This window comes from Dipteris shenzhenensis, chromosome 18, assembly GCF_047967505.1.
Source record: "Dipteris shenzhenensis isolate YYH24624 ecotype China chromosome 18, Dip_SZ_1.0, whole genome shotgun sequence".
NCBI classification, from domain to species: Eukaryota; Viridiplantae; Streptophyta; class Polypodiopsida; order Gleicheniales; family Dipteridaceae; genus Dipteris; species Dipteris shenzhenensis.
The window spans coordinates 51,182,060-51,254,148 of NC_141613.1; the positions used below are offsets into that span (position 1 = coordinate 51,182,060).

At 42.5% G+C, this 72,089-nt stretch overlaps 1 protein-coding gene and 1 pseudogene across 5 annotated transcripts; both read right to left on the reverse strand.

The window, feature by feature from the left end:
- Nucleotides 1-15,406: 15,406 nt before the first annotated feature.
- On the reverse strand, nucleotides 15,407-16,366 carry LOC147891387 (chaperone protein ClpB1 pseudogene; annotated as a pseudogene).
- Nucleotides 16,367-22,386: 6,020 nt separating this feature from the next.
- On the reverse strand, nucleotides 22,387-58,649 carry LOC147891388 (secondary thiamine-phosphate synthase enzyme). 5 transcript variants are annotated; one of them, XM_087389587.1, is made up of 7 exons: nucleotides 58,423-58,649; nucleotides 53,939-53,999; nucleotides 53,644-53,738; nucleotides 53,524-53,557; nucleotides 53,286-53,340; nucleotides 36,155-36,197; nucleotides 22,387-22,873 (listed from the first exon to the last, which is right to left on the reverse strand). In XM_087389587.1, exons 1-7 carry the CDS (start codon nucleotides 58,495-58,497, stop codon nucleotides 22,796-22,798), a joined length of 441 nt encoding a protein of 146 aa, XP_087245713.1. In that variant the 5' UTR covers nucleotides 58,498-58,649; the 3' UTR covers nucleotides 22,387-22,795. The 5 variants fall into 5 exon arrangements, 4 of the variants coding, with proteins under 4 accessions (XP_087245713.1, XP_087245716.1, XP_087245715.1 ...); XM_087389588.1 differs by having other exon boundaries at nucleotides 22,791-22,873; nucleotides 53,191-53,340; XR_015542610.1 differs by having other exon boundaries at nucleotides 22,793-22,873; nucleotides 53,179-53,340.
- Between the last annotated feature and the right edge of the window lie 13,440 nt (nucleotides 58,650-72,089).

The window sequence follows — 72,089 nt, forward strand, 5'->3', positions numbered from 1 at the left end:
GATGGCTTTGCTCTACGAAACTTTTCATCAACAGTTTGACCAGGACCATTGACCAGGACCATTGTACAAGCTAGAACCCCCATCTAAAAAATAACATAGAACCCATAACTCTTATGACGGCAAGGACGAAAGGAGCCTAAACTTCCTGTCCTTTCAACACCAGATTTTTACGTCTGAAATTCTTTGCACTTTTCTTTACTGGAAAAAAGAAGGAATGCTTTATAAAGCCCCAATTGCACAACTAGCTCCTAAGTTTCCATTGGCAAGTATTTGGTCTGCCTAAAAAAGTTCAAAACTTTACATATATGAGAAAGTTGTTCTGAGAAACACAATTCGCCATATTATGTTCCATCCATCCATGCAAAGGGTCATTGATGTCATATGGATTGTACCAGCAAAACTTTAAACTCAGACTAGCCTTGCATACTATTATTGCATATCATTAATGCTAATTGTAGAGGCTTAGTATTTTTGGACTCCACCACCCATGCTTTGGATGCTTGCTGCAATCCATTGAAGGATTAGTTGAGCAATTTGTAGATCATTTGCCCTTAGCCTTTGATAGTATAACCTTGTTGCTATTGTGCATGTAGACTTCCTCATCCTAAAAACCATTGAATAAAGCATTTATGATAGCAATTTGATATATAAACAATTCAAAGTGATGCTAATAGCTATTCTAATAGTTAGGATTTTTGCAATTAATGTAAAAATTACTGTCAATTACACCATGTTGGTTGAATCTATAAACCCACTTGCATCGTATGCAAGAGAAGGGAAGTTATCTTAACATGTAACATAGTTGACTCATTAATGGAAGGGGAACTTTTAATTTAGAAGACTTATGAGCCATTTATGGGCTATGTGCGTGTGTGTGCGTGCGTGCATGAGAGAGAGAGAGAGAGAGAGAGAGAGAGAGAGAGAGAGAGAGAGAGAGAGAGATGCATATGCATGTGCATATATGTATACACATACATGCATACATACATACATACATACATAGAGACATAGATATAGATAAAAATAAACACACACACATGCACGCACGCATGCATGCACGTGCACGCACACATGCGCACATCTTGAGCACATATATATATAGATACAAATATAGATATAGATAGATATAAGAATACATAAACATATACATATATAGATACATGTACATATACGTATACGTATAAATATACATATACATATACATATACACATATGTATACATGTATGTCTATATGTATGAATGGCTGGGCTAGAGGTTTTAGAGGGGATTTTGACGGAGTAGCATACAACTTGACCTAGTCCCCTTGTGACCATCTTACTCTTAATTGCATTCATCTATCGAATCCCTTTGCACCATGTTAAGCCATGTAGGAGCACCTTTTACCTTTTAAGTTATATAGCATACCAATACACTAGAGGTCCTCCTTTATAATAAAAGATGGCTTTTGGGCGGTGAAGGTAGTGCTTTATGACCTCTCATGGTAACACTTTCAAGGTAGATTGTATGGAGTGTAACATCATAAAGAAATTATGAAAGTCAATGTGGTGACGCAACACATGTTAAGGATTCATGCTATTCCTTTTTTTATGTCCAATTTCTTAATTTGCTAAAGACATCTTATTTGTTCTCTCCATTGACAAGAGAAAATGGTAACTACAAAGAGGACGGTTGCGACAATCTATACCCTTGGATGCAAGTGCATCACTATAGATCCTAAGATTAACAAAAGAATATCGAATAGCCAATAGGCACAAAGAGTATTAAAGAGAAAACAACCAAATAAAAAGATGTTATGAAAATGGAAAGGAGGAAGCTAAGGTGAAAAGGAGTATTTGATGTTAGGAGCATCAAGCTTCAATTTTAGACATATTAGTGAAAAAGTGTATAAAACTTATAGCCATCCAAGAGAAACCTTGAACCCAATTTCTCTGTCTAAGCAACCATATTGTCTCTTGTCATGTGATGGCAAATCTATAGTTCTCCCTATCCAAAAGATCACTTGCATTATAGTAGCTTTGGGATCAAATGATGCCCTCAGAAATTATATTGTGAGGATGATCAAGATGAAGTGGCATTCCAATGATGTACAAGATATCAAACGATGTTCTTTGATTGGTGAACGGATGAAAATACAAACAAGAGTGTATGCAAGGACATTTGGTACTAGTAACTTACTAGTAATAGGCAAGCAAGCACACCGTGGTGTGTTGTTTGGCCATAAGCATTATAAGCAACAAATGGCACACAAGGACATATACATTGGGATAACATTGGTAAAAGCTTGCTATAAGTGCAGCTTGTAAGGAATGTGGAGTAGTAGAGATGTCAAAAAGTAGAGAAACTAGGTGCAAGAATGCGGCTCATACCAATGAACCTAGAGTATCGTGGTAGTGGAGGTTGACCAAGGCCAAGCTATCTATATAAAGACAACTAGGCATAGGTCAAGCCTCAAGGGTTCCAACTTCCATGACTAGTATGCTTGAGTCCTAAAGTGTTGGTGCGGTGAAAGGAGCACTAACCGGATGCAAGGAGATCTAGTAGGTTGTCACTAGAGAGGAAACAAACTAAGAACTTTTTGTACGAGAAGTTGGCAGTGGCTCCACCATCCCACCACCCATTCAAGAAGTTGCCAGTGATTTCACCACCTTGGGAGTCACTACAACTGCAACTGCACGAATCAATGCAACTCATACTGCACATGAGGGTTGGGAAATGCTCCATGAAAGTTACAAAGAAAGAAATGTTGAGAGCATTCTAACGTTGAACTGAACCTTGAGTTCTCTTAAGATAATAGAGCCCTCATTGCCCACCATCTTGAAAAATTCAAAGAGTTGGCTCATCAATGAAAACGGCATTGGCACTCCTGGCAAACAGGCTCACCTTCACTATTGTGGGCAGCATGCCTATCTCCTATGACCCACTCAGCATTACAATTGAGGACCATGGGGACTCCATCTTTGTCTCCGAAGTCAATAACCATTGTCTTTAAGAAGAGGCCTAAATAATAGCATGACACCTAAAGAAGAAAATGCTCATTGGTGGTCCAATCACTAGATCCAAGAAGCATCACAACCTTAGGAAGATGCAACCACACAACAAAGGTGCCCTTAACCAATGCAACCATGTCAAACACAATGGTCGTGATAAAAGCAATAGGTGAGATTCCATTTTCTATTATTACAATGAGATAGGGCACTTTACAAAAGAGTTTCTTAAGTGATCAGAAGATCAAAAATTTCATGACCAAATGCGTGACTATCTAGCTCAAGCAACTAGAGATTACTCTCCACCAATAGCTCTCATGGCTCTATTTCATGAGGAAGCACCTCAGCCACCAATAGAAAACTCCATAGAGGAGTTTGCATTTTCACTAGAAGAATCCATAATGGTCTCCTCTACTAGCTCAATGCCATCACAACCTATCCCTCCAAGCACCATACTACTCTTGCCAATGTCGCCAAAGCCTGTCACAATGAACTTTGGCATCGACTTAGGCCTATAATTGCCCACAAACTCGAAGAAATGGCACAACATTGTTTAGCAATGACTATTGTGGGGGAAACAACATTGCAATGTCTCAAGGCTGTGTCTATGAAAAAGACCACAAAAGCTTTGTCACTTTCCTTGATGATAGCACACAATTCTTATCCATTTTCTTCATCAAGCACAAAGATTAAGTGCTTTATAAATTTCAAGAATTGAAAATGTTGTTTGAGACCCAAAACGGTAGATACATCAAGCAACTACGGCTTGTCAACAGTAATGGAATATCAAAGCCTCTCCTTTAGTTAGTTCTATCAAGTCGTAGTTGCTAGATGTATCTACCGTTTTGCTCTCACTTTAATTTTTTAGAATTATCATTGTCATAAAATTATCCCCCTTCCCCCTTAGTGAGAGTTTTCTTCCTCAAAAATGAATTGTGGAAATCTTTTTAAAAGGATGCTCAAGTTTTTCCAACCAGATTCAAGTATGTCCTCACTTAACCAAACATTAACATCTAACAACGGTGTCAACAACATTGTCATCAGCACCTAAAACTTTTTAAAGTCTACTCACATGGAATACTGGATGCAATTTACTAGTTCTGGTAAGGCCAACTCATAAGCAACACTTCCAATTCCTTTAAGTATTATGAATGGACTGCAAAACCTTGGTGATAGTTTTCGAACGACCCTAGTTTTCAAGAGTTCTGAATGTTCATGAACCTTCGTCAACTTCATCAAATGTGACTTGCCATCAACTTTTATTGGCATAATATCTAGCACAATCTTGTGTCTGTCTACCTTCAACATCTCATTGAGATCTCAAAGAAAGTCTTTCACTTTTTGCAATTTCTCCTTCTCAAGACCAATGGCCATGGAGGCTCAAGGTTGGAAAACATACATGAACATTAAGGGACTGTATCCTATAGCCAAGCTTTTAGACTATTATAAGCAAACTCTACTATAGGGAGACAATCTTCACAATTCGTTTACTTTTTACTTGCATATGCACAAAGCATACCTTTTAGGACCTAGTTAACTATTTTGGTTGACCATCACTCTCTGCATGGTCAACCATACTCATATGTAAGTGAGTGTTCAATCACTTGGACCCTGCTCACCAAAAGTGGCTATTGAACTTTGCATCTCGATCACTTACAATGTCAACTAGTATGCCATATAAGCAACAGATGTTCTGGATTAAGCCTCGAGCTAACTCTGGAGTTTTCATCATACTTTTTGTCAAAATAATTGACACATTTTAGTCAATCAGTCCACAATTACCCATACCAAATCATGGATTCTATTCATTTTGGGCAATCTGACTATAAAGTCCATGGAGATATTTTCCCATGTTCGATCAAGTATCTTCAATGGACTCAAAGGGTTGCCTATCTTAAGGCATTGTGCCTTATTGGTCTAGAATTTTTGGCACTTCAGCATACTCTTGGACATCCTTATGCAATTTAGACCAATCAAATTTCCTTCTAATTAAAACATAGGTATTCCTTATTCCAAGATGACTTGCACTCAAACTATAATAACATTCAGAAAAAATTTGATGCCTTACGTCTAAGTCTGATGATATACATACTCTATCTTTGTAGAGTAAGTAACCATCATTGATAGAAAAATTCTTCCACCACACCCTTTTGTTGCTCATCAATGACGTGTCTTCTTCTTGAGACACTGGTTGAGACGTACAACTTTCTATGGCTATGCTTGTCTCATGATCAGGCCCAACATTTTTAACTGCCTCTCAAGTAGAGTTCAAGGATGAGGGATCCCTCCTTTTTACTTCATGCCACACTCGGGAGTTATGTAGATCTGCTTTGCATTTTCCCTTTATTGACTCCAAGAAATCACTCTTTTGTTGAGGAAAACTCAACTCTTAACCATGGATGCATGACTCAGCGAGTTTGCCACCACATTATAATGACCTTTTCAATACCTAAGTTCAAATACAAACACTTGGATCATTTCAGCACAATGAGCTTTACTACCCCTTAATTCCTTTTGGAAATCTAGCCATTTGATACTCTCTTGATAAAAAACTATCTCAAAGTGGCTATCATACAAATAATATTGCCACTTCTTTAAAGCATGTACAATTACATACAACTCCCTCTCAGAAGCTGAATATTGTGAGAAAAAATTTACAATTCTACTAGGTTTGTGTGTGCGGGCTAATTTACTATAGCCTCAACTTTAGTTGAATACATACGTATCCCATCAATAGAGATAATATGACCCAAATAAGAAATTCCTTTTACAGAGAATTTGCATTTTCTTTTTTATAGCAAACAACAAATTCTCTCAGGGAAATGTAAACACATGTCGCAAGTGTTGGATTTGCTATAGATGAGAAAGTCATCTAAGAAAATGATGACAAACTTACCTAGATAGGGTCATAAGGCTCTATCCTTAAGTGTCATAAATGTGTCAAAAGCATTAGTCAAACCAAATGGCATGACTACGGACTCATCGTGTCCCATCTTTGTATAAAAAGTGTACCTGGCGACATCCACTTCGCAAGTCAATCTTTGAAAAGTATATGGAACCCTTGAGTTGATCAAATAACTCATCAATGAGAGGCAAGGGATCCTTATTCTTAATTGTCATTTTATTAAGGCCATGGTAGTCTATACCTAACCGCAAAGACCCATCTTTTTTCTTCACCAACAAAATTGGTGAAGCCCAAGGGGGGATACTTGGCCATATAAGCCACTTTTTATATAGTCCATTAACTAACATTCTACCTATTGAGCCTCTTTTTGGATCAATTGATAGGGTGGTTTACTAACTTGTTTGGACCTTGGTATAACATCTATTGAATGTTCTACTTCTGAAGAAGGTGGTAAACCTAAGTGTAGTTTAGTTGGGAACACATCTCTAAACTCATACAACAAACCTTACAAAGAACCAAATGCCATTTTTGAATGCACATGATTTGGTTCCATAGAAGTCATATACAACGCATTTTCATTTTTTACATCAAAAGCAAACAAATTACAGAGACATACCACATCATCACACAATAAATAGCATAAAAACATATCTTTTATTTAATAATTCTTTATAAGAGCTTGTAATTGTAGAAAACATATCATAGGCTAATGTACATGTTTGGTTCCATAGAAGTCATATATAATGCAATTTCATATTTTCCATTATAAGAAGGCAAGTCACGGAGGCATACCACATCATCACACAATAAATAGCATAAAAGCATCTTCTTTATATTAGAATTCTTTACAAGAGTCTGTAGTTCCGCAGAATAAATCATAGGAAAACTTGGCATGTCTTTTCACCATGGAGCAAAATAGTCTTACTACCTACTTCAAATTAGAAAGAGCTATGAAGAACTGTGTGACAAGGATGGACTCAGACCAAACAACCACTCTTGACCTAAAATAACATCAGCACGAGTCATATGCATGACCTAAAAATCTACCTTCATTTCATGATCCCGTATGACTATGGACACACTTTGAACTAAGGTGTCCCTAACATCCTTAGCTTAACCATTAACTAGTGATATCACATGCTAGTGATCAGTAGGGCTTTCCTTCATTTTTAACTTCTTGACTAACCAGTAATTCAAGAAGTTATGTCTAGCACTGTCATCAATCGTAACTCTCATCTTTTGCCCATAGATGCCACCATACATGCGAACCAAGTCTCCAGGGGTAACACTTGTATAGTACTATAGCCTTCTCAGGCCTCTTTTCTTTTCCATTGTCATTTGAACCCATCTTTCCCTTTTTCAACTTAGATGCATTACATGACTTATGTGCATTAGATGCACGGTTACCCTTGCCCATAGTGTTGTCAAATTGCTTCATCGAATGTTTTAGGCTCATTCTATTTGGCCTTATTTTTATACTCCAGATCAAGCCCATTAACAAATCCATGTAACTTTTGAAAGTCGCCAATTCCTAAAAGTTTCAGGGTAACTTCTCTATATTCAGTGATGTATTGGGTCAATGGTCGATTTCTCATCTTGCATTGATCTCGGGCATCCCAATTTCTCTCCAATTCTATTAGCATTTGAGGGTTAGGCTAACATGGAGCCATGGGTTGAACTACAGTCACCGAGTGCCGACCTACTCAAAAGCAGTGGAGTCCTGAACCAAGCACTATTTTGCAACAAAGGTGTAAGACATGATGATAGTTCCACCAATCAATTGTAACGGCATGACAGACCGAGCGCTGCCACTCTTAGAAGGCGGTTTTGTTTGGGTATATGATGCAGTTGTAACTAGTAGAAAAGAGAACAAGAGAGTAGTGTGCCGAGTTCTCTTCCTCATATCTGAGCTTGCTAGGATAGGGAGCTATTGAGTGTTCATTGCAAGCCAAGGCGACGATTGTTCCTCGATTGTTCATAGATCAATACAAGTTGATTTCGGTTGTCTATATTTGTCTTCATTGATCGAATTGCTCTTAGTATTCTTTAAGTGTTTACTCAGTGATTATAACTTGGTATTTTTCCATCACCTTATGGTTCTCTTTCGATAGTAGCTAACCCCAAACTCTGAGTGTTAATGTTGTCATCCGTTCTATCACCCGAGCACGTCGAGAGAGCATCTTCACCGAGCACAGCATCGGGTTGGGCTAACACCGTGCGCTTTATCTAAGCTAGCCATGGGTGAGGGAATCGTACCATCAAAATTTTGGTGATCCTAGTGGGGATGAATCAATTAACTGTGAGTTGACGAGTTGTTAGTTCATGAGATTTAGTGAACAGAGTTAATAAGCTCAGTGTTGAGATTGGAGAGGCTCATTTTAAATAGTGATGAACTAAAATAGTTGCTAGGGATTGTAATCTACTACAAGAAATTTCTCCAAGTGACTCCAGCCGAGTGGCATAGTCAAGTTGTGTGCATGAAGAATAGCGTGTGGGATACACAAGGTATTTAGATTGCTACTCAAATACTTTCTACCTTAGTCAATGGCTAACACATGCTCGAAAAGAAGAAGAAGATATGCAATTAGGCACATAGAATTCGTGAGCTTAAGACCAATGGTCAAATGAACAACTAACAAGAAGAGTGGCATGCTACTGATGGAGAGAGATGTTACTGAAGATGTGAAGTCACCGTGATCCCAACTAAGGCAATTTTCCCGAGTTCCTCTCACAGTGGACATCTCGACTTACAGATGTACACCGAACTGTACCTCTAAGGCTTGAAGATAGTACCAATCGACTGCGGGATAGTGAACAGTGGCCTCATATGCATGAAGGCAAACATGATAGGCGGAAGACTAGTGACTTAATCCTTTCGAGTGGAAGACATGCCTACTCAGGATATGGAGCAAAAAATTCTAAGCTCAACACCAACATCAAGGTAAATTTTCAAATTTTCAAAGGCATTGATGATGAAGATCCTATAGTCACTTGCAGAGTTTCTTGCGAGTCCATCACATCAATGGTGCCACAACTGACGAGGAGTAAATGGATTATTTTTCATGTACGCTAATAAAAATGCTCAGAGGGTGATTCAATCATTTTTTAATTGGATATTTTCTCGAATGGTATGCAATGTTAGAAGCATTTATGTGAAGGTTCAGGCAGGAAATCAACAAATAATATGCTCAAACAAAGCTAAGTGAGATGAAGCAAAATAAAGGAGAGTCCTTCCAAGTCTTTGTACTTAGGATGCGAGCTCTTATCAATCAGTTAAGTACTGTTCCAGATGACAAAACTATGCAAGCCTGGTTCATCACAGGATGTACTCAAGTAGACTTGTGCAAGCCAGAGATAGTCAATCTGACTAGGACTTATTAAGAATTGCTAGATCTAGCGGCCTTTCTAGAGAATAGTGAAGGCTTGAAGGACAAGGCAAAGAGGGAGGATGCTGACAGTGACATTGAGGAGATGGCCGAGCTAAAGGAGGCCTAAAAAGAATTGGGCATTCAAGGGAAACCAAGCAACAATGATAAATAGTTTAGCAAGTGTTCTAGGGGTGGACATGTGGAAGAGGAATGCAAAACTAAGTATTGTAATACTTGTACCAAGTTTGGACACATGGAAGAGGAATGCAAAGCTAAGTATTGTAATACTTGTACCAAGTTTGGATATGATGAATCCAAATGTTGATTCAATGGTAAAAATTGCTAAGTGTTGGAAGACTAAGTGACGATTGATGCTCGGCCGCCTTGTCCCTAGTAGAAGGACAAAGATAAATATGGTAATAAGAATAGAAAGGATGTTGTCATTTTCAAGCCAAGCACCCAAGTTCTCATCCTCAAGCCTCTACAACAGATTATGATGGCCCTTCAAAGTCAACCAACTCGCCGGCATCCCCCACTCTGACGAAGGCACCATCGTCATCGCCGATGAGATGGCTTCAACCCACGAGCCTCAGCGTTCGAGTAGTGGCTGGTCCCTACTAGTCCATGAGGACATGGCTAAGGATAGCCAAGGTGAAATGTTAGCCCTCGAGCTAGGCCAAAATGGAGCCATGGGTTGAAGTGCAATCATCGAGTGCTGACCTACTTAGAAGTGGTGGAATCCTGAACCAAGCACCATTTTGCAACTAAGGTGCAGAAGATTGTGGTGGTTCCACCAATCAACAATAACGGCATGATCCATCGAGCACTATCGCTCTTAGAAGGCAGTTTTGTTTAGTTAGACTAGAATGCGATTGTAATATGCAGAAAAGAGAACAAGAGAGCAATATACCGACTTCTCTTCCTCTGACTTGAGCTTGCTAAGACAGGGAGCCACTAAGTATTCATTGCAAGCGGGGGGGCTTGGTTGCTCACAGATCAATACAAATTGATTCCGGTTGTCTATACTTTGTCTTCGTTGATGAATTGCTCTTAGTACTCTTCTACAACAGCTAGCCCCAAACTCCAATTGTTGTCATCCATTCTATCACTTGAGTACATCATACATAGGACTATAAGAGAGAGCATCTTTGCTGAGCATAGCACCGAGTTGGGTTAACACAGTGCACTTTATCTAAGGTAGCCACGGTTGACGGAACCGAATCGTCGACAAATTCATTCTCAGTGAGAAATTCCTCTTTAAATATTCTTTCAAAGCGTGCCCATGAGGTAGTTATCGAATAAGACCTAACCATCAATCATATAACTTACCCCTCAAGGCACGCAAGTGTCCAGGTGTCTGATGCAAACTATGCAAATTCTGTCTCTTCCACAAGAAAGTGGTGACCACATCTTTATATATTTCCTTTAAATCTTTTTTGAGCAAGCATAATCACAAGACCCACCAAATCCTAAAGAAACTGAGAAGAAAACAAGTGACCAAACTGATGGCACTGAAGTTTTCCCCCACTACCAATGTGATAGGTACCTCCTTGGTTATGTATTGATGCTTATATTCCCTTATTTGCACTTCAAAAGTCTCACAAACATGTGCACTAGAATATTGCTACTGGCGATAACTTAACATTACTACTAGGAGAATACTGGCAGGTCCAAGATGTTCCTCACTAGCATATGGAGCGATGTAGGAGCTTGGTCCCTTCCAGATCCATCGTAATGGGATCCCTCTTATCATAAAATAGAGGTGAGCCCCTAGATGGCATTGGCATTGTGGTATCAAATGATTGGCATTTCATTGTGTGGTTGGTGCCAACTATAGTGGCTCACGCATGCTAGCGTGGTCTTTTCATCACAGCGTGGGACGTTCGACGATGCAAAGACAGGTTGGTATAGTCTTTCAGCTGGTTCTCCAATGTATTCGTTAGCTGTATGAATAAATAGAATGGACCTTTCCAATCCACCTTCACCTGCCAATGCTTGCGTCAAATTTGCACAACCAAAGACTCTTATGCCTTCCTTTTTAATTGTTTTGAGAGGTTCCCATAATATAAACATAGAGACTTCTACATTATGGGGCGAGCTATGCATGTATGAGGAGCCAGGAATATCAATCAACCAATAACTAATTTGCAAAGCTTTCACGTTCACGAGATACTAATTCCTACATTATGATTTTCAGGGCATTATGTGCCACAACTGTCTAACTTGGTGGTGTACGATAGGAACGTGAAAGGAGTATCCAATCCAATGATCAACCCGAAGGGATTCATGGTAAGATCTGTAAGACTTTCTCAGAGTTAAAACGTAGCCAGGACCTAGAGAAAGAGTAAGTCCTCAATTACCAGGGCATAGAAAATGCCGTCAAATGGGTCGGAAAAAATGGAGTAGGCGTTGCACTCGGTAGAAGTCTCACGTGGTTCGAGGGACATTGTGAGAAGATAAAATAAAATGTAACATGCGTCAAAGCTAGCTGATGTTTTAGTGGACAACGTGGATAAGTTACCCATCAAGGCTGAGTACATATGACTCCGTGATGACTCTTACATAAGTATCGCAAGATCTGATCTTTCAACAACTTTACGTTTCAAATGCAAAACATTAAAGTCTTCTCCTGGTCAAGAAGATGATGAGGGCTACTTCAGTGTCGCAGACGACCGACAATTTGTGGTCCTTCTTCAGTAACCCATTTCTAAACTTTGAGAAAGTAACTTGCCTGCTGGGTGTAGTCTCGATCCTCTGGCTTAGCACCATTGACCTTGTGTTTGCAATTCAGCTGACGTGGTTCGTTGTCATGATTAACTCCACACTCCAGAGCTTAAGCTTGGTCCATGAGGATAGCTTATAAATTGATCTGAGGTTTGTGTCATACTTGAAGCATTGAAATTGAACAGGTCGCTTCAGGCCATAGATCTCTCTTTCGTGGTGGTGTTTCTAGAAAATCAGTATTCAAGCCTTCCTAGACGCTTTGTCGATCAACGTTGATATAAAGGAAATTCTTGTAGCCGGAACGCCATTGTACGACACCAACCATTGGGTTCGAGTGGAGTTTGAGAGAAAATGCAAGACGTTCAAAGGAATTGGGTAAAGCCTACTTCCCACCACGATACCTTCCATCTTCCTCCCTTCGCAAAGCTGCCTCTTGACATTCCCCCTCCATTATCCTTCTGGGAAGCTCTTCTCCTCCAAGCTTCCACTTGTCCATGGTTAATAGGTAATATAGGTAATAATAGAAGATAGAAGATAGATAGATAGATGGATGGATTTTGGACTGGCCCTGGCTGGAGATTCAGCTGAAACTTCTAAAACTTCTAAGCCACTGGCCAATGCGACATTTCACTTCTTCTAAAGTCCCAAATACGAACTCACTCTAACTGATTTAGACGTCGCTGCATGATGCTGAGTCTCGTTTTTGTTCAATGTGAAGCAGCTAACGGGATTTCTTTGACACAGAGACCGACTGAGGTTGACATCCTTCGTCACTTCTCGGCTCACTACCTTGAAAAATATAGTGCTGCTTTCAAAAGTTTGGCGCTAACTGATGTTACTAGATGGGTATGACATGAAGCCTTGGCAGTTCCACTCAGATTTGTTTCCCGCCGTTCTAAAAGAAATCTCTTATCTCGATTATGATACGTACATATAAACTTCTGCAGATCACAATAAAGCCTGAAGTTCCTGAAGTACGTCCGGAACAACCCCCAACCCACCGGCAATCCGGAATCCAACGAGATTTTCTCTTGGGCGAAAGCAATTTTGTCGATTTGTAAAAAGCTTCACGAAAACTGTTCTAGAAGTGCAATCCGTCAACGAGTCAGCGCACTTTTTGCACGTGAAGATCGGCACAACGACACCAAAAAACCGCAAGAACAGAATACAGTACCACTCTTCACTCCTGCTGTTCTAACTGTGCGCTACAATTTGTGATTCGGCTCATCCGTTTCTCAAACTCGCTCCTACTGTTGTTGTAGAAGATCTCACAAATCCATGTCGATTCGTGGAGCAAGAACAGGAAGGACATTCTCGTACAGGTGTTTCTTCCTATTTGTTTGACGATTTCACTAGCAGGCTGGATTGTCTGGATAGCATGGAAGGTGTTATCCCTACCGTCGCGTTCACGTTTGGACAAATTCAAATACGGTTCCTTACCAGTAAGTGCATTGGTGGTCTTGTGGGTGGTGATGCGCCAAATTGTAATTGCAGTGCAGCCCGTTAGTAGTAAAGTGCTGGACTATTTCAATCCACTTGATCACGCAAGCAGATTGGGTTATCAGCAGAAGGTTAAAAACGACATCCAATTTTCAATTGAGGAGCTTCATCGAACATCATCAGCAGTATGGAGATTGCTTTCGGCTGCACTTGCAAAGGACCGTGAATATGCTAAGGGAACTAAAATTCCCAAACAAATCCCGCCGGAAAACTTGCGAGTTATAGTGTTTGTCGACGATTTGGATCGATGATCTTGGAGGTCGGTTCACAATTTTCAAATTTATTTGAGAAAAGTTCAGGGCTTCTTTCCACGTTTGCCGATTTCCGAAGCCTGTTTGTCATTAATTGCAACTCTGCGGACTACAGGTACTCAACTCCATCAATCTAGTATTAGCGGTGTGCCAAATAAATGTTGTTCTAGGGATCGACCGAGCCATGGTAGAGCGAGCTATTGAAACAAGATTACGTGGTCAGTACGTCTCGGACGAGAAAGAAGAAGTAGCACTTGAACGTGCTCGCGGCTTGAAGGAGAACGCAGCAAACTATTTGGGCAAGATCATCCAATTACCTGTGGCTTTACCTGATCCAGGCACTCCGAATTTGCAACGTTTCCTTTCTAACAACAGTTTCCAAGGAAAAATTTTTGAGCCTTGACGAAGCTAGTTATGTTGAAATGTGCATACTTCCCGAACCAGGCGAAAGTGGTGAGCGGCACCAACTAAGGGGCTTATAAATCTGAAAAATCTGATATATATTGCTGGCTTTGATTGATGTGGTTATCTTTGGAATGGTCACTTCACGTTAAGCTGTTAATCTGTGATGCAAAAGACTCCCCGACCGATTCCGGAGACGAGGATACGAACGAGGTTGAGGAACAAAAGGAGACAAAGCTGAAAGATGACACGCTGATCGCAAGATACGATGCGGGAGAGTTTGGTCAGCTTGTGTTCTTGCAGGGGTTTACAACAGAGGAGCGGAGGCATCCGAGGGAGGTGAAGCGTCTACTAAACTATCATCGTTTGGCATGCAACGTGCTATCCAAGAGCAACAAAGTGAGAAAGCTGGCGGAATGGAATTTGGAACTGATCACGTCGATTTTCGTGTGTTGGCAATGGAAGCGTCAAGTGGACGATATCATAAAGGTACATGATGAGATTGGCATGGCGTTAGTATTGGTCACAGCTAAATCTAGTTCAACTTTGATGTACGTGATTCATGCAGATCTAATCCATGCAAGGGAGATTGTCGTCGCACGAATGGGAAAGCCTTGTTGGGCATCAAAGTTCAGGAGAAGGCATGTCATTGAGAGACATAGTTGAAAAAGCTCGCACTCGAGTGCAGTGCTCGGGAAAAACCATTTTTTGAACCATGTCGTATAAGGACCTGTTCTCATTCCCACCGGTGTCTTCAAAAAACCACCTGGAATTTAATTACAAGCTTTCACATGGCTAGGACTTTAAATGGAGTATTTGTTTTCAACCATGAATTTAAGGGCAACATTTCACATGGGTTTTGTATTCAAGAGACACTTTAAGCTAGGATTATAAAGAGTAGTTCAATTATTAGCGAGTAATTATAAAATGCTAACACTAGACAATGCATGCTATATAATTGTCATTTTCAACCTATGATTTTCCAATGGCAAAACTTGCAGACAAAAAACAGATTTGCATCTGTTTTTATATGAAAGAACTTGTATTATAGAATTAAAAACATAATCGGATAGTTACATGAGCTCAAACTCTTAGCAGTTTATGAACATGGACAAAAGCAACATGCTTTGTCTCTGAAAACTTGCTTTTGATAGACCTTAAAGACCATTTGTTTGAAATTTCTCAACAGATTTGCATAACTAGCACTCTCTTTTCCTCTCATAACTCTCAAGTTTAACATCTTTTCTTCCCATACATAAAGCATTTTAGTATCAACCCATGTGAACTAATTGCCAACAATCCACTTTGAGATTGCTCTCATCCTCTTTGCTTGTTATAGTTGAAAGCTGTTGTTCCCATAAAGTATTTGGATGTGAGAACCTGCAAACAATAAACCGTAGGAAATTTACATGGTACAGCTGGAAGGCTTTGAAGAAAAGGGCAAAGAGCATTTGGTTTGCAAGCTGAAAAATACTCTATGGCCTTAAGCAAGTACTTAGAGAATGGTATCAAAAGTTTGATGCTTTCGTTCTGTCCTAGTGTTTTACTATCTGAAAGTGAAATTTTTAGTTAATCTGATTTTGTAGCGTGTTAAACATTTTATAAAGTTTTCTTAAAGTGTTGCTTCTTACATATTTTTGAAATCTGATATTTTGTAGGCTTTTCTTTTGACACTTCCAAGGTTTAGTTGGATCTTTTACATGCTGAAAATGGTTTAGAATCTGCATAATTTGTCGAGTCATTTGAGTACATTATAGCCATATGTAATTTCAAATATTTCAACATCTAAGTAGTTTAATTCTAAATATCTCGTAATGTAATCTCGATTCTAAATATTATCATTTAATTCTAAATATCTTAGTATTTTAAATTTAATTAGAAAGGGTTGCATTTTAGCTTTGCATCTTATGTTTGGCGAGAGAACGAAGAGAAGCTTGCTACTTCATAGTTCTGCGAGAGAAAATAAACGTTTGCAATATCTTATGCAACCAGATTTCTTACCTTGGAACGTCGCCGCGAACAATTCTTTGAGCGAGCCCTTCCACAACAGCCGTCTTTCCCACTCCCGGCTCTCCAATCAAGATAGGATTGTTTTTCGTTCTCCTAGACAGAATTCGGACAACCTGTCGAATCTCATCGTCCCTTCCAATGACAGGATCAAGTTTCCCGGCTTGTTCCACCAGGTCGTTGCCATATGTCTTCAGAGCCTGAAAATTGGTATCGATCCCCATGCAAGAAAGCTGTCTTGACATCTATTTGCATAAGCTTCATATCCTCTGCTGCCACAAGTTCAAGTACTCCTCTAGGTGTGGTCATCTTCACAACTAGAGAGAAGATCTCATCAAAATCCACACCCTTCTCTTGCTTGAACCCTTTAGCAACGAAACGGGCCTTATACATAGGCACATGTGACCTTCATCTTGTAGACCCATTTATATGGCAATGCTTTCTTTCCATGTGGCAAAGAAACTAGTCCATCAATAAAGCATCCCATAAGGCAATCTGGGCCTATTAGTACATTCAACAAGGATCGCAATGCATCCAAGTGGCCTGTAAAGCATCCACTGCAACCCAATGCAAACCACAAATGAGCACACATGGCTCAAACTGCAACCAGAGTGATCTGCATAAGGGATGTTCCCAAAATCACAGCCCCACGACAGTGACCGCTACGAAAAATAGGACCTGAGATGCCTCAAAACATGGGCATCATTACATAATCGAACTTAACATGAAAATCTACAAACATCTCTCTTCTGTTGGAACTCCAAAATCCCAACCGATGAATGGGAAACGGGGAGTCAACCCTTGCAATTGACCTGTAATTAAAAAATCAAAGGTTTGAACCTTTGAATGGATTTTTGACAGAGAAATAGACAATTCGATGTCTCAGAGAGATGGAACTTTTTCAAATCTCCATGGAATTTTCCCATGGCAATGACCGCTACTGAAAATAGGACCTAAGATGCCTCAAAACATGGACGCCACTGCATAATCAAACTCAACAAGACAATATGCAAATATCTCTCTTCTGTTGGAACTCCAAAATCCCAATCGATGAATGGAAAATGGGGAGTTAACCCTTGTAATTAACCTGTAATACAAAAACCAAAGGTTTGAACCTTTGAATGGATTTTTGATAGAGAAACAGACTATTCGACGTCTCAGAGAGATGAAACTTCTCATTCTACTCTTGATTAGTCATTTTTCCTCCTCTTCATTCATGTTTTTCTTACACCTACAAAAATCTCTTAGAGAAAACTTCCGTCCAAGCTCTATTCATCCCTCTTCTCTCCTCTTTCGTTATCACTTTCATTCATCCGTATATTACTGCTCTCTTCTTAGAAACTAGAGGTACGACCCAATTCTTCTCAGAAGTACGAAAAAAGGGTGTTCTATCATTTCACATCTTTCTCTTCCTTATTGGAGCATAGAGCATAGGGTGCTCTTAGAAACCAAAGGTGCAACCTGATTCTTTCAAAAAGAAGTACAAAAAAAGGTTGTTCTATCATTTTTGCCTCTTTCTCTACCTTATTAGAGCATAGAGAATCAACTTCAGAAGAAAGAACACATAGTTTCAAGGTAATGAAGTGATTTTGCTTTGAAAATTGTCTCTTTATTACGTTTTGTCTCACAATTCATCTATATGTTTGTTGCAAAAAGGTAGAGAGGAAGAGAAGATAGAGGTGGATGATATTTAGAGCCATAACATTATTTCAATCTTCTTTGGTAGAGGAGAGACACAGAGAGGGAAGGAGAGAGGGAGAGGGCTAGAGAGGAGGGACATAGAGAGGGAAGGAGAGGGAGAGGGAAGGAGAGGGAGAGGGCTAGAGAGGAGAGAGAGAGAGAGAGAGAGAGAGAGAGAGAGAGAGAGAGAGAGAGATTATATTTGAAATTGCTCTTTATCCATGGGTTCTTTAACTTTCTTTGCTTGCCATCATATGCTCCATCAACGAATGCTTTCCAATCCAGCTTGACGATTGCCATATTTTTGTATGATCTCTTAAAAAGAAATATCTATGCCGTGGTTTGCTAGAGATTGCAAGGTCACTTTTCTGTTTAGCAAGAGTTTTCTAACTTTATGGAAGTTGACAAAAGCAACAATCATTTGAAGGAATCATCCTATAGGCAGAGCAATTGTAGGCTTACTATTTCTACTAAGAGGTCGAAATGCCCTTTTAGGCCATCGAAGTACCACGCGGCTTTAAAAAAATGCAAAGCTTTTTCTGTAAAGGGGGAGAGGGTGTGTATGGGTGGGCTTTGGAAGGGGCGGAGGGGGGGGGCAAGGGGTTTCTTTTTTTTTTGGAAAGGAGGGAGGGTGTATGGGTGGGGGTCGGTGGGTTTGGAGGGCTCGGGGAGGGGGGTTGTTTTTTTTAAAGGGTGTGGGTTAGTGGGTTAGGGAGGGAGAGTTTAGGGGTTTTTCTTTTTTTGGGTGGGTGAGTGCATGGGTTTAGCGAGGGACGTGGGGTTAAGGCGGCTTCTTTTTCTTGGAAGGGGGGGAGAGCCTTTAGGGGGTCTCCTTTTTGGCCCTGCAAGGGGTCTTCCATAAAGTGTGTAGATGCTAGGATTTGTTTGATGAAAGTCTCGTTGACCTTCTTTTTTCCTTGGTTAGGGGAGTGGTAGTGTGAGGTTAGTGGGTTACTGTCTTAATGTCACGGTTTAGTTAGTAATGCTAAGCTAGTCGTGAGTTGAGGGTTATAAGATTTAGGGTGGAAACCCTAATGCTTTCTTTACTAGAAGCTGCTCTCATCAATGGAGCCGTTGTGCTCCTGCTGGTGCCTCCTTCCCTACCTATCATGTCGCCTCCTTCACTGTCTATCATGCCGTCATGCTCTCTGCCTCTGCGTGCTTTACCTAGAATTCTTTGCCTTTCATCCTTGCTCTCATGCTGCTGTGAGCGTGAATGCTTGGGTGGCCGAATGCCATTGTAAGGAGCTGTAGCTACTGGAGTTTTCTCCATCAATGACTGTGTGGTGCTGATCCTTGATACGCTCTGGAGGTCCTTCTTACCTGGATATACTTTGGAGTGGACGCTTTTAGATCGGTCTTCTTATGGATAGCTATATTCATCGTCGATCATTTATGAATCTACTTTGGCTGAGATCCCATCCTTTAGTGTGGAGCCATATTTCCTTCCCGAGACAACAATCTCCAAGCACAAGGACCTGCAAGGACCTTATCAATAAAGGAGAAGGGAACCAACTCCCGTTATTCACATTGGCAATCACCATCATCAAGATTGGGACGTCTTTCAAGCAACATAACGAGTTGATAATTGGATACTGTCCTCTTGCCAATGACCTTATAACGATGAGGTCCACATGGTTTTGATTGGATACTAGTCTTCCTTCTCATTAGAGTGCATTGCCACATTCTGCTTATGTTGATGTCTCTCCTCTAGCTCACCTTATGGACCGGTAAACGACCAAAAACCAAGCGCAAACCCTCACCATAGCATCTGCTATTACTAGACATTCTCTCGAAACTACCACCACCCATACCTAGAACTCTCTTCTGGAGACGCTGCTAGTATGGACGAGAATTTACAATACCACATGCACGATGAATCGTAGTAAACCCCGGTTTTTCTAGCCCTAAGTAGCAAACGAGGCAACATTCGAGCCTGCTGGGCATCTCCATCTCCATCCGAATAAGAACACAATCAAGACATACTATTTCGTAAAAACACATGCGGAGAACATAAGCGACAACACATCCTTCTCCAAACACCCCGAAACTCTCGTTTCTGCGAACTCAGCGCCGCGCATAACACCCACAGATGACTACCTAAAGACGACGAAGAACAAGCACAGACCAACACCACCCTACATAACCACCACACTAGAAAACACCAGAAGCGCGCAGCAAAGGTCAGAGAGCACAACAACCTTTACTAACTACAACACCGCCCACTCGAAACCTAACCTAACCTAATGCTAACCCTACGTTCCCGCTAACCGGGTCCTTAAATACCCAAAACCCAACCGGACCTAGCCACAACGCTGACCCTACGTTCCCACTAACCCCGTCAAAGTTGACCGGCTACACAGGAATAGCCATTTTCCTAACCCAACCCCCCAAAAAATCAACCTATCCCTAAGACCCTTGCAAAGCCAAAAAAAGATGTATGAACACTTCATCCATTGAAAATCTCTTCCTCTTCATTTCTCCCAAAAAAATTTGAAAATTGGCCTTTCAACTTAGCACAATGACCAACTATGTGAATAAACACTTCCTCTCATACTAAGTTGGATAGCTATTGTGGCGCTAATCATTAATAGGGTGAAACTAACATATCCTTTACTGTCTAAACAAGGCTCATGTTCCCTATTGGTGGTAAACGATCCAACAATTGGAGAATTCTTCTCCACAATGATAAAAAGAGCCAACATCAAAGGCACACCACTATTAATGAATGGCTGTTAGAACCCAATAATCCTTGTGGTACAATTTGACACATCTTCCCTCATATTAAGTTGGATAGCTATTGTGGTGTTGCTCATTAGTAGGGTAAAACTAACCTATCCTGTGACTATAAATAGGGCTCATGTTCCCCCTTGGTAAACAATCCAATAGTTGGAGAATTTCTTCTCCACAACAATAAGAAGAGCCAACATCAAAGGAACACCACTATTAATGCTTGGCTGTTAGAACCAAATAATGCATGTGTTACCATTTGAAACCTCTAACTTCAAAATCGAAAACACTAAAGGATTGATAGGCCATGCTTTCACACTTTGCATTCATACTAAAAGTCAAAATTAAATGAGCTATTGCCCTTTCGTTCCACAAGACATTTTTGTTCCAAGCAAATTGGTATGCAAGAAAGGTTGTATATATTATGCAAGGAAAGAAACCACCTTCCATGTTTAGTTGGGAGCATCTAGCACACTAGAACCTAAGCACCATGAGACAATTATGCACAAGGCAACCATAAATTCGAAAACATCAATATGACTACATGTGGGCAATGCAAAAGTAACTTTGTCTACTAAATTGCCAATTATGTATGCCAATAATTGTTTGGAGACCAAATTTGTAGATCTTGCTCCAAAAGAGAAAACTCTCTTGAAAACACTTGCTCTACGAATCATCTATCTTTTTCCTTGAGTGGGAAGCATGGTTGCGATCTTGCAAATGGATCAATGATGATGAGCTTGACAAGGGTGTGGAGGCACTTTTGTGCAAACCTTATCTAAGCTAGCCCACAGTGTAAAGAAGAGCAACCACCACTCATCTAGCATCCAAAGATTTGGGCTTTGGAGAAGATCATCCTAAGAATCATAAAGTAATCGGTTGGCCATTGTGGAATAATGGCCTAGCCCTATCCATAAACCCAAAGGTGGTGTTTAAGCATCTTAGCACTTAGGTGCACATGATAAGTGTAATATGACAAATATAGAAGCCTAGAGAGGTCTTAAACATGTAGATGATGACCTTTCCAACACTTTAGATGACCTTAATCAATCTCCATGATTGAAATCTTGACTTTCTATTATCATTTCAATAAAAAGCATATTAATGCTTGAGCAACTAATTTTGTCCAATCCACATTTGAACTTAGCTATAACCAAACCCCAAGTTAAAAATACAAGTTTTAGTAACAAGACAAAAACAAGTTTTCTCCCTATTCAACCATGTTAACCATTTATAGCTTGTCAATTGTAAAATAGATCAAAGGCACATCATGAGAATTTCAATATGCATGTTATATCACAAACCAAAACATTAAGTTTTTCAAACCCATCAAAATTGTTTCAATCTAAGGTCTTAACAAAGTCTAATTTGAAAGCCTAGAACTATTGCTAGAGAATTAACATAATATCATGTGCAATATACTTATAAACTAAGCAATGTAAAGACACTCCCAAAATTCACAATGAAAATTTCATATGGTTATTTGTATCATCATGTTATTACTGTTCCCTGTGTTCAAATATGTACCATCCTTTGCAAAATATTAACCAAATAAAATCAACTCTTTATTATGTAAAGCCACTTGCCAAAAAAGTACAATCAACCTTTCATTTGGTTTGCTTGCTTCTACCATGCTATCATTAGAAAATAGAAATTTAAAAATCTTAATCATGGTATAAATAATTCATATTGATTAATCCTCTTAAATGTGTGAAAAGAAAATAAATAATATTATGTTTTCCTTTCCATTGGATTAAAAAGTGTCTATCTATGTACTGCAATTGATAAACTATGCATTTGATCAACCTAGTCCAAATGTAATATTACCAATATATGATTTGAAGAGATCAAGCTTTATAGTGTGAGAACAAGTACGTTTCTACCTCATTTGGGATAGTTGCATAGTTCCAATGTACAAGTAGGTCATTTTTAAAGAGTCCCAACTTCAAAAGTTTCAAGACCTTTCCCTCTAGTGTACTAGTACTCACAAATGTAGAGTTGTAGAACGATCACAAAAACAATCATGATCACAAAAGTAGTCATCAAGACTAGCTTTAAAAGGCTCATGCAATTATCTTTGCCATAATCCTATAAATCTTCTTCATAAAGTTCATCTAAAATCCTTGCTCATTTTGAAAATGGACTAAGACAACAAGCCCACAATTTTTTATTTACAAGCTTTGATTTTATACTATGGCTTGAGGTTACTTATAGACTTGAAAGTATCATATTAAATAAAGAAATCATGCTTCAGCCCCAGACATGGTCACAACAATTTTTCGAGCGCTTCCATTGTCCCTATGTTCACATAGCCATATGCCCTGCAAGCCACCCTTATCTTAGAACCAATCTCTCTCTCTCTCTCTCTCTCTCTCTCTCTCTCTCTCTCTCTCAGCTCTCAGATTACAAGCGGTTCCCCTCTCTAAAATTTCAAGCCATGTGTCACAGAATTGGGGCCATAATTAGCAGTTAGCTACATTTACATCAATTTCCCCAGTCACGTTTTGATGGTACCCAGATATATTTGGCATTTACTTTTATTGTTTCTGCTGCAAAACTTCTAATTATACACGCGGATCCTTGTCCTCTTGTGTGTTTTTTATCTCATAATACTTGTTAAAGGGAACTCTATAATCCTCACATTTCTAGCCCTTTCAGCAGCATCAAAGCCTTTCACTAGTAAATGTAGGGCCCTTCTCCAGGAATACCACTTGCAATTCCAAAATATCATATTGTGTGTCCCTCTCAATCTGGGTTTCATTATTTTGAAATAGCCTTCCATCCACTCAATCTGGGTTCCATTATTTTGATATAGCCTTGCATCCACTGTACTCTGGATCTGCGAGCTACTATCATTCTCTTCCTTGCCTCCTATTCTTTTGTAACGAAATCCTCTTCTATAAAACTAGACCCCAGATCTGTGAGTTACTATCATTCTCTTCCTTTCCTCCTACTTCTTTTGTAATGAAATCCTCTCTGTAAAACTTATCTTAATCCTTCTTTCTTCTTTTTAATTTATTTTTTGTCCTACAAACCCGCCGTCCACCAGCGGAACCATCAGAGCAAACCAGCAGGTGACATATAGATCTCAGACATGTTCCAGAGACATCAGGGGCACTACAGACTTCAGCCCATCTCCCTCATGCGTTCTAGCTATAAGATGTAATTTGTTACCATTTTTTTTTTAAGTTTTCTTTGCACTACACATTGTAGAGGGGTAACAGACACCTCTAGTTCCCTTATATGGGATATATTAGCATGACGTAGTTCAGATTCTGGGTTCATAGGCCTTTTCAGCCTTCTAAAGACATAAGTAAATCTTTCTTTCTTTTCCCTAAGTTTAACCTCTTTCTTCTCTGTTACCGTTGCATCTTTTTTATGGTAGCTTCACAACATTATAACAACCACAAAAAGATGTCTAAGGGTGGAAAAGTAGATATGTGAAATGTTTCAAAAAAACTTGAGAAGTTTTGAAACGCATGTTTGCACTTTCTGGCTCAAAAACGTGTATAATATGTCTCACATGTATATAGTATATATAAATTATGCAAATGATGCTAAACATGTAGTTTCTCAACTATACAGCCTTACAGAATGGCATACACTCCCCGCTCCAGGCCCCCTCTCCTCCCCTCTCCTCTCTTCCTCTCCTCCTCTCCTCGTCCCCCTCTCCTCTACTCCTCTCCTCCCCCTCTCCTCCACTCCTCCTCTCCTCTATCCTCCCCTCCTCTCCCCTCCTCCTCCTTGCTGCCCCCTTGCTGACGACTCCTTGGCTTCTTCTTCTCTCTACCTTCTTCCTTCACCCACTCCTTTATCTGGAGTACCCCTATTCTCTTATAGGAGTCTCCTGGGTTTCAGGAAAGAGGACGGAGTTTTTTATTTTTTGTGTTTGAATCGGCCAACACACCTCGATTGACGAATGGGTTCCCATTCAGTCAATCCATCTCCGCTCACACCGGCCGCAAGAACCGTCACTTTCACAAAAGACGAGCTGTAGCAGTTGCAAAAGGATTTGGAGCATGAGTGTTCCACGACTCTCTTCGCACGCATTCATGTCTCACACCCCTCCAAGTCACAAGCTAGAGATTGGATGCTAGCGGCGCTTCCTCAGGACCTCGCCCCCCACCTCAAGGATGTTCGTTTGTTGGGACGGGGTTTCTTTCAGGTGTGCCTAGATTCCCCGGACGTCACGACAGACTTGCTACAGGCCAGGTTTCTACTTCTAGGCTACAAGAGGATTTTTTTGTTTCCTTTTCGACTGGGATTGGACCCAGTTGAAGAGGACAAGCAGGGAGTTTCTGTTTTCATCAGGTTCCCTGGTCTTCCCTCAGTTTATCACCGGCTTCTTTTAGTTATTGGCGAGAGGTTTGGTGCGGTAGTAGAGATCCCCCCTCCCCCTGGCGAGCCCTCTTCGGCTGCTGAGGCGGTAAGGATGGATGGGGTACCCAGGGTTAGGGTCATTGTTCACGACCCCAATATTTCAAATGACCACATCATGCTACAGCAACCCGATGGGTCTTTCTTCCGCCAGAGATTCGAGGTTGCAGGTCAACAAGACCAGTGCAAGATTTGAGGATCCTCGGGGCACTTCGCCAGAGATTGCCCAAAGAAGAAAGAGGCCAGAAAGCAACCAGCTCGTACTAGCTTACGACAGAGAGCAAGAGCAGGACCTACTGCTCCACAGACACGGCCTCAGACACGGGCTCCCCCCCCTCCTAGGGCTACTCGAGTCCCTTCGGCACCCCGCACCACCTCTGGCCCACGGTGGGTTCCGGTCGCGGTTAGGCCCTCTACTTTAATTCACACCTCCACCTCTTCGGAGGCTACCCCTTTGGAGCCTCGGGAGGAGACTAGTGTTCAGGAGCCATAGTTACACGAAACGGCCGTTTCGTGGTAGGAAACGGAAACGAAGAAACGCCGTTTCGTAAAAAACCTGTTTTTGCCCTAGACCCCCAAAATCGCGATTTCGCCGCCTGGCTCCTTTTTTCGCCGCCTCTCACCCATTGCACTCCTTCTGTGCATCCTTGCTACTCTCTCCACCTTCTCTAAGCTCTCTCCATCCCTCCATCCTTTGCTCTTGGACTACCCATCCCGTTTTCCTGGGACCTCCATCCTTCTCTCTCCATCCTCTTCATCTGGAGATGGTGCTAGTACTTCAGTTGCACCCGATGGTCCTGATCCTGATATTGATGATTCTTCTTCAGACGGTGACAAAGATGCCTCAAGCTCATTTGAGGAGGCAGAGGATGACGATGACGAGGAGTCCATGGATGATGCAGATGATCAGTAGTGATGTGCCTTGGTCCTTGTCACTTGACTATGACTGTACAGACTACAGTGCTAGCCTACTCCTAGTCATAACACTTCAGATGCATCATGCATGCAGCCTACAGGCTGCAGCATGATGCATCTTGATTCCTAGACTATGTTATTTCTTTTTTTATGATAGTAGATACAGTACTTACTACTGAGTATACTTTGGACCTTGGTGCCAGGTGGCAGCTGCTTTTTTTCATGTCATCCATGGGTGCTTTTATTTTGATTCTTGCATGACTCATGACTCATGACTCATGATCATAAAATTTGTGGATCATGAATCATGATCATCTATGGAGTCTGGACATTGGATGCTTTCAAGTTTCAAGTTTCAAGTTTCAACAACTTGTGTGCTCACTGCTAAGTTTAAAGTACTCCAAACTTCTAAATTTCAGATTCTTGTAATGCCAAACTTGTTAGTCATGATACATGTTGATTTCAGATTATTGAAGCATCATTCAAGAATTTAGAATCATAGAGGCATGAATGATGCATTGATGCTTGAAGCTTTAAGTATAGATAATTGTATTATGTATGATTTGCACTCTATTGATAATTATATTATGTATAAGAAATAAATTTTTATACATAAATTGTATCATATTGCCGTTTCTTCCGTTTTCGTTTTGGCGGGGGCCGGAAACTCTGTTTCTTCCGTTTCCGTTTCGGCTGGTAACTATGTCAGGAGCCTTGTTCGACTCCACCCTTGGATCAAGCTGTACCTTCCTCAGCAGCCCAGGTTGTTGGCACCTCGTCCGCACCACTTTTCGATCAAGATCTAGTACAGGTGCCTCCCTCTTTGGACAGAGGGAAGGGGGTCTTACATTCTCTTCCTGCTTCGGTAGGAATCCTTCGTACCCCCTCCCCAGGACTGGCTCAGCAGAACTTATTTTCCGCTTTGGAGGACCTCTCTAGCCTCCCAGATGATGATTTTGTACCCTCTACTTTTGGAGAGCCGGTTATCGGCATCCCTCTTGAGAGATCCTTCTCTCTCTCACCTGTGGACTTTCCTCCCCTTGGACCTCGTGTGTATGGCAGGAGGTCTGCTCCGGTAGAGGTTTCCTTTTTCGCCACCAGGTCGGGTAAGGTATTCCAACACACTTCCTCCTGCCGATGAGGATAGCCAGTTGGAATATACAGGGACTGGGCGGCATCCCTCATCGCCATCGCAGACAGCTGATCAAGAATCGGCTCCATCCAGGTGTTTCGGGTGGTTCCCTAGACATTCTTTTTCTTCAGGAACACAAACTGGATGTCAGAGATTGCTCCAAGTCAGGTAAGCTGCTCTCAGGCCGGACTTTTTGGCTTCCTGCCTTGGGAACCAGAGGAGGTACATGCATTTCAGTTTCAGATTCTATTCTCCCTCTGGTCATTGGACACGGTACCATAACCCCCTCCAGGGCCCAGTGGGTTTTACTTCTGATTGACGGACGTAAGGTTGGTTTCCTCAACCTCTATGCTCCGAACAACAGAGGGGACCGTGTTTTGTTTTGGAAAGAGTTGCTCTCGTGGGCTGACATTGCGGATTCGTGGATTATTGGAGGTGACTTTAACATGGTTGAGGCACCTTCGAATAAGAAAGGAGGCAGAGAAGGTGGTATCCACTCCCTTGAGAGAGCAGCCTGGAATGCCTTCTTGTTCAGGTTCAGCGGCAGAGATGTTTGGTCAAATGATGCATTTCTTATTTTGTTTTCCTGGTCGAACCATAGGGTGCAGATGCCTATCCATGCTCGAATTGACAGATTCTATGTGGGTGACTGGGCTCTTGATAGAGGGGGGACATTTTGCATTGCACCCGGTGTTTCCACTTCAGACCATTTTCCAGTAATTTTGTCCATCTCAGAGCCTCATCTGAGAGGACGGTCTCACACTATCAGGATCCCCGACGCCTTACACACGGATGAGACTCTCACAGAGGCAATGTTGGAGATTTGGGTTTCTCATATGCGGGGGGGGTGGCCGGTCCTTCACATGTGGCCACAGCACTTGCCAATATCAGCGACTTTTATCACTTCGTTGCTAGTGCTCGGCGAGGTGAGGTACTCAGGCGAGAGATCGGTATCCGCCGATAGTTGGCAGCCTTACAGAGGGAGGAGCAGAAACGACCATCAGATGCTTGGATATAGGAGCGCCTTGCTGAGGCAAGGGCTCACTTGCAGACCTTGCTTGATCAGAGAGCAGAGTATGCCTTCCATGCACAGGAGTCCTTTTGGATACACATGGGAGGGAAAGTCAATAAACACTTTTTCTCTACACTTGGTCCCAGACATAGTAGAAAGAGTGTCAGGCAGCTTATTGACTCTGACGGCGTTTTGCAGTCCCATCCGGAGACCGTCATGCACTTAGCGACAGCTTTCTATGCCTCCCTACTTTCCGCAGATCCGAACTCACAGGCCAGAGAGGTGGCTAGAGATGAAGTTTGGCAGAGTTTACCTGTGTTGGTTACCCCAGAGATGTTATGCTCACTTGATGCGCGCTTTACTAACACAGAATTGAAGACTGCTCTCTCTACCCTTCATAAGGGCAAATGCCCCGGTTCCGATGGTCTTACTCCTTTTTTTAATAGCCTTTTGGGATATGATAGGTGATCATATTACTTCAGCCCTGCAAGGCATTTGGGACTCGGGTGAGATGCCTGACTTACTGACCGAGGGACTCATTCACCTTATCCCGAAAGGTGGCAACAGGAATTTTGTATCCCATTGGAGACCCATCACTCTTTTGGACACTCTTTACAAAATCCTTGCCAAGGCGATCAGCATCCGATTACAGCCCCTTCTTCCATACCTCATCCATGATACTCAGACAAGGTTTGTGCATGGCAAGAGCATTTTGGATAATATCTTTTCCTTTTGGGAAGCCACAGAGTGGGCTATGCAGAGTGGGCAGAGGCTAGCAGTTCTACTCCTGGACTTCGAGAAAGCCTATGACAAAATAGATTGGGGTTTTCTTGAGGGCACTCTTCTACGGTTTGGATTTTCAGATGCTTGGATTAGAGGGGTGGCCTCCCTTTACAGATCAGCCCACAGCCAGGTTTTGATTGGAGGGGTGAGGGGTGACATGTTTCAGATTTCTAGATCAGTTCGTCAGGGATGCCCTTTAGCCCCCTTCCTCTTTCTTTTTGTGGTAGAAGCTATGAGTATCTTCCTTAGATCTCAAGCTGAGATTTTTGGGCTGAGATTGCCCTTGAGACAGAAGCAGGAGCTTCTTGACTCTGAGTTGGCTGATGACACTGCTATTTTTATTGAGGCCTCTTCGCAGTCACTTGATTCTTTCCGGACAGCCTTGGATATTTTTTGCTCAGCTGCAGGGGCACATATTAACTTGCATAAATCCTTTGGCTTTTGGATAAGTGATGAGGACACTCCAGGCTGGGGAGTTGACATTGGCTTTTCCTAGATTCAAAGGGGTGTTCCTATCAGGTATTTGGGATGCCAGGTAGGATTGGACATCTCTCCAGCACAGCAGTTTGCCCCAGTACTAGAAAGTATAAGGAAAAAGCTCCTTTTCTGGAGCTCTGCCAAACTCGACCTTGCATCTAGAGTTGTGGTAGTGAACCAGGTTCTCTTGGCCATCTCCTGGTTTGTGTGTTCTTGCTAGTGCCGGTCTAGGGATTGCATCACTCAGCTCATCAGACCAATCAGGAATTTTTTATGGAGTGGACTTGATGGCACAGCAGATGTTGCAGCAAGGGTGGCTTGGGAGACCATTATTCTCCCTACATGTGAAGTGGGCCTTAATGTCATTGACCCGGACTTGCAGTGCAGGGCATTGCTTTGTAAGGTGGTGGTGAGGGGACTCATGCCTGGGCAAGAACCTTGGAAGGATTTCTTTTTCGGACGCATTCAGGCTTGCACACCAACCTTGGGAGATGATTGGGTGGACAGCCCTCGCTGGATTTTCACTTCCGTCCCTCTCAGATCTCCTGCCTCTCCTCTCATGACTGCCATCCTGAAAGCTTGGGGGAGCTTCAGGAACACTCTTCGAAAGATTCCACCTTCTACCGTCGAAGAGATTGATAGGCAGCCGATCATTTGGCATGATAGTATTCTTGACGAGCATGCCAGACCACTGGGCACTTCCCATTACATGCAGTGGTCTAAATGGGAGAGACGCCCCGCCTACACAGTAGGCACTTGGAAAGCTTTTATCAGGCTACCTGAGGATTAGAGACTGCAGTCCGTGAGTCCTCTCAGAGGGGTAGCACGCAGGATTCAGCAGATAGGTACAGCCATCCCGGTGGAATGGACAGTTGAGTTGCCTATTACTTCCACCACTTGGATGGGGGCTTTTTCGAGGACATCAGTTCCTTTACAGGTGATCGCTCTCCGAGGTCTCGGGGAAGACGCACTGGTCTTTGACGTTGGGGATGGAGGTTTACTCTCTACATCCAAGGATGGCATTCTTCTTGAGGTTGCCTTTCAGCTTGTCAGGATTGCTGGTTTTGTGGACCATGGAGCGGGCTTGCAGTGGTACTTAGACCCCGACCCTCTGCTCTTAGCCTTGGGATCCTGGAGGTTGTGGTTATATGGAGGTGCACCTATCAGGTGCTTGCAATGGGACCCAGGAGAGTGGGAGTGGATAGATCATGGGCACCGAGAGGGGGGGATCCCCTTCTTTCGTTTCACTGTTGGTAATGCCAGGAGATTTCAGCTGAACAGTAAGGGTTGGATTCCCTCCAAAGCCCCCCATTGGGAAAGCTTCTTCATCACCGCAGATTTGCATAGAAATTTCTGGAGGAGGCTCTGGAAATCCCCCAGAAATAGAAAGATCACTCTTTTCTTTTGGCTTTCTATTCATGGAGGGATTGCAGTGAACCTGTGGAGATCACGATTTGGGGCTGATCCCACTTGTCCTCGATGTCATTCTGCAGAGGAGTCAGTGCGACATTGCCTTTGGGACTGCAGTCAGGCGAGGACTGTTTGGAAAGGGGTTGCTCGCATACTCAGCATCTTTCACACTTCCCCTTTCTTCATGACTTGGGGCTCGGTCGCATGGTTATCCCTTACCGGGCCCCAAGTGTTTTATGAGGGTGAGCCTTCTTCTTGGGCACTCTCGGTCCGCCGGCAGGTGATAGAGCCCTGCTCTCTTCAGGATGTACCACTTACTCCCTTCAGAGCTTCTCATGCTTCAGTGGACACCTCTTGGGAGATTTTGGCTAGCATTTCCTCTTGGCACATTTGGAGAGCCAGATGTACTGAGGCCTTGGATGGCACCCAGATACACCCAACACACGTGTTCACGGGTATCTCGACTGACACGGTTCACACTTTGATAGCCATATGGGCTAGCCGGGCCCTTCACGGGCAGCCTCTTCTAGAAGGACTATATTTCTTCGAGTTTGGAGGGGTTCTCCCTTTTTCTCGGAGGTTTCTACCGGATTGAGATGGCACTATCAGCCTCAATCCTTTCTTTTTGGCTCTTGAGCTTTTCGTGCATTGCATGATGTATCCCGTATGGAGCTTGCTCTAACGGTTTTTCTTTAATACTTAATAGAAGTCTCTTTTTGCCAAAAAAAAAAAAAAAAAAGAAAGAATGGCATACAATGTATTGAAGTGTGAGAAAAATGGAAGTGGGAGTGCAAAGGGACGAGTAAGATGCAAGCTGTAATTGAGATTGCAGCAACTTATAATGAGACACTACAATAGGGTAGGCATAGAGACAAACTCCTAGGATGGACCCTAACTAGGATCAAAACATATGTGGTTGAGTAACACACCCACAAACTCAACCACTAGGTTAGGGGGGGAAAACTTTACAAAGGAAAAAAGCGTCTCTTCTCTCTATGTGTTTCGTACATGCATGAAACACAGGATTCCGACTCCGATTGTCAGTGAGAATTGGAGTAAGCTCCTCCAATGATGCATGTAGATCTGCCAACAAACGGCTCAACCAGATACATTCCACTGTCTTTGTACTCAGCTTCACATGATGAGATAACAATCGTTGATTGTTGCTTGCTCAACCAATAAATGCAAGTGTCTAAGAAAAAAACAATTACCACTGGTTGATTGCCTAGTATCAAAGTCCAGCCCAATCCGAATCGCTGTAAGCATGTAAATGCAAGTTACCCCCAATGGGAAATAGCAAACCCAAAGACCAAGTACCTTGCAGATATATGAAAACACGCTTCACGGCCTGCTAATGTGAAGTCTTTGTGTTGTGTATGAATCTGCTCAACGGGGATACTGCATACTAAATGTCTGACCCTCTATTACACAAGTAGATTAGGCATCTCACAGCCTAGCTGTAAATGGTGGCATCAAACGGCTCATTGACATGATGCATAAATAACTTAAGCTCTGGCTTCATAGGAGTTGAAAGGGACTTGCAATTCTGAAATATGAACCGTTCAAGCAAATTCCCAATGTACTTGGACTGCAATAAACCAATGCCAAGTGAGAGTTCTCTAAACTCTCGGGTAGCCTCCGCTACTCTTCGCCCAGCAAAGGCACGATGGATTGCTTGAGAGACTTCATGAATTCTATGTTGGGCATTGGGCGATGCACAGAGGTGGAGCCATGAGCATTCTAGCAGGGACGACAATGTCGGATCACTCTTTGATTGCGATGCATCTTCAGCAGCCCCATTGTGGTCTTCCGTAGAAGGGGTTGCGCATCCCCGATACTCCGTTACAGGAGGAGGAGGAGGTGCAACGCACAGCAGTGATTTGGTAGCAGTCAGATAGACACCCTCAGTACGGCCAGTTGGGTATTAGATGCAATCCAAAAGAGTAGTGCGGAGCTTCAGTCACAACAAGCACTTCAAAGACAACATACACTTCATGGCGTGCGAGAATTTAAGACAGGATCTGCCTTCCATAGAGCAGCTCAAGGAGCTAGGACCTGCCTCTCGGTGGCTTGTAGATAGGTATGAGAACACACAGCCTGACCTCTAGGCCACATAGATCCCCAAGGCCAAGTTCTTCCTACCTCCAAGGCTGATAAGATCACCAGGCAATTTTGCCAGATCACCGGCCCTTGCTTTGCAGGGACGCAATTACATTGCCTACAAGAAAAGGGTGGCTATATCCACTTGGACCCTGCTTTCAACCAAAAGTTGTCCCACTCCGATTCCCCACAGCCCGGAAGGCAGTCTAGACACACTCTCCTTCAGTAGCATGAGGACGCAGATGGATGCCCCGTCCACTAATAGGAGCTCTTGGACGCCCTCAAGGCCATCTATCCATAGGAGTGCCCAGGTGAGGACAGATTGACACCGGCTTTCTTCATGTTCTTATGGGGAGTACATCCACACTCCCCTATGTTTGCCCTTCCAGGAGATCTTCGACTCTGGTTTGCTTCCATAGTCTCTTAGCTGGGGGTGGATTTGTTTCATCCTGAAAGGGAAAGACCGACCAGACGTTTGACCGTGGCACCCGATCACCCTGCTAGATACCGCTTGCAAGATCTTAGCCAAGTTCGAGAGTCTGCGTTTGCGGTCCCACGTTACTGACATCATTCATGACACAAAGACAGGTTTTGTTAGCACCCTTGACAACATCGTCACCTCTGGGAGGCAGTGGATTGGGACCGAGAGCCAGTCTCAGCCTATAGTAGTCCTTCTCTTGGATTTTGAGAACTCTTACAACAGAGTGGAGTGGCCTTTTTTGGAGGGCACTATGTAGAGGATGGGCTTCTCGAACAATAGGATTAGGGGGATCTCGACCCTGTATATGGGAGTGAGGACTACTAATAAAATTTAGAATGCAAGGCTTCTCAAGGGCCTATGACGGATCTCGTTAGACCCGATGGTTGCGGCTGATATGACTAAAAGAACAGTATAGTCCATAGTACCCTAGTGGAAGTGAGAAGCTAAGTGAGATCACATAAGGAAATATCTAGTCTATAGTAATAGGCTTCACTCAACATAAGATAAGAAGCAGCTACTTGAGGCTCAACTCAGTGCCTTGTGCTAGTTCGTGCTAGTTCAAACTCTATACCTTAGCATCAAGACACACAGCTTCCTTCAACACTCAATAGGAGGTTGCTCCCCAAGGCTCCTGGCTCAAAAAACTATGTCCAAAATAGTCCCCTAAGTCTTAAAGGAGGATTCTATAACACCTATGCACATTTGATAAACATTACTCGAGGAAATCCCTTGACTAATCAAGTCTACTTGCATACCAAACAATTTTAAACCACTTGCTTCCCACAACCGGGTGCAAGTATTCTAATTATTCATTTAGCATCTAGCCTCGTCTGGTCCCTTTGTTCCTTGACCTTATCACAATTCATTCAAACAAACGATCAAACAACGAGTGAAAATAACCACGACAATGTGGGGATTAGTAGGAGTGGCAGTACTATATATATTATAGATCATCCTTCATTGGGTCGATCTCAGTTGAAAGGCAGGACACACTCTAGATTCCTATGGATTCAGATCCACCGGCGCAACTCTCGACAAGACCTATTCATTGCAATATGCTACGTCTCATTTTGCCAAGAAACTACGAGAGGAGGCTGAGGCGTCACCATACACAATCATATATCTGCAAATTACGCTTCCCTCACACATGAACTGAGCTTCCACCCTGGCCACGGGTCCAGATTTCTCTCATGTATTAGATCTGATATGATATGATTATGTTGTATTGATGGTGGGTGATGGTGCCCGCTTAGAGGCTCCATCCTTTCAGCTCCTTGTATTAGGCTTCTTTCAGTCTCATAGACTCTTTAGTCATTCAAAGACATTAATAAACGTTCGTTCTTTCTTTGTCTCTCTCTCTCTCTCTCTCTTTCCACTGTTGTAACTTGTGCACAAGTGCATGGTCACTTCTCTCAAAATTCTCTTAGTTGGGGAGGGCATTTGACAAAGGTTCACTAAAGCGATCTTCTATAAGTGAATATTAAAATCCCGCTTGAAAGTTCAAGTGCTTGCAACCACTTGTGACTCCCTAGCAGCTTAGCTAGTACTTGCTGAGTGCACAACTTGCACTCCCTCCCTTCCAAGAGGTACTTTGGATACTTGTACTTTTCTATTCCTGCAACTTGACATCTTGCTCATTGCTCGACAGGGAAGCTATAATAAGACTACTTCTAGTCTAAATGCTGAACTCAAAGATGCAACAGCTACCCAATGAAATGAAGTAAATAACTTAAACTATTCAAACCGGAGGCATATTTCCAGCAAAAAAGTGAGAATGAGCAAATAAAAATCCTATATTCACCCTAGTCATATATAGGGTAATGGTTTTGGGAGCTATCAAAGACTAAGGTGCTGGCACAAGAGATAAAGTAGGTAAATGCCATCAAATAACCATTTTGAGAGCGGATTATTATACCAACGGGAAGGATTTGCCAACTGCACATATGGATTGAAAATTGTTTTTTACTTTCTTGACATCATTGTAAAAGAACCAAAACTTAGGGAATAGATAGGACATTCTACATTGAACCATACTAAAAGAATAAAGGTGACTTTAAAGTCTTAATTATTAATGTCATAAGTTAAGCAAAGTCTGATGTGAAATAAGTTAATTTTACCTGATACTACTGACCTCAAAGGACTTTTCATCTTAATTCATCACAATATAGCCTTGGATAGTTCCCAGTCCACCCTGCACACACATTGGCCAGTATTTGGACAGATATTGTACACACCTTGGTGGCCATTTGCGGGAGCGTGCAGGGGTCTTCCCGGGCAGCCTCTACCAGTAGGACTATTTTCTTCAGGGAGTGGAGTCGCTCCCCTTTCTTCTTGGAGTCATCCATAGGGTTGAGGTCGCACTTTCAGCCTCAATCTTGGAATTTTTATAGCTCTCTTACAGGAGCTTGATTTTGCCCCACTAGGGGTTTGTTTTCTTAAGCCTTGCATGATGTACTTTCCCTTGAGCTTTGCACTTGAAGTTTCTTACGTACTTAATAGAAGTCCTTCCTTCGAAAAAAAAGGAAAAATCATCACAAAATTGGGATGATAGAAATTAAACTAAATTGTGAGCTGTCTTAGACTGTGATTGTTAATGTGGGTTACCTTCACCTATGTGGACCTGTGTGATTAAACTTGCAGAAATCTGGGCTATGCGGAGGCATTCTCTGCAGGATAAACTGTTAGAGCCTTGGCTGGGCAGAGAATCATGATTTAAAACCGCTAGGTGAACTGCTGCAGCTTAATAGATAATCAGCACACAGTAAAACAGAACAGGCAATCACCCCGCCCTCTGGTCAGCAATCAAAGAACCCCAGCTCTTTCTTTGCAGCTCTTTAAAATGAAATAAAGAAAAGTTGTGCTTCCTTTCGCCTCATATAAACGAAGGAGGCATCAAATTCCAACAATGTATTTACCTGCCATGTACCAAGGTTAAGCCGTCCATTGGTGATTGGGATCCTACATCAAGGAGAAAAGATATCAAAATGAATCCCAGTACTGCATCAATATTGAAGTCATACATCCCTGGCTACTCGTGTCATACAGAATCTTTGATCATGCTGCCGACTCAAAGTCGAAAAGGGAAATAATCCCTTACAAAATTACTAGTGATCGGCTCCTTAAACATCCCCCTGCATAAAAAAGTCGCTTGGCATCCTGGGGCTGCTTGCAGAAAAGGCTACACAGTGTGCAATGATTACAGAGATCTCACCAAGGCCATATTAAAAATAGGTTTCCACTCCCCAAGATTGATAACTTGTTGGATGAACTTGAGGATGCTCAGTTCTTCAATAAGGTAGATTTGAAGTCAAGATGCCACCAGATCAGATTGAAAGAGGGTGATGAGCACTAGACAGAGACTTCCACACAAAAAGGGGCTTGTATGAGTTCAAATTGATGGCATTTGGACTGACTCATAAACCAGCCACCTTTCAAATACTGATGAACGTGATATTGCAGCCATTTCTATTCTGTTACGTGTTGATTTGTTTTTATGACATCCTCATTTACAACAAGAGCACATTGAGCATGTCAAACAAGCGCTGGAAATCTAAGGTTGCACTAGCTTTGCTATGGCCAACAATTGCACTTTTATGGTAAAAGAGGTTGAATACTTTGGGCACATTGTGAACAAAAATGGGATTCGAGTGGACCCTTCAAAGGTAAGTGTGTGACGGAGTGGCCACAGCCATGCAATCCCAACCAATTGAGAGGATTTTTGAGCCTTGCCTCCTCCTACTGGCATTTTCATGCCAAAAGGGCAGCCTGTCTCACGGATCTCTTGAAGAAAAATGTTTTCTTGTGGTCAATGGAAGCGCAAACCAGTTTTGAAGATCTGAATTTGCATTGACTCATGCCCCCGTGTAGCTATGGCTTGATTTTTCAAGGTCATTTATTGTGGAGGTAGATGCCAATGGCAAAGGATTGGGAGATGTTTAAGGAAAAAGCATGGTGTCCTAGCATTTGAACATAGAAGTTCGATGACAAAGCTCTCACTTACCATCTTTATGACTAAGAGATGTTGCCAATTCCACATGCCTTCAAAAATGCCATCATTACACGTTATGGGCCTTATTTTAAAGCCCGGGAAATTGTTGTATATATTGTGTATGTTGCATATCTCACATGTAGGAGCACTAGTAGGTGGGTGGGATTAGCACTGCTAAGCACTAGTCTAGGCCCGTGTGGTCTGATTGTGGGTCTTGGGAACTAGCAACAAAGTGCATGTGTTGGAGAGATGAGGACGAAGGAGACTGAAGGAAGCACTTGGAGACAAGCGCACTCTACTAGAGTCTTCATGACAAAGGTAGTTGTTGCAAGGCGGCTAGAAGTTTGCATGAGCAAGCACCAATAAAAGGGTTGTTAGCTACACCCGGTTCTGTGGATTACTACAAGACATCTTTTGCTGAATTGGAAGGCGCTAGAGGGTGATACCATGTTTGGGATGAGCCAAGAATGGATAAAGAAGAAGCAGGATAGGCGCTCAAGGTGCGGAGATAGGAAAAAGCAGGCAAATATAGGAAAAAGTAAGTCACCATTTCTAGAAAAAGCAGCAGTTACTATTTTCATCATAACTTTTGATTCCAAACTTGGAGTGAGGAGCTCTTTTTTAATGCAAAGCTGGGATTGCGATCTACAACTTTCTAGAAGTTGTCAAGATCTAAAATCCATGATATTAGAGGCCAAAAATCTGATTTACGTAGGGCCATCTAGTTTTTTGTGCAAGCAACCCTGTTCTTTGATGTGAGAGCTGTTGGTAGCGAGACAGAGGGGCTGCTTTTGGATTGCAAGGGAAGTTTGGTGCAAGAGAAGGCCGTTTTTTGCATTGAAGGGCTGTTTGGGAAGGAATTCTGTCACAAGAGAGCTAAAGGAGCGGCTGATTGAGTATGGGGAGCAGATTGGAAGGTTTCCTAGGCTTCAACAATTGAGAAGAAAGATTTTGCACAGAGTTTGGGGCTGGAATCCAAGGTGTTGCTGTGAGGAAGATCTTGGGGCTGCCAAGAGCTTTCCGTAGTTTTTACACGCTGCTGTCAGGTGGTTGCCGAATTCATGTCAGAGGTTGTTTTTGGGCATGAAGAGAAGGTATTTGTGAGATTTGCATAGAGTTTGGAAGCAAGTTGTGGAAACAAAGTGACAAATTGTTAGCAAGCTAACAAAGTGTAAACCAGGGACACTTTCAGAGGTTCTATGGGTGCAAGTTGATATGCTTGATCGGAAGAGAGCTTTCTATCTAATCATGTGGGCGTTTCCCTACAAGTTCTTGTGTAACATAACACAATGTGTGATTTGCTGAGTGGTAGTCTTCTTGCTTAAGAGTTCATGGGTTTTGTGGTTTCGTGAGAAGTTGATGTGTGCTCTATGCTCAAGCGGTATATTAACATGACATGTCTATGAGGCTTTGAAGGCAGTCTCAGGTCGCTCTACCCGTCTTATCAACATATGACAACAAGATCAAAGTCAAGACTGATCACTTGGATGCTTTCTTATGCATCCTAGCTTGTCAACCAAGCAAAAGAGGTAGTTGGTCTCAATGCAGTCATAAACCTTTGATATTGAATACTAAAAAGGGCAAAGAAAACGTCGTGATGGATGCCTTATCGAGAATGTGGCCTTGCACATTACTTGATGTCTCCACTATCTACCAATATTGGATACATGGCATTCAAGAGGAGTATATGCAGAACTTGATGGCAGCAGCCATATTCTCAGACTTGTAGGACCCCTCATGTCCAAATCATCCCAAATTTAAATGGCACAATGGCTTATTGTGGTCCTAAGAAAAAATTATTTGGTTCCAGACTCGCAATATATAATATCAGTGTTGATGGAGACGCATTTATCCATATGTGCATCACAGAGACCTATAAGAGGATAAAGTAGAGTTTCTTTTGGGAGGGTCTTTGGAGAGATATGGTGCACAATATATTAATGAGTGCTTGCCATGCCACCAAAATAAAGTGGACAGTAAACTTTCACCTGGGGAGTTCAAGCAGCAGGGGGCGCTTTCTTGAGTACAACGCCCAAAAAAAAAAAAAAGTTCACCTAGTTGGTTGTAACCATTACCCATTTCAAAAGCCAAATGGGAACACATAGATATGGATTTCATCACTAGGCTGCCTAGAAGGCCATTTCATCCCTACCAAGACATAGTATTCAGTATCTTAGGTTTGCCTGGTAGTTCATTGATCATGTGTTCACGCATCACTGTGGGTTTTCTCAGCCACAAAGATGTAAAATTTTTTGTCACGAAATCATACATCTCCCAAGAAATAAAGAGAAATCTTTCTATTATTGACTCTGGTCAAAGAAAGTTGACTTCGGTTAACTAGAACAAGTTTAATTTTCCTTTGAGTTGCTCTCGTTAAATAACAATGTGGTGATGCCCACAAGGGACTAGGATTAGTCCAAGAACTAGAATGCATGCATTAGGCTAACCTCTAATGGGTTAAAGTGTTGCATATTGTTTGTGCAAGGTACAAGACTTTGGAGAGTGGAGAACCACAAGACAAGTGGTGCCCCAATTAATGAAGGGCCCACTTGAGCTAAAAGCATTAAAGGTGCCCCACTCTATGGAGAAAAGCACCAGATTTTTGGGAAAACCCAAGATTTTGGAGAAATCTTGACTTTCTAGAGAAAAGCACCTATTTTAGGCAAGACAAGCAGGCCCACCTTTCTAGCTGGCTGGCCTAATCTATAAATTGTACCAAGACTCTACTCCCACGTGCCCCACCTTTTACAGAGAGATTTTTATGGCAATAAAATCCTTCGGGGGCTCAGCGCTTACTTCCCCTAGTGCCGTGTTCTTGTTCTCTCTCTCCCGCTCCCTATTGCAGTTCAAGTTCCAGCTTCATTTGTTAAGTTTTCTTTGTTGAATTAAGTTTCCAACCAGTCTTCAAAATCATTTTTGAAGTGCGAAGTTCTCATATTTGCTTCAAATTGAATATTGAAGTTGTGTTTTAGCTCAAGAAAGGTTTCAGTGGTATTAGAGCTCAACTTCGTCACTCTCCTTGCACAATCATCCCAAGCTCAAGGAGACTGTAGAGGACAGCTGTAACTTGGAGAAGGTAGCTTGTACCCAGCAAGAAGAGAGGATTCAGTGCCAAGAATTTAGTCAAAGAGTTTCTAATTTAATCACCTATTCAGCCCATTTAGATAGCAATTTCAAAGCAGAATATTGAGGCAAGGAACTCCTGATTTGATCGCAATTCCAGGCAGAGCTTTTTCAGCCCCATCAGTTCCTTCACTCCTTCAATTCAGCTACAAAAGCAAGTGAATTCCAACCCGCAAGCAGCTCCTGTTATTGGCGAATCTAGGCCTGGAGAATTCAGCTCTGTTCTCCACTCCGAACAGCAAAATTTTCAGCTCCAACCAGCTTCAAATCTCAATGATTTGAATTCTATTTTGCTTGATGTATCAAACAGCAAGTTCTTTGACGCATTTTAGCAAGAGAGTGTTGATTTCGATTGAAAGTTTGTTGCTCCCTCTGTTTGCGATCCAGGCCAGGTTACTTTCTAATCAACGATTCAATGTTTCTGTCTATGAATTGTGACTAGCAATATTCAGATTCAGTCCTGCTCAGACGTGATTTTGGCTGTACACTCACAATCTTAGTTAACACAAGTTTTCTTATGATAGTGGACGAGAATCTCTTATACACCAAAGCTCAGCGACATACCAGAAAGTTATAGCATGGTTCAACTCATGGGAATCTCCATGATGTTTGAACTAATTTTTTGAGAATCTGCCCCAACAAATTTTGGAGAGGTCTATTGTTTCAAGAACAGAAAATACTTATAGTTCAAGAATGGTTTGAAAATTTTTCCTCGAGGCTAAGACTCCAGTTAAGAGGGTGTGTAATCAGTTTTCACATGGCTATTTTTCCCGAGTTATATAATCTCAAGCTCTGGAAGATTTCTTTAATAATGTCTCAGATATTTTGTTTCTATTATGGAACCAGTTTCTTCTATTCAGTCAAGATTATGGACTTGCAATTTTGTGATTACAAAGGAGAATGGATATCTTTCGTGGACATTGAGAAATACATAGTTGAGTTTATATCATCCATGATTTTATTGGTCTCTCACTTAAATCCAAATTAATCAGAACATATGATGGCAGAGGTGGATTTTAGTCTTTCTTACCATTGTCCACAAGTTTTACAACATTTTCAGAAAGTAAAGAAGATCAACAAGGTTTATCACATGCTTTCATGGCGTTTTCCATCTCAAAGATTGTCTAAGGCCAGCTTGACATTAGGATTCAAAGATGTTATGGGTAGCTTCGTCATGAAAAGAAAAGAGATGCTTTTTTAGTCTAGAGTCGGTCTCCTTTTCAAAGAAAGTTATCATAGAAAGCAAGCTGCTTTTTAAGATCCAATGTAGGAAAACGGTAACTTTTATAAGGTTTCTAAAGAAGATTTGGAAAGACTACCAGAGATGTTGTCATCGACATCTAAGGCTAAGTATCTCTTTCATGTCTATCAATGTAACATGCAACGGTAATCTGATCGTGTAATTCATAGCAAGACCTTATTTAAACCTTTAGCGAGGAAGAGAACTGAATGAGGAAAGAGGGCCTGGAGGCCCCCTATTTATAGGGCTTTTGGGGCTGGTTGGCTGGCCCCATACAGGCAGCCCTAGGCCCCATAAATGCCAGCCCTAGGCCCCATAAAGGCAGCCCTAGGCCCCATAAATGGCAGCCTAGGGAGGGGTGCAGGGTAGCCTATAAAGGCAGCCAGCCCTTCCCCTGCCATTCTCTTCACTTGTTCCAGCCTTGAGGGGGCCCAAAAGGGCTCCTATCCTAGGTTGGACCTAAACCTATCCCTAAACCTAAGACGGAAACACTACCCTATGGTTCTCCAGTGGGTACTAGTGAACAGGACTGATCTTTTGACTTGACCTAAGGCTGAGAGACTGACTTACGTAACTTGTGCCTGACTGTCCCTGGACAAGGGCTCACAAAGAAGTCACAGCATAGGACAAAATCTCCTATTAGGGAACTATTACGCACTTGTCAATGTAGCCAGTGTATCACTTTGCACCCAAGTGCAGGGGTGCATATGACATTCCCTCCTTCTTAACTTGGCGGTAGGTTCATTGCTTCCAAGTAGTCCGCCAATATCTGGAGAAACTCCTGGGAAAAATCTTTGTCCAACCACACTGCTTCATGGGTACCTCGATCATAGTACTTGGTGTAAAACTCCCGGATCCTGCGTCCTGACCCATGCTTGAATTTATGAAGAAGGATCTGTTTTGGCTGCAAAACTTCGGCTTCATCAAGAATTTCAAGTTGTTGCTCGTCGAAAATCTCTGAAAGAGGAGGTCCAAAAGATGGCTTCAACCAAGCTACATGAAACACATTATGCATAGTACAATTGAAGAAATCCAAAGAAAGGTGACCGAACTACTCGACAAAGGTCACATTCGGCCCAGTCGCAGCCCTTTCGGATCTCCTGTACTACTTGTGGAAAAAAAGAAGTCAATGCGCCTCTGCATCGACTACCGAGCCCTCAACAAGCTCACTATCAAAAACAAGTATCCATTGCCTCGCATCGATGACCTCTTCGATCAACTTCTACACGCAACACAATTCTCAAAGATTGACCATCTTCGTTCAGGTTATCATCAAATTTGCATACGAGAAGGTGATGAGTACAAGACAGCTTTTCGAACAAAGTATGGACACTATGAATGTTTGGTCATGTCTTTTGGGTTAAACAATGCCCCGGCCACATTCATGACACTAATGAACGACATCTTCAGGCCTTTCCTCGATAAGTTCGTCATCGTTTACCTCGATGACATCCTCGTTTTCAGCAGATCCCTACATGAGCACAAACAACATCTTCACCAAGTTTTTGAAGTTCTCCGCGCAAATTCTCTCTACATCAACATTGAGAAGAGTGAGTTCTTCAAGACCCAACTCGAATATTTGGGACATGTTATTTCAGCTCAAGGCATCTCTGTGGATCCCAAGAAGGTCGAGGTAATCCAAAACTGGCCTACTCCTAAGAATGTTCATGATGTCCGCTCTTTTCTCGGATTGGCAAACTTCTACCATACAAAGGTCTATCAGTTTTCCGAAATCGCAGCTCCTATGTCCGAATTATTGAAAAGCACAGCAGTTTTTCAGTGGCTTCCCGAAACCGAGTATAGTTCCCAACAACTCAAGCAAGCACTCACTACCACACCAGTTATGGCTATTGCTGACCCAAACCTTCTATTTGAGGTCATGACCAACGCTTCCGACATCGCTACAGGAGCAGTCTTGATGCAAGAAGGCAGAGTTATTGCTTTTGACAGCCATAAACATTCTGATATCCAAACCCGATACCCGGTTTATGATAAGGAGTTTCTTGCCGTTGTACATGCTTATAGCTCTTGGAAACATTATCTCATGGGAGCCGACTCGGTGGTCAAGACAGACCATCACTCTTTAAAGTATATCTTTACTCAACCACTCATGAATGCTCGACAAGCACGCTGGGTTGAGTTTCAGGCCAACTTTCACATGACCATTGAGTACATTCCAGGACTACGCAATGTAGTTGCAGATGCTCTCAGCAGGTTAACTCTAGCATCAGCTATGGTAATCTCTACATTATCTGTGGATGTTCCGAATTCATTCAAAGGGAAGTATTTCAATGATAAAGACTTCGGCACAGCAGTACAAGTTCTTTCAAAAGATCAACCTTCGACTTCCAAACAGAAGATTTTCTCATCCTATTCTTATACGGACGACCTTCTGTATTATCAAGATCGCGTCTGTGTACCACATAACGAGGATGTTCGACGTCTTTTGTTAAAAGAGCATCATGTAGTTCCTTATGCTACCCATCTAGGCATCAATAAGACTTATAGGTTACTCAGTGCAACATACTACTGGCCTCAGATGAAAAGCGACGTCATCAAAATGGTTACATCTTGCTTATCTTGTCAACAAATGAAAGCAAGCCGACGACTTCCAACAGGACTTCTTCAGCCTCTTCCAGTTCCAACTGAAAGGTGGGAAAGTATTTCCATGGATTTCATTACAACACTACCACGATCCTCCAGAGGCAACACTCAGATTATGGTAATTGTTGATCAATTGTCCAAAATGGCACACTTTGTTGCTTGCAAAAGCAGTGCACAAGCTTCGGACATCGCCAAACTCTTCATACAACACATCTTTCGACACCATGGATTGCCCAAGAATATCATATCCAACAGAGATCCTAAGTTTACCAGTCACTTTTGGATTTCATTGTTCGAATCTTTGGGTACAACTCTACTGTTCAGTTCAGCCTACCACCCAGAATCAGATGGCCAGACTGAAAGAGTCAACCAAGTTCTGGAAGAAATGCTTCGACATTATATTCAGTCACGCCTAGCAGCTTGGGAAGAGTATCTACCACTCCTTGAGTTTGCTTATAATAACTCTTTCCATAGTGCCATCAGCATGACTCCATTCCAAGCAGCTTATGGACACACTCCGATTGTACCGACGAATTTTGTACTTCAACATCGAGTGGCCCTAGCTGATCAACTGGTTCAAGAAATGCAAGACATTCTACTCCAAGTCAGGGATCATATGCGAAAAGCGCAAAAGCGGTATCAACAGTCTGCCAACAAACATAGACGTCACCTGGAATTTAACACTGGTAGCCCCACATCGCTATAAGACGGTTAAGTCTGAGTTTTCTAAGTTGCGACCAAGATACTATGGACCTTTCTGGATCATCAAGAAAAATTCACCTTTAAGTTACAAATTGGAATTACCACCATCATGGGGTAAAATCCATCCGACATTTCATATTTCTTAGCTAAAGACGTACATTCCAGGTGATGAAGCAGTTCCTCCTGCAGGTGATTATGTCCCAGAAATCGAAGACGATTATGTTCTTATTCCTGAGCGTATTTTGGACCATCGACAGCGAGAGACTCAACATCGACTTATCACAGAATTCCTTGTTCTTTGGCGAGATCTGGACGACTCTGACGCTACTTGGCAATCTGATGAAGACTTACAACAGTACCCTGACATTTTACAACAGTATTTTCAATTTACCGTGATATTTTCTACATCAATTCATTATCTCCACCAGGGTCTTCTTTGAGTGGGAGGGGATGTCACGATCTGTGACGTATTCCTTTCTCTATATCTAGACTTATGGATGGTTTGATGAATGGACACCTGTGGAAGGGTATGCCCTTTCGACGGGACACTTCCTATGAGGCACAACCCTTCCCAAGAGACATTCTATGGAAGAGACACTTCTATTGTAATGTACCCTCTCATCAAGGGTCACACCCTTCACAAGGGGTACACACCTCTTCATGCACATACACTTTGGAGTACACACCTTTTCATGTGTGACTCTTCACTCTCTATATAAGAGAGGATGACACACTACAGCTTCACTACAGATACTCAAGCAATACAATTATTCCTTGTTCTCTGCTATTTCAGTCTCCTTTCTGTTCCTTAGCACATTTCTAAATATAGTAAATCTAGGATTTCTTACAGGGCTCCCACCCATACCCCCTAGGGGGACAGGGCCTATGAGACTCAGGTTTTCGAGACCCTAGACTGCACCCTTTGGAACTGTAATGGCACCTTATGGTCAGATCCAGGAAACTTCTCGGAGTCTTATACAAGACGAGACATAGTCTTTTACACGGAGACACACCAGATACCAGAGCGTCCACTACCGATAGTCAATGGCTACACATGGGAGTCAGCCTTCAGGGATGCGACGAGGGATACAGGAGGAGTCCGAGGATCAGGCAGGGTCGCAGTATTGTACAAGTCTTTCCTCGCTGGAGCCATCTCCATTGAGAGGAAGGACGCACACTCCCGATTCATGTGGATCCGGATCCGACGCACAGACACCCGTGACCTTTTCATAGCAATGTGCTACTTCCCACTAGACACATCCCACTTCACCAGAGTGGCACGAGAAGAGGGTGAGACATCGCCATATGCACCCTTACATCAGGATATCCCAAACCTTTCAGCCCGTGGGGAAGTTCTCCTTGTTGGGGACTTCAACGCCAAGACGAGTACGCGACAGGCACCACTCCTGGACTTCCGAGATGACTCTATCATGCTTCCAGACATGGACCTAGACGGAGCAGGTATGACTAGGACCTCATCGGACCGACACGGGCCTGTTACACCATATGGACACGCGCTCCTTGATTTGGGCAGGATGCATGATCTCATCATCTACAACGGGCTTGACCTATGGCCCTCCTCAGGTGGTTTTACTTGCTTCCCACACGGGGGGGGCACTAGTGTAGTAGATTACATCATGGGATCACCTTCACTTCATGTATCACCGACTTCACCGTAGCACCACTCCCTCCAGGAGCTGATCACACATACCTATTCTTCACTATCGCCACCCCATGCTTAGCCACATCACACACACCACATAGAAAGCACGACACCTACCACAACATACACTTTGATCACATACCACTCACCGGCCTACTCTGGACACCTAAACAGACTCCTAACCTACATCGATCACATACCACTCATAGATCAAGGACGCGACATTGAAACTGCACAATGGCCGAGCTAAGGATCACGAGGGGCTATGCACTGAGTTTATCGCATATGGGATCGACACGTTAGCCCCGATCCTAGCAAAGCTATTCAATGACGTTGTTTGCCTTGGCTTCCCCCGCACTTGGACACTCAACACCATCACCCCCATCCACAAGGTAGGGGATCCCATGGACATGAGTAACTACAGGACTATCATGATTGGACATGTGATGTCCAAGATCTATGCAGCTGTATTGGATGCATCGGTCAGCCTGTTCGCAGAGATGAGAGGGCTCAGAGCAGAGGGTCATGCCGGTTTCAGGCGAGACCATGGGACTATGGATCACATACTCACACTCAGGAGTGTCATTGAGGAGGCCAGATCACGGAAGGAGAGGGTATACTGTTGTTTTGTGGATTTCCGCAAAGCCTTTGACACAGTACCTCGAGCTCGTCTTATCACACGCCTACAGACACTGGGATTGATCAGGACATCATCTGGGCAGTCATGGCACTATATGAGAGAGTCTCAGGCCGAGTTCGTACAGGCACAAGTTGGACAGATGAGATCCTGAGTACCATAGGGGTCAAACAGGGTTGTCCCTTATCACCGAACCTGTTTGGCCTCTACATCGATGAGCTTGAGACTTTCATGGGGACATTCGGAGGGACGGTTGCTCACTTGCTGGGATCATCATCAGGATTCTTCTTTATGCAGATGACGTGGCACTCTTGTCGTCCACACCCGAGGGGCTCTAGCGACACGTGGATGCACTGCAGGCTTTTTGTTTATCCCATGATTTGGAGGTCAACCTTGGCAAGACCAAGGTCATGATCTTTAACACCTCTCGAGCAAACATGCAACGGAAACAGTTTACTTTTACTTTAAGTGGGTCACCAGTTGAGATCGTATCCTCATACACTTACTTGGGGGTCATCTTCTCTGGCCCGATCTTCACGATGAGACCAGCGATGCAGGCCAGACTGAGCAGGGGATACGCCTCACTGGCTCGACTAGAGAGACAGTGCTTTCACTCCCACTTCCACGACCCTCGGACCAAGGCTCTTCTCTTCGACTCCTTGGTCCGACCAGCCGGTATGTATGGCAGCCCTTGTTGGGGGCCTGACATGTCAGAGATAGAGTGGACACGAGTGGAGCGCTTGCAGATCCTCATGCTCTCACGGCTGATCCGGGGGAAACCGTCTGTACCACATCACATCATTCAAGCCGAGTTTGGTGCTTCTCCACTCCAGCTAGATGCAGCCTTTCAGGCCATCACATATCTACACCGGATTAGATCATATGGGGACTATACATCAGGGAGACAGAGGTTGCCATGGTTGGCTCTCGATTCCTCCATGAGGTTGGCAGCAGAGGGAGACGAGCGATGCTGGTATGCACGGACTCACAGATGGTTTGTGAGACTAGGGTTCCACATCGATAGGATACCTCGCGGCCTTCATTCATGAGGGAATCCGACATAGAGAGTACTTACTCAGGCGACAGCGCTTGGCCACATCATCAGACACCTCTCAAAGCAGGATCACAGAGTTCTTCCCATTGAGTGACATTGATCGCCCAATCTCTAGCCGCCGACGTGACAGAGACCCTGACCCTACGATCGCAGCACGACACACGAGACATCGAGGGGACACACAGATCACTCTGGGGGACCTCCCGTCATTGTTTAGACCCGGGATACGTCCCATGGGAGTCACGGTGGCTCTGGTCTTGTGTCGAGCCTCGTCCAAGAGACCAAGACGCACGGCACCCCTTGACGGGCACCAGCATCCCATCACCGGCTATGCACCAGCCAGGGGGACATGACATACAGAGGATTCCGCTCCGCTCCAGTCCTTTTCTTTTCATTGTTACATCCAGATGTAATTGATTATGTATGATCAAACTTAGGATTCAGCACGGGTGATGATGCTCATTTCAGTAGCTCCACCCTTACTGTGAGTTGTATCAGGTTTTCTTTCAATCTCATAGACCCATCGGTCTTCCGAAGACTCTAATAAAATTTCTTTCTTTCTTTCTTTCTTTCTCTGGGCTAGGTGAGGTTAAGATCCTAGAAAGCTCACTTCCCAAGAGTCATGATTTGGGGTGTGATGAGCCTATATGAGTCAAGTAGAGGGAGTACACACCCAGGAGGTTTGTCAAATTAGATTGAGAGGACGATCAGAGTGAAGTAGGGATGCCCTCTTTGGGCTCTACATCGAGATTACGACCTTCATTGACCGCCCGAAAGGTGAGGGATCACTGTTAGAAATGACCCAACAGAGGGTATGCACAGTGGAAGATTGATAGAATTGCCTAGGAGCTCACACACTCTGGTGTGGGGTGTGGAATCACAACCTTCTTCACTTAATGTGCATAGATGTGCAAGCCAGTAAATAGACAATACTCAGAGACAAATATCGAAGCAACTCTTTATATTTCCGTCCGTCCACAAAGTAGGACATGATACAATACCAAAAGGTTCTCCTACTAGATGTCAAGCACTTCTAGATCTCTGAGCCCGCGTGCTCCACCTCGAGCGTATGTAAACTCTCTGTCCAGAGTGGTTCTCTCTACCTTACTGCCTATAGATCAGCCTAGGTAGGCAGCACTTACTAGCTCAGTCTGCAGCTCTCTGTAGGTCTCCTTCACCCCCTGGGAGTAGGCCCAAGAAAGCCCTAACTGCTGCTCCTGTCTGCTGTAGGTTTGCTGCTCCAGAGGATATTGATCACAACACCTCGCTGCCCTAGAAGACTGCCAAGGTCCAGCCTCTAGGGAACTCAGTCTGCAGCACACCTTCCACTCTCCTTCACCCCCAGTGTGAGGCCCAAGGGAGTGGCTTCTGGCTGCTCCTGTCTGCTCCTGCTCTTGCTGAATGGTTGGATGAATTATGAGGCCCAGGGCCTCTCCTTTTATAGGCCCAAGGCCAGGTCAAAATAGCCGACTCAGTCTGGCTGAAAACCGACCTGGTTGGCTGCCCCTACCAGCCCAACCAGGGCCCTATATAAGGGTCTTTACCAGGCCCTTTACAGCCTTTGGTCCAGGCAGGGACCCAACCCTCTTGACCAGCCTAACCAAGGCCTGGTTGGCTGGCTCAACCAGCCCTACTGTAGGCCGACCTGTTTGCTGATCTGTCCCGCCAAATTCCTGCACCATCTTTAGGGTATGTTGCAGGCCATGTGCCTACCCACACGTCTCACTAGATAGCTTGCCATGTAGGCACCTGTACCCCGAGATATCCTGCCATCTTGTGCTGATCCAGACTGCCTCTTCCAGGCCAGATCTATGCCATGTATGTATCGCCATGTGTTGCAGCCACTTTGATGCCTCCAGGTACTTCCTTTTTCTCTCTGATCTCTGCCCCCATGGCAGCCATCTTGCTGCCCATGTGGCCATCCCTCAGGACCCAAGTCCACCCCCCCCATGCTCTCCTCATATGGGGGCTTACAGATGGGAGGTGACCTTTCCAACAATCACTGCTAGCTGATTTGATGATACAGATATTGCTATACACAGACGATATAGTCCTCATATCCTCCTCAGCAGCAAGCCCATAGAAACACCTAGATGCTTTAGACGTGTTTTGCAAGGAGAGGCACTTGGCACTCAACCTTGGCATGACCAAGGTCATGATTTTCAACACCTCACGGATAGTACTTCATTGACACATCTTTTACTTACCTAGGGAGATCGTGCAATCCTACACTTTTCTAGGAGCAATCTTCACAGGACCGGTTTTCACGATGATTCAAGCAGCCAGGGCACGGCTTACACGAGATCAGGGAGTTTTGGACCGATAAGAGCAACAATGCTTTTAGGCACACTTCTACGACCCCCCCGACAAAGGGATACTGAGGCCAACAACCATGTATGCAACCCTCCTCTAGGGGAGTGATCTCTCAGTGACTGACTAGAGGAGATTTGAGAGACTACAGGTGATTATCGGATCCCAGATGGTTTCAAGTAAGCCTCCAATTCCTCATCAAATAGTACAGGCAGAGTTCGCCATGACACCGCTCCAGATTGATGCTATCTTATGGACTGTGACATTTCTTCATAGGGTTTGGGCTTGCCTAGCTAGAGATTACTGAGGTTGGAACTAGAGTCATCCAAGAGACTAGCAGATATGAGGGGTTAGCACGGCATGGTATGCCAGATGGTTCGCCAGTCATGGTAATCAACACGCCCTCCTCATGAATCTATACCCTTCTCCTAACCTGTTCTATCCCTTTTTCTGTAAATAATTAAGTTTGCTTTCAACCAATACAATGCACACATCTACAAGAAAGATACCCGTTCAGATCATCTATGGTCGATCCCTTACTTCTCTTCCTATTCTTGGAATGCAAACTCAAGAAAATATTTTTGCTGCTAATCAATCAGTCGAGGATTCTGGCTCATCTTATGCAAAAGTCCAGACAGCCATTCAAAAGACTTGAGAAATGAAGAAGGTAGCTGCAAATAAAAGACAAGGCCTATCAGTTCAAAGAAGGCCAATGGGTCTTACTGAAATTTGAAAACGCAAGTTGAAAAAAAAGGAGGGACAAAAGAGATCTATCTAAAGTTCCATTCAAAGTATTGACAGCTCCACTTTTAGTGCAATACAATCTTTTAGAGCGCTGCAATATATACGATGTCTTCCATACGGGTTTGCTTAAGCCCTTCATAAGGGATGCACTTCAAGAACCAATATATGAAGATCTAGCAAATAGCAAGAACAATGAGATACTTTTGAGTTCTAGAACAAAAAGTCTTCCATTAGTTTGTCCAAGGAGACGAGGAAGCATCTACAGAAGTTCAAATGTTTTCCGTCCACAAATGCTATAATGTTTCAACAATATCCAGACATTCTTGACACCTACATAAGGAGTTATTTTAGTTGAGATTGACTGCACCAAAGCTGAAGGAAATGTCACATCCAATTTCTTGGTTATTATACTTGTGGGGTGTGATTGTTTTTCCTCGTAGAGATGCGTCTTAGTTCCCTGTCTGTAAGTAAGAAAAATAGGTACATCTATTTTGGCAATCATGCCAAATCTAAGATGTGAATGGCTAAAAACATGCAATCATAAGAATGAGTACTGAACCCGTGCTTTGCACGGGAAAAGATGCATAAACATCCTCAACCACTCCCCATCTGAAGGTGGATGTTTGATTCTTAAGTTTTGGCTAAGTCTTAACCCATGGCTCTTAGACCTTCCATCTCCTCCTTTCATTCCATTAACCTTCCATCTCCTCCTTCCTCCCGAAGGTGACCTTCCGTCTCCTCCATTCCATTGACCTTCTATCTCCTCCTTGCCCCTAAATCTGCCTCTTGTCTTTCCACCTCCCCCCTCTAAGCCTCCAAGCTCCTTCTTTGTGACACGTAGCAGGCTCTTCTCCTCCAAGATGCCACGTGTCCTCTCCTATATCATATCGTACTGATGATCACTCAAACATAGTTTTAGAGTCTTTGATTGTTTGATAGATTAGAGGACTGAATACCATAGTCAAGTAGGGGGAGATTTAAAAGGGATCCAACGTGACTTTAAATTAGTACCTAGTATACGGGTGACCTTACCTTAGGAACACCCTAGGTGAGTCTATATCTATGAATGAGCTATGGGCTCATTTGTAGGATCCCTCAAGATGGACTCTTTGAGCTACCAAGACCTACAACAAGTCTACGCCAAGTCTTATCCTAGCACCTAGATTGGTGGATTCGTGTGGTATGGGGCACAAGGGCTGTAGCCATGCATAGGCCAATGTTTGATGGCTTTGATACCGTGATGGAAAACAAAGTTTGATTCACAAAAGGGAAGTGGAGCATTAGCTAAAATACATAAAACTGGCATTGCCAATGATGCCTGACAATTGGTCCATGCTTTTATTGGATTTGAAGGGGTGGCTTTGGCACCCATGCCATGTATATCACGTGTACTTTAACACGTAATTAAAATTCTGATTATGTAACACACTTGCTGCAACAATCACACATACACACTCACACATACACACTCTAACCTTACATGCTCAATTAATCTTTCAGATAGGACTTAGCACATAGCATGCACATATGCTGCAAATGTCTCATCAAGCCCTATAACTTGGGCACATCTCTCCTGCATTTGAAAAGTTTCTGGCAGCATTATTACGGCATCTAATAGATGCTCATGTCTTATAAACTCCTCGGAGAGTCAATTAGATTGTTGCACCTAGTTCCACTTAGCATCAATTGATATTACCTTCAACCCTTTCAGGACACATTGTGCAGACATGTCCCATATTGCCAATGAAGACAAACCTAATTCCCATTTGAGCTTACTCATCTTCAATAAACGTTGCATGAGTCAGCAACAAAAAGAAATTGCATAGTATTGACCTTAATCTTTCCTCCTCTTGCATTGAGACAAGAGCCAATACCTAGCCAGGTACCTTAAGGCTTAAGCGCACAGAAGGTTTTGACCAAACAGAAATGACAGATAGAAATAGCCGTTTCTCCATAGAAGCAAGAGGAACCAGGCACATACGTAAGAGAACATCCAAACATTGAAGACTTGATATGTGCTGGCATGTCATCAGGGCCTGCAAAGATAGGAAGCATCATCATGCAAACGTAACTAAATGTGAAACATGCAGTTAACTCAGCTCATCATCTTGTGCCCTCTAATTCCAATTACTGGCCCTGAATCTCAGATTATGTTGTTACTGTCAAGAGAGCCATTTATAGCAGTAAAACTGCTGTAAACCTTGATATGCATGCTGTACCTTCAATGGTATGCTTCCAGGGGGCCGAATATCCCTGCAAATGCAAGGAAAAATCAAACTCAGACAACTGTTGAGATAATTAATAGCATAGCCATGAACATGAAGAACCAGAATAGTCACCTCAGGTACGATTCGTTTTAAAAACGTCTCTGTATCAGCCAGAACATCCGCATCATAGTTCTCATTGATCGTCAAAGAGGCACTTGTATGTTGCACTAGACATTCCAAAGGACCACACAATAAATTGACTCATTCCAGGGAATTTGGAGAGAGAGAGAGAGAGAGAGAGAGAGAGAGAGAGAGAGAGAGAGTTAGTTTTGGTTGGGGGGGGGGTCTTAATTATAGCTTCATGTGCAACAATAATATTTCAGCAACCCAAATGGAAGACTTGAAGCTAAGTGTGTCTGGGCCTCACAAAAAAAGTGGGCCAGGCCACATTTGAATGATGATATGTCACTTTCAATGCCCTCAAGAATCTGCACAATAAGCCCCCGAGAAAGGAGGTTTCATGTCAGCACAGATGTTTGCAAACAAATTACATGTACACCAGGAATACATAACTAAAATTTCCATTCCAGATTAACCACCCCATATTTTAAGATGGGAACTGAAAAGCACATCATATTCCAAACAGCAATATATCAAAGAATACCTGGATGCAATATCTTAGGCCAAAACCACTAGTTATGCTAAGAACAAACCTGTCACATCTTTCAATAACTCAAGGAAGGGATACTCCACACAAATTACCTGTCTCTTATAAGGGATTAACCTCCCACAAGTAGTTTCATAGAAATATCTTATTACAACTAGAACTTTAGAGCATTGAAAAATTAGTATTCAGGGACGCACCATTCAACTCATATAACACAACTCTCATAGTCATGATGACAATCAAAAATTTTGAACCAAACACTGGAAACTTCCTTGCTTTATTCTCAAAGTTTCCTCAGTGATGAACTGGTACAGCCTTTTACTTACTGCTAAAAGGTCGAACCTTTCCATTTCTAGTTTATTCACTCCGTACAAGGTTCTGGAAATACCCACCAGATTTTCTCTAAGTAATGAGATTAGCAGCCTACTGTTAACCATTCTTTAGCAGTGAAACCACTGCTGCTTACTGGCTTTCGTAATTAATGATATAGCATTAACAATATTGTTTATTAGGAAAGCCAGTAGCTATATCATTGATTACATTCACCACAATGATTTCTTTTGTCCACTGTGTACAGTAAAGAGGCGTAACAGCCTACCCCTAGTCATTATAAAATTTCCCATTGCAGCAGAGGAGAGGGGATTGTCCAGAAAAGCATAGACCTTACTCTTATTCCCACAGCTGTGGCAGGCAGGTACCAAGAGGCAAGGTAGTTTTGGGCAGGAAAAGCCTGTTTGCAGCAGCTCTAGGATGCTAGAGTCACCTCTTGAAGAGCTGCAATGAAGTTTTTGTGACAGCCAGGGCAGCATGTGGGAGGGGAAAAAGGAGTGCACTTGAGCTGGTAAGAGTAGAGGTGAGTACGAGGAACCAAGAAGGCTAACTACAAGCGGATTAAATAGAGATGTTGGCCACTGTATCCAAATCTCATCTCTTGCCTCATTCTGTAGAGAATACTAGACGAGAGTTCATCATTTCCATACTGGTTATACCCTTAATTAACCTTGTCACACCGTTTCCTAAGGCCCATTCTACACTGTTCTAGGCAACAAACTTACCAAACCTTCCTCGTGAGGTTTTGTTTCGACATAGAATGAACATAATGATGCCTTTCACCATCATCGGAGCAATTTAGGCTCTTAATTACAGTCCGTTTACTAAGGGAACACGGTTCAACGTTATATATCTAGATGAATCCACGAATCTCATCCTCTAAAACCACAACACATAGTGCAGCTTTAATCTCGTGATAGTCACTCATAAGGTTGAAGCAATAAACTCCATCATGCATAGCAAGGACTAGCTACTATGAGATCCCCACTAACAGCATCATCACCCAACAGTGGGTGTAGGCCACAATCGTATCCTCTCAAACATAAAAATCCACACACGCACACATAATTGAGTATCTATTTATACAAAGGTCTTCATACTGAGTTTTTGTCGGCACTCTGGAGGTGAAGGGCAAACTCAGTCGCCGTGACAAAGGCTAGCACTTAAGGAGAAGGCTAGTAAGTCCACATTCTCTTCATTCACGCTACAACTGCTTGTGAAGACTATACGATTTCATTTTAGTCTCTCCCAGACAAGCATCTAAGCAAAAAAATGCTTAGACAATCTAGCTAATAGGGCAACGCACCATTGACGTCATCTGCGTCCAATAGTGGGTGTAGACTCAGTCGTGACAAAGGCTATCACTTAAGAAGAAAGCGAATCAAAAAGTAGTCCACATTCTTTTCATTCAAGCTACAACTGCTTGTGAAGACTATACGATTTCATTTTAGTCTCTCCAAGATGAGCATCTAAACAAACAAATACTTAGACAATCTAGCTGATAGGGCAACGCAACCTTAAGATAGAAATAATGTATCGCAATATCAGCAGGCCGCAACATGGACAAAACTTCACAAGATGATACTTGCATGACTACTTGATGTTATTCATACCACCTTTAATATAGTACTTGAATGTAGTTCTGCTATAATGATTTGGGGCTGAGCTGCTATACTCCCCCATAGACTCTCAGTTTCTCACTGATTTTGATGATTTTGGTGTGCATTTTGTCCCATAGACCCATGAGGTCTCCTGTGGAAGTTAATCTCTCTCTCTCTCTCTCTCTCTCTCTCTCTCTACACACACAATTTTTTTTTTGGGCAAATTTTTTTTTGCATTTACATTCATAGCTGTCCCAAAGTGGGACAGCTACTACTCATAACAAAATACAAGTAAAAGCAGTAAAACCTGCTCCAGAAAAGATCAGCTCGTACAAAAGAACTAAAAACATTCATAAAACACTGGCCGCTGAAAGATCTCCCATGCAATGCGCGTCCTATAGAGAACCAAGCAGGGAGAAACGGAAGAAATGATAAACATCCATTGCAGAGTGTCTAGAGATCCGAGAAGTACAAGCATGATATAAGGACCACCAATAACGACACCCACTGAAAAACTGAATGTAGTCAGGGGTACTAAAAGCAATACGAGGAAAACGGGCACAAAGATAAGTCCCCAATCTCGGAAAAAAGTCATGGGCAACCAGGCAAGTCCAGAGAAGATACTCCTAACGTATAGAGCTTACACACACATAAGAGAATGTTATGGGGACAGGATAAATAACTTGAAAAATTTGCTGGAGCAGCTAGCAAAAAAACTAGGGAGTTAAGCACCACAACAAGGTACTAGGGCTAGCGCACAAGCTAGCTCATCAGGTACTCACGACACAGCAGGCTTTGTAAATCTACTTTCACTAGATATAAGGGATCACTATTAGTTAATAGTGATCGCCAGTCCTATAGATCCTGAAGGGTCTCACACGGACTTTAATAGAATCAAATCATATCTCCTCTCTCTCTCTCTCTCTCTCTCTATCTATATATATATATATATATCACCCACGCAAGCTCCTGCAGCTCCCTCCCGCCTGCTGCTGCCTCCATGCATCGCAACCTGCCCCTTCCCACCTTCTGCTTCCTCCACACCTCGCCATCCTGACCTGCCCCTGCCTCTCCATCGCGACCTGCTCCACTACCTCCATTGTGACCCTCTCCCCTCCTGACTCTCCATTATGGCTTGCTCCCCTCCACTGTTCGCCTCTCCTTCCATCTGGAAAAGAGCCCGATTTTTTGGCTGTTTGCACTCCCTCACCGTCAGTACCCCCCCTTCTCTGTTCACCTCTCCATTCGCCTGGAAAATAGCAGGTTTTTTGGGCTGTTTGCACTCCTCACCGCCATCACCCCTCCTTTTGCTGCTCGTCACTCCATTGGCCTAGAAAACAGCCCCTTTTTTTGGGCTGCTTGCCCTTCCTCACAGTCAACACCTCCCCAGCTCTTTGTTTGCCTCTCCATCTGCCCAGAACAGCCCGTTTTTTTGGGCTGTCCGCCTCCCTTTCTAATCTTTCTGTTCAACTCCCCCCATCCCTTCCACCAGCCCGTGGTAGGGGAGGAGCCATATCACTCAAGCAAGAAAAGAGGCTTCCCCATGGCACATGAGGACTCTCGAGGAGACTGGTACGTCAGTTGACGACCCTGAATCCAATTCAAATGCTCCCAAGAGAGATTGTGAGCTCATAGTCACCAGGCCAACTTTGTAGACTCTAGCCTTCAAGAGCATAAAGTATTTACTCACGTAAAAGAACTTTTAAAAATTCAAGTACGGGGCTTCTTGCATTGCAAAGCATTATGGCTCATATGGATTCTAGACGACATGGGTACTTCATAAGGCTCATATGGAGCTTAGATGACATGGGTATTTCAACCTCGAATAATTATTGTTCATGCTCAAACAAAGCACATGGAGGTTCACTATCAATTTGAACGAGAAACGATCATAAGCAAAGGCATCAGTCTTGTGTCAACCAAGGAGAATGCTTCAAACATCTTCACGGAGGCGCAAAGCGCACATTAAGGCGGATTGATAGACAATCCAGCAGTGTCAGAAATGAGACAACGTACATCCTAATATCAGTCCACTTGAGGAGTTGGCTCGACACTGGGATTAAGACCCTACCATGCAATCTGCCAATACGTTCAGCACGGTGTCAGAGCCAAAAACAAGCAGGCCTTTGGATCAAGGACTAGCTTGAAAACGTGATGTGGCATGCAGCTCCACAGAATCTAAGATTTCTCCAGGAAGCCTACGGGGCTACAAATACAGCATCGACATACATTAATCCCACTGTCTATGGACAGTGCTTCACGACAAAAAGGTTCCAACTTTATCGACGCAACAAAGTGCAATCGGGAACGCACCTTAGAGGTGACGAGATGGCACCCTCGCTCGTGAGGAGGTAAGACGATAGTGCGCTGTACCCAATTGGTCGCCATAAGAGCCTGCTACTTGATTTCTCAGCTTGACGATTTTAAAGTGCGTCGTTCGAAGTCTGCAAATTTGTAAAGGCCGCCCCGTTCCTGCACACGTGTGTACATGTGCGTGCTCTCTTGAAACACTGGTCAAATATTTGAAAGTCAAATATTTGTTCCCTTTCAAGTGTGAAAATACATCAATGGATGTCATACTCATTTCTATTATGAATGCCTCTAAAAGCCATCTAACATTAGCCTACCTCTAAAACATAGCATCGTTGGCTCACAATTGCTTGCCTCCAGCTCATAAAGCACTCTTACGACGAGGGAGAATGACGAGGGAACATTTCATACCAAACATATTATTGCCAAGAAATGCCTTGGAATATGAACATGGAAGTGTTATGCATTATGACTTCAGGACGTAAGGCAAGCATGTAAGTCATGTCATCGATGGTTATAGATTACTCATATAGTCCATATTAAATGTCATTGAACTTTGGCATCATGTTCTTCAAGAGCTTTATGTTTTGTGAACATTCCAAGTCCTAGTCTCCTTTGAAGAAAACCTTCCCACATTTTATACTGGCCATTCTGACTCTACTTTAAGTAGGCTCTCTTTGGCGGTCTTCATTTGGTCATGCCACTTGTTCATGAATTCTTCCACATTTGGATCATCAACTTGTTTCACTCCAAAAACCAAGTTTATTGGGATGATTACCTCTTTACATATTGTGAGCTCAAAAGGAGTAAAGCCCAAGTTGTTGAAATGAAACTCTAACGATATCCAAATGAAGAGCCTATCATTCTTATCAACTAGAAGATAGTTATGAAGACCTATTTTACTCATTCCATTTGGCCATAATTCTCATGATAATAGGATGACAAGAACTGGAATTCTATCTCTAATTCAAAATTGATTGCCACGTGTCGGTCATGAACCTCTTATCCAATTTAAAATTAATGGGTAAAGAAAGTCCATGGTACTTGAAGACGTGCTAGACGTTCACTTGCTTGAAACTAGCTTTATATATAGCTATAACAAAGTGAGCATGTTTTGAGAAGGGCAATAAGGAAACCATGGGATTTTAACAAAGGCATGAGGAAATCCATATCGATCACATCCCATAGCATCAAGGGAGTGGGCATTGGGCAGGGCACAATTGTCATGTGTGCTTCATCTATTCCACCTTGACATGTTGGCTTCAAGCATGTGCAAATGTATTCCACCACATCTTCAGGCATGTCTAGCCAAAAGAAGTATTGCATTCTTTTTCAATTAGTTTATTGTTAAAGTTTTTGAGTTCTATTTGAATTAATTTCTTATTGATACAATAGTCTAAGGAGTACTAGCAAATAATCATATCATAGTAGAAGCATGTGTGGAGTAGTGGCATAGCTCCACTTTTAATTAGCCTCACAGTGAGCATCAAGAAAATCAAGGAAAGATCAAAACACTCTTAGAACATCTTGAGAACTTATGTCTAAAACTTTGTCAAAGGCCACATTGAGATGAAATCCTTGATAACATGTGAAAGAGAGAAAATCCTTAATACATGTTCAACATAGAGAGGAAATCCTTGATAACATGTTAAAGAGAGAAAATCCTTCATAAATGTTCAGCGTAGAGAGAGGAATTCAAGAATTAAGGTGCCAATTTTTACCATGAATTTTATGCATTCATTGCCACCACCAAGAAATCCAATTTAGTTTTCCACTCCCCGAATTTCACTGGGATAAAAGCAACCTTGACAGTAGAATCCTTCCCCTTGTCGCTCCTTTGTCTCTTGCATTTGATTAGCTAGTCTTCTTCTCTGAGATATCTTAGAATTATGTTGAGGCAAATTGAAGCAGATCTTCCAATTCTCTAAATTGCCAATGTGTTTGGGAGTGTCCCACGTTGTTTGAAGCTCCCAAATGCTCGTGATGTTGGCCTAACACAAAAGGGGCCTAGGGTCCCAATTCCACAACCAATTTGGGCCGTTCCCCTCTCCCCACAAGTAGTTCGGTCTTAGCACCTAAAGGCTCTCCTCTACCCATAACAAGTCACTCCCAGGCTAGCTCTAAAATCAAGTGAAATGTGTTAGTCTCGTACTTAACCAAAATTTCCAACAACTAACCACATTCCTCACAATTTTTAGCCCACAAGTTTTGGTCATGAAGCAACAAGAGTCAATTAGCACTGCAATAATATAGATCTCTTTGTGCCCATCACACCAGTTCAGAATTTGTCTCCATTGGAATCCAAATGCAGCTCCTTCAAAGTTCCTCACCTCAGGCACATGTAATAGTTATCTCTTTCCTAGCTTCTTTCCTCTCTACCTCATGTAAATGCTCTCTATCACAAATCTATCTCACTCATGAGTGCAAGTACACTCTCCAACAAATAAAAGAGATCCAAAGTGCACAAGAGTATTTTATAAAGGTAAAAAGTCTGCATAAGGGTCTCGACAACTACCACCTCAAGTGCAAAATTTTATGTATTATCCATCGCCATTCCTTTTGGCTTCCTACATGGAACCTTCATCCTTATGTATCCTCTTCAAGCCTTCCTGTACTTCCCCTACTCACCATTGTGTATCCTCCTCAGGCCTTCCCCTACTCGACATCATTCATGGAGCTTTCATCCTTGCATATCGTTCTCAAGACTTCCCCTACCCACCATGTTCAATCTTAGTTCAAAGTTTCCTTATGCAATAGTGAAGTGGTGGAGGAAGCATTGCAACAAAATTTTGCAATTTTTGTATCATTGATTTTTTATAAAATTCTTCATAATTTGAGGGAAATGTGATCTTCCTCTGTGCTTGGTATTTTCTCTTGCAAGATGGTGTTTTCTTGGACCAAGACAATGGTCAAGCAAGAATTCATCTTACAGCTTAAGGATGATGATTGCTTTGTCAAACCAAACAAGTATAGTAAGAATGATGGTATTTGAGGTGAGACAACACACTACTCGAATAAGTGGAAGGCTATCTTGTGAAAGTGTGAAATGGTGCACTAGAAAAACCTTTTTTTTACAATGAGCATATTATTTCACAAGGATGGTCCCATAAAAAATAGAGGCATATTTGCATTATAGTTAGAAACTCAATCTTAATCATGGTCCTCTTACTATAGTGGATGGGGGTGGTGGCAAACTAAGGGTGTCCTGCCTGTGTTTCCTGCCCAAACTATTTCAAGGATAAAATAACTATTTTTGAGCCATTTTTAGACATTAAATGGATAATATTCCCTAGTTCCTTACTGAATATCACGTTGTGCTCTTTTGGTAAAACATCATATAGCTTCTTTTGTACACAATGATGCAATCTAATTGTAGATAAGAGATATATAAGTCCTAGTTTCCCTATGTAGGGTCTGGGTACATAGGGCCTATCCTTGATTTTAACAAGTAGACACTATGATATTAAATCAATTATATCTCCCTCATCTTACATCAGATGGCCATCTTAATTCATAGGAAGACACCTCACACAGTATAGAGAATTATCTAATTTATCAATAGTTTTTCAAAATTCTTCTCTAGCTAACACTAAATCACCAATATTTTTAAAATAAAAAAATATGCATCTTTGTGTCCTTTTAGTCAAAGGCACTTAAATTATTGATTGATAGGGCTTAGTGGAAACATAAGGTTATGTGGCCCACGTGCTAAATCCAAGTCTAATGGTTAAACCTTGTAGGATTCACTTTTGATTTTTACCTTAGTTGTAAAAGGGTTCATTAAGAAAATTAGAAATAAATGTAGTAGTTTGTAAACATCTCCAAACATAGAAAACTAGATGTAAATGCAGTAGTTTGTAAACATCTCCAAACATAGTCACATTCACACAGATATTACTACTTGATGTGATGAGTCCATGAAAAGTGAATTTTGATTTATGAAGGAGTTAATTTTTCCTTTCTCACGTTAAAAGAAGTCCATAGAAGGAAAAAAAGGCCATAGTAGCTAATACCAAAGCTACATAGGCTTAGAAAACCAAGTTGTGGGAATACCAAGCTTAGTGGCAACCTTTTGGGTGGGGAGATTTGTCCTTGTATTAGGCCCTTCTAGGCCAGCGCAAGGGACACATCAATCAGACCACCACATTGATATGTAGCCTTCATGACACTTCAATTGCCACCTCAACATACCAAGTCAGCAATTAACTTGCCAAATCATCTTACACAGCCATCACATAGATCACCTTCCCTTGCCACTCAAAAAATGGACACATAATCAACTACCACATCATACACAGTAACATTGCATAAGGTACAAGTCATGGTGTTTGTCCATTATTTTAGGTATGATGGGCTCATCGAGTTTCACCAATATCAGGCTAATTGTAAGGCAAACATGTATTCCCATGTTGTGATCCCAACCAAGCTATAGCTTCATTAAGTGTAGAGTCACAAAAGGCATGTCACTCCACATTGGCAGCTTTCCATGGAGAGCATTAGAGCATATTATGGTGTGTTGGTAGGGCTTACTTATTTGATGATGTAGACAAGGCTTGAATCGGTATGTGGCATTTATACATTGTTGCATAAATGTGTTACTACACCATCTTGTTTGCACATTATTTCCATACGGAGGTTTTGGAAGTATTGCAAGATGAAATTTAAACATGGATTGTTGATGGCTATCTATGACCTTTGTTCTCCCCATGCACACAAAAAGAGCTAGAATAGGAGTCTATATCTTTGATACATGCTTACCAAGAGAGTAATGGGCTTTCAAATGTATTGGCTCAAATTTTAAGTGTAGACCATGGACCAAGAAATGGAGTTCGCAATTTCAAGCACAATCATGAAGTGCTATGGTGGCAAAAGATTCCAAATCTCTCGCATTGAATTGGCAAGATTGTTCTTAGATTTTTACCACTAGGATGCTTCCCAACTTTAATTTTTATTCATGTGTAGTTGCCAGCTAAGGGGTGCACACTTTAGGTTCCTCTTAGAAAAAATGGAACACTCCAAATAAAAATGGATTGCAAGGACAAGTAGTGGGTAGCAATATCTTGACTGAGGTATTTCAATGAATTAGAGGTAACACATGGCACTTTCCCTAGGTTTGGGTGTCCACTATGGTAACCTTGGTGCAATTGATACCTTGATTATGGGGCTAGAGGTTCACACATAAGACATTGAAATCGTCCCATATCCCGATCTAGGATTGGATGTGAATTGGTAGCCTATGTACTAGTTGAGGTGACTTAATGCATGCAAAGGGCTTGATGAAATGGCAACTTGGTATTATTGTACCTCGATCGGGGTATGTGGTGGTAGAAGCTTGCATGGTAGCATAATTGGCCTTGATCAAGGTATCTTTGACACCAGGTCATATTTGAGGTGGAAAACACACTCAAAGTACATATTAATCCAAATGCAAGTGATGACATGGTCTAATACCAATTCAGAGGTTCATTAAATACTTCAACAATCATTAAGAGCTTTGTGGTGTGATCCATCACTTCTGGAAAAATCTCCAAGAGGGAGAATGTTTGTCTTGCAAATCCGCAGCCTACTCCACATCCTCAATAGGGAAATATATTGGGGATGACCTAAAAGTAAAGCTTTGGTAGATCTAAGTTACATGGCTAAGGGTTTGACATTGCCAACCTATGGAAAAATAGGGAATCTTAAATCTATGGGCATTAAAACAAATGAACTTTCAAGATAGGAGTCTTTATTGGAACATTTGAGAGTCTTTATTAACATAGATTCATGGGAATATTTGAGAGTCTCCTTCGTAGATTCTCTCTTAAGTGGCCTTCCCTCATTGTAGAGGGTTGAAGAAGTATCCAAAGGCTCTAATAGAGTGCATACCTGAGTTTTTAAAATTATGTCCTAGTCCCCTAGCATGTCCTCATCATGAGACTAACCATATCCACTTGTCACATGATGCCCTCCCCTAGTATCTGCTCTGTGTTTATTAGCCCTCCCCTAGACTCTACTTTGTGTTTATTTGCTCTATAGCTAGCTAATTCTCCATGTCTAATATTTGCTCTGGGTTTGCAGAATGCATTATCTCTACCTCCTCTTCAATTGGTTGCAATAAAGAGAAGTTGTTGCTAATGGTGAAAAGCCTTGGAGTGTCTCCTTGTATAAAATCTTTACCCTTCACTTTGGACCTAGGTCCTCCATTGAACTAAAAGGTTTATGATACACCTCCTCTCGAGGGTGGTGTTATCTTTTTAGGCTTTTTGGTTGGCCTCCATTCATGAGTAGGAGGGATGCATTGCTTAGTAGTGGACGACAACCACCTAAACTTTAGACCCTTTCCTATTGGAACAACCTTTCAATAAATGGGCTTATCCCACATGGGTATATAGCTAGTACAATGTGCATAGTAGAGTGATGGATACCTTGCCCTTAGCATGGGCACTCATTGCAGGGATGGTTATCGTTGCATACCCCTCAGCAAACATTGTCTCTTCTGGGAAATATGTCGAGGTTGCTGGGAGCTTCTTTGGATGCCATGGCCTTGCATTGTTGGCTTAGTTGACTTAGTAGGTTGGAGGCCAATTCTCCCATATTCAGGCCCTTGAGGACCTTGTCTTCTTCCTTGGTAGATTCCACTGTGGAAGACCTTGCCGTATGTGACACTTCAAAGGGGGGCATAGATTTATCCTTTTGGGCCTTGTCCATCATGTTGTCACTAAGGCGTATAGCCACCTTGCTGTAGAGCTCAAAGGATGAGGGCTTCATAGCAAATAGATGATCATGAAGCTTTGGATCCACTCACACTATGAGGAAGTGCGACAGTAACCATGCATCACTCATCCTCTCATGAGGCTCATAGCGAGCGATGAGGCATTTTATCTTGGCGATATAGTCATGTGGAGACTCATTTTCCTTCTACTTCACCTTGTAAAACTAGTTTATTGGGCTCCACTTGGGGCCATTAGGGCCAAAACCTATAATGAAGGCTTTGCACAGTGTCTCCCAATTGATTCTCTCTTTATTTAAGAGCCCTATACCATTGCCCACCTTACCGGCTAAACTAAGGATGAAGGTGTTTACCATTTTTAGGTCTCTAGGAGCACTAAAAGTTTAGCATGTCTACTCAAATCGCTCCACATGGGAGATAGGGTCTTCACCTAAAATTTTTGTCATTAGTTTGGAGATTACAATGGGTCAACTTCTACAGGGATTTGGGTCCCTTGTGAGAAATGTTGGGGGTGGAGTGGCCCCACTTCCCTCCCCCTTCCTAGCACTTCCACTAGGATTTGCATGGCCTCATTAGACAAAACTGTTTGGGTTATAGGCGGAGGCTACATCACTGTGGGCCTTGTAGCATACATTGGTGGCCTTATACTCTACAGGTTTGGCCTTGGTAGCACAAATGTCAGAACTAAGAATCTTTCTCTCTGAACATAGGAATTGAGACTGGGGGACGAGGAGGCATAGTTATTCCTTGCATAGGCCTATAGGGTGAGGCTTGGTAAGATGCACTACACTGTGGCCAAGTTGCAAAGATTGGGGGGACTTGGAAGGTCAAGGGCCTGAAAGGGAGCCCCTCTTGGAAGGGTGGTGTGTTCCCAAGTCCTAGTTTCTATGGGCATAAGGGGCTTGAAAGCCGTATTGATCTTAGCGCCACTTGACATCGTCATAGAATGGGTATGGGTCTGGGTTAACAATGGATACCGAGGCTCTTAAATCCACAAAAAAGGCTTTAGCATCCACTGGTGGAGTAGAGACCAATGATTGTTGTTGATCCTCCCTATCTCTTGCTTGGTTTGCAAAGGGGTTTTCCAGGTTAGCAAACTCCTTACATCCCAACCGTCCGAACACATTGGTAAAGGTATCTCTTAGGTGGGAGGCCACGGAGGGTCTAAGAGAGTGGGCTCGTGTCAAGCTTGTGTGAGGGGCCTCTGGGGCTCTCAAAGTTTGAAGGCTCTCCCATTTCCTTGTCTAGACTTATCAACTCATATGAGCTTGAGGGTTCACTTTGTCTATGCTAGATCATGGAATAGGAACTAGGGATGGAATTCCCTATTCTTGATTATTCAAAGTTGGGCTACAGGGTGGACAGAGTGTAATTAGAGGCACTATCCTCAGGATTTCTCTCTTCGGGTAGAATCCTATCGGACCTCAAGTGCATGTATCTGGTTCCTACTGAGAAGACACCTTGCCTATTTTTGGGTTCTGGAATTTCCTTTCTGAAATTTATGCTCTCAAAGCTATCCCTCCACATTGGTGGGATAGGATGATCTAACATATGGCAGCGAGATAGCTAAGTATCCCTCTGGATTGGTAGGATAGGTCTCTTGGCAGGATAGCAGCTTATGGAAGGAGTCAGTGATATAGCCTCAAGTCGTCGGTTCGGCAGGATATCAGTCAGGGGGATAGTTGTCTAACCCACAAGGTAAATGTTCTGATAAATCCCTAATTATTTAGGTGGGTTAGGTGGCTGACATGTGTTAGTCGGTGGGATAAGGGTCTATCCCTCTGGGTCAGCGAGATAAGGTGCTATCCGCCTAGTCGGCAGAATAGTAGTATGTTATTCTTCACCATTTTGCCAATGTTTGAATGGGGATTTCTGGTGATTTTTGAGTTTCTATTCCATAGCTTGAGTGTTGTCGAGGACTCTACGCTACCTAAACTACCTCTTTAAGCAAAAAATATGAAATAACAACTTTTGGAATGCAAATGAGAGATTTCTTCAAGAGGTGACTATCAACACTCAAAAACCATTTCAAGGTAAGCTTGAATCTTCATTCTTTATTGTTTTTCACAAGATTTGACAATGCACGCACCTTAGCAATCACTCAGACTAGCTTCTCGTATGATGTAACAACAAAAAAACAAATCAAAAACAAACTACAATGCATCAAACATGCTCTATGGATGGAAAATGATAGTTTCTTCTTTTCTATTCAAAATACACTCCTGCTCCACTCAAACAACTCCTAATCTCCACTAACAACACCTCCAATTATGTTGGAAAGCATTGTGCAATTGATAGTCTATCTCCTCGTGAGAGCTTTGAAAAGTAAGAACCTAACATTTGTGTCACGCAAGTGCCTACCGGATTGTGACAATGTGATTCCATAAGAGAGAAGGAGGAAGGAGAGAGGAAGTGAAGAGAAGGGAGGGGAGGGAGTACGGAAGAGAGGGGGAGAGTGAAAGGGGGTGAGTGGCAATCAAAAGTCAACACAAAATAGAAAATCAAGAAGTTTCAAGTCAACAAGCCAATGGAGAGAATGAGGGAGCTACATTCCCAAAAGTTTGTAATACACAATGGAGACCAAAGTCAACAATTTGGTCTTATACATAGTCCACCTTTTGAAGGGAGGGCCAACCCTCTCTTGATCCTCTCTCTCTTCCTCTCTCTATTTATAAAGGCTCTTGGCACCATTTGTTGCAAAGTCAGGTACTAGTAGCTCTCGTACCGAGACATGGCACCCATGGGGCTAACATACATATACTATGTATGCCATTGAACAAGTGGCCAGCTATCAAGGGCATCTACTATGTATGCAATTGAACAAGTGGCCGCGCATTTTGAATTCTCCATCCCCATGGTTTGAATTTTGAAGCAATATGGATTGCATTTGAGTCACCTACAAGGTGGTACCTCAACCGATCCTCTTGAGATGGTTGTCATATGATTACTATAAATTCTACTTGTCTAGCTATAATGAATCTCTTGGGTGTTTTGAAATCCACCATGCATCATACAGAAGATATTTGTCGATTGGTGTGAATCATAATTGAGTAGCTATAATACATCTCTTGGGTGTTTTCAAATCTACCATGCACCATGCATCTCTTGGGTGTTGTCAAATCCATTGTGCACCATGCACCATACACCATGCACCATGCAAAAGATACTTGCTTCCTAAGTTGCTTTCTCTAACTACCTCCAGGTTTGGTTGCATGTGGATGATACTAATTTAATACAACAAACCTCTTTCTCTTTCGCTTTTAGGTTGCTATATTTTTGTGTTTTTAGGCCACTCGTTAAGTGCAATTTCTCCAAAGGCCTCATATTTTGGTGCCTTTAGCCACTTGCACCATGGGCTCTAAATGACCACCTATGTGAGGGTCTACAAGTCATACAAATTGAGGGTGGAAATACACGTTTGATGTTTTTAAATATAGATGGACAAAAAAGGCATCAAGTACTAGTGTGAAATGCCATGCACCCTCAGCAAGATTGAGATTATATTGAGGGAATTTTGGATTCTTTTTTATATTTTTAGGGTAGAAGAGCTAGGAAGAAGGGGGCTTCACTACGTGTCATGGGAAGGGTTAATTGCCTTTGGTCACCTACACAATGGACTTCGAATGTCCACTTGCACCATGGGCTCCGAATACCCACTTGTGTGAGGGTGTACAAGTCATACAAATTGAGGGGCGGGGGATACCCGTTTGATGTTTTTAAGTATACATGGACAACACAAGCATTAAGTACTAGTGTCTAATGCCATGCACCCTCAATAATATTGAGATCACATTGAGGGAGTTTTGTAGTATTTTGTGATATTTTTATGGATAGAAGAGCTAGGAAGAAGAAGACTTCACTATGCGCCATGGGAAGGGTAAATTGCAAATTCATATATTGAGGGTATCAACATGCCTATATTCAAGGACAAATCTATGGTCTATGAATAAAGCCATGTTTCATGGGTGGAATGAATATAGTGCTTTAATAAAGTTAGTGAAGGCAAGATTTTGAGAAGTGGAATCGTCTCACAGATACAAAGATAAAATCCTCAATTAAATATCAAACACTTTGATTGGGTCAATTCCCAACTTCAAAAGCATTTGAAATGAAAGGTTAATCATAATGACTTTGTCTTTAATAGGGCTAAATCATTTGGTTGGAAAAACATTATAATCATAACAGAACATAGACCACTTGCTACCTCATAATCATAGTAGTTATATCAAAGGACCTCAATAAACATGTGGTAGCTATCATTGATTATTGAATAAGTGGTATAACTTATGGTTTGCAATACTGCTTAAATTACCTGGCAGCTACCCTAGTGTGAAAGAAGAGGGTTAAATTTGTGAAGATACATAATCAGAGTAGCAATAGAAAATCTAGCACGACAATTTTGGTCTCTGTTTATGGTGGTAGTTACTAGTTATTTAAGTGCTAGCTACCACCTGGCATAAATTTTGTTCTCCACTTTGTACACGGATGTCTGTTCTCCTACTCAAACCTTTGCTTAAAAACACTCTCAAAACTTATAAATCATGAGTCACCCTCATATATCACCTTCATACCAAGTCCCATCCCCAACCTCTCTGATTCACTCAAACCCCTTTAAAAAATAGTATGTAGACACACAATCTAAAGATGCTAGATTTCCAAACATCTCACTCTTACAATTGTTTATACACAACCATGTAACACATACACTTTTCCAAATAATATTCAATACCATAGGTTGGCAGAGACTTTTAAAAAAATTCATTTATTAATTTAGGAATGAGATAGAAAGCTTTGTGTTACATAGTCCCCAAAGGGATGTATAAAAAAGTCATTACAAAAAGTATCAATAGAATGTAAGCCTCTTCTTTAGATTGCAACGTGACTCCAAATCCTACCAATGCTTCATCACATGCGTGGACTCCTTATCCTTTCAGTGGGAGTGGTCGGCGTGGCCCTGGCTCCTAGATGGATGCAAATGGTGACTGTTTCATCACCCTGGAGGCCTTCGGCATTGGTGGCGGGTGGTAACTCCAAGATGAGTTTGATTTTATTATGGTCTGTAGAGATTCCATTCTGGGACACTCTGTGGCCCAGGATGACACCATGTTTGACCCAAAATTGGCACTTAAGAGGATTGAGGGATATGCAGTATAAGTGGCATTTCTCGAGGATGAGCCTAAGGTACTTTAGGTGGTCATCCCACTTTGAGTTCATGTAGATGCCATTAAACAAAGTCTCTCAGATACTCCTTGAATACCATGATCATCATTTGTTGAAAGGTAGCAGGGGAATTGGTTAATCCAAATATCATCACCCTGGTTGCATACACACCCCATTCGGTAGCACAAGTGGTCTTATGTTGATCTTGCGGGGTGATTGACACTTGGTTGTAACCCGAGAATCTGTCTAGGAAGCTATAAGCTTCCTTTCCGGCTACCCTTTCCAGAACATGTTCTGTGAATGGCAAGGGGTAGTGGTCACGTCTAGTGGCAGCATTAACCTTTTTCAAATCCACGCATACTATAATATTTCCATTTTTCTTTAGGACTATTACGATGGGTGATACCCAGTCTGTATGCTCAATCTCATAGATGAATCCTGCATCTATGAGTTTTTGGATTTGTTCCCTTACTATGAGTGCATATTTGGGATTCATAGGGTAGGAGCGTTGACGTACCGGCCTGGCATCGTCTAGCATTGGGATTGTGTGCTACACTACTTCAGTAGGAACTCCCTTCATGTCGGTGTACTTTGAGGCCATGCAGTCCTTGTACTCTTGTAGGAGAGCTATTAAGGCATTCTCCTCGTTGGGGGTGAGATCATTAGTGATGAATATGGGTTGGGGGTCCTGCCCTTCTAGGGCTAGGTTTATCTCCTTGACCGGGGTTGGCCCGTCATACCTTGGAGAGCATCCGTCTTCCCAAGACCTTTTGGCACGTTGGTATAAAATCTTGTGATCTTGAATCATGTAGGCCTTGTAATGGGCTGGTACCTGCCATAGGTCCTCTTTCTCTTCAGTTTCCTCCCCTATTTCTGCCAGGGTAGTGGTCCTTTTGGCCTTAGCCATGCTTTTGGATATAGGGGGTTTGGGACCTGAAGGAGGCTCTTCCATTGCGCTTATAGAGCCGACGGGGGAGGTTGCCTTACTCGCCCTGGTTCCCCAGTTGGAGGAGAACTCATGATGGTGAGTAGTCATGGCACCTACGTAGGACAACCAGTGGAGATCTAATTTTACCCTCAAGGTTCCCTTGATTACATCTCATGGTTTGAGCATGTTAAACATTCTCAGGGGAACCACTGGGGTTAGACCTTGGAGCTCTGGAGTGGTGATCTGAAACCCTACTCTTTCTGGGACATCTATATTGGCTAAGATGTGCATCCAATTCTGCGAGAATTCTAGCTCGAGGAGAGGTGCATAACAGAAGTCATTAGACTGCTTCTCTTCCTCTTCCTTGTCACAGGGTTGGAATAGCTTTACGAAGGTGGTTCAGGTGATGGTGTCAGATTCTGCAACAAAGAGGACAATGGGTGGGCCTTGTAGGTGTGCAAGTCCACTCTCATGGTTTGCTCCTCATGCCGCAAGTAGATGTTATCATTATGCCAGTCATGCATGAGTCCAGACATTTGCAAGAATGGCCTGCCTAGGATAGATTCATATCTCGATTGTCAAGTGAAGTCCATGACTACAAACCTGACGGGGTACATGAATCCAAATACCTTAATGTTTATGCTAGTAAGCACTCCTAGGGGCTCGGCAGTCCCCCCATTGGCTAACTTTACTACCATATGGGTCTACTCGAGTGTAGGTTTTCCCCATTTCACCCAGCATTCCTTGGTGTAGACACACTCACGCTCCTCCATCCAGGATGGCTTCAACCTTATGGTTTTGATAGACTCTGGGGATAGCAACGTTTGTGTCATCACCCTCGAAGTATTGGCCTAGCTTGTTGATGGGAAC

Excerpts from the sequence above, each read along its gene's own strand:
- LOC147891388 (XM_087389587.1), bottom strand. The coding sequence starts at position 58,497 with ATGGCGACCAATTGGGTACAGCGCACTATCGTCTTACCTCCTCACGAG. Across the intron at positions 53,558-53,643 it reads TAAAACGAATCGTACCTGAG|GGATATTCGGCCCCCTGGAA; the intron begins GTGACTATTCTG and ends TTGCATTTGCAG. Across the intron at positions 53,341-53,523 it reads CTGGAAGCATACCATTGAAG|GCCCTGATGACATGCCAGCA; the intron begins GTACAGCATGCA and ends CTATCTTTGCAG.